This window comes from Notolepis coatsorum (genome assembly GCF_963971535.1).
Source record: "Notolepis coatsorum genome assembly, chromosome: 6".
NCBI lineage: Eukaryota > Metazoa > Chordata > Actinopteri > Aulopiformes > Paralepididae > Notolepis > Notolepis coatsorum.
This window is the reverse complement of record NC_140170.1, coordinates 10,573,890-10,645,978: the sequence shown is the minus strand read 5'-3', so window position 1 is coordinate 10,645,978 and position 72,089 is coordinate 10,573,890. Positions and strand designations below refer to the sequence as shown.

General features: G+C 43.1%; 2 protein-coding genes across 4 annotated transcripts in view; both read left to right on the top strand.

Moving 5' to 3' along the window:
• LOC311230071 (CMP-N-acetylneuraminate-beta-galactosamide-alpha-2,3-sialyltransferase 1-like) overlaps positions 1-1,330 on the top strand; it is a 21,133-nt gene extending 19,803 nt beyond the window's left edge. Inside the window, exon 7 of the mRNA XM_084316219.1 lies at positions 1-1,330. This exon is cut by the window's left edge and continues 2,320 nt beyond it. The gene's annotated coding sequence lies outside the window, so the exon portion shown is untranslated.
• Positions 1,331-19,326: 17,996 nt separating this feature from the next.
• On the top strand, positions 19,327-38,248 carry LOC311230591 (CMP-N-acetylneuraminate-beta-galactosamide-alpha-2,3-sialyltransferase 1-like). Of its 3 annotated transcripts, XM_084316914.1 has the most exons (8): positions 23,417-23,675; positions 24,069-24,343; positions 27,868-28,061; positions 28,387-28,512; positions 30,641-30,820; positions 36,473-36,518; positions 36,680-36,799; positions 37,050-38,248. In XM_084316914.1, the coding sequence occupies exons 2-8, from the start codon at positions 24,098-24,100 to the stop codon at positions 37,311-37,313; spliced, it is 1,176 nt and encodes a 391-aa protein (XP_084173040.1). In that variant the 5' UTR covers positions 23,417-23,675; positions 24,069-24,097; the 3' UTR covers positions 37,314-38,248. The 3 variants fall into 3 exon arrangements, with proteins under 3 accessions (XP_084173042.1, XP_084173040.1, XP_084173041.1); XM_084316916.1 differs by lacking the exons at positions 23,417-23,675; positions 24,069-24,343 and adding an exon at positions 19,327-19,425; XM_084316915.1 differs by lacking the exon at positions 28,387-28,512 and having other exon boundaries at positions 23,418-23,675.
• Positions 38,249-72,089: the final 33,841 nt, after the last annotated feature.

Here is a 72,089-nt window from a genome sequence, read left to right as displayed (position 1 = left end):
GGGCTGTATTTAAATAATGAGCTTGGCAAATACTAAATGATATATTAACCAATATTAAATGTACACAAAATGGCGGACACTCTTATTAACTGGAGGGGACAGGGGTACCAAGTTGAATTATTACATTTAATGTGTAACATAAAAACACACATGTAACATATCACATTAATATCCTGTGGTCACATTAATATCCTGGGGCTAATCAAATTTACATGCAACCAGTCGGGCAGTCGCTGGATAGGGGGGTCTCGTACGGACCGGGTTCCTATAGTCCAAAATGCTGGTCTTCGGTGTTGGAGTATGTCACTCCACTTCTCCTGGCTTTGGCGACATTACGATACCGTTTTTAACTGGTAATTCACTTCACCAACGTTACCATACAGCGTTGTAGCAAAAAAACAACTCTCTCCTCTCTCTCTCACTTTTTCTTCCCCAACTAATGGTATCTTTCTCTCCGTTCCAATACGTAACATGGGTGAGACTGGCTCGCAAACTAACGGTAACTCTTCTCCGTCCCAATATGTGCAGGTGAGCGCTGTATAAAGCCACTATAGCGATATATCTCTGCATGTGGCTTTATATTTGTCGCTCAAATTAGATTATGTTTATACGAGCATTACGCCAAAGCCCACAGCGTTATATAACGATATTTAAATAAGTACGATGCTCGATATCTTTATTTGATATTGTCGTTCGAGGTATTCAATATTCTTTCACGGTCTGCTACAATTACTGCTGCCATGATCACCTGTTTAGAGGCTCATTTACATAGAAAGGGGAGATTTTCCGCCCATATTACCTCATTTAAATATACGCCAATTGCATGGATGCAAAGCCTATATATGTTACGCATGAGCAGCCTTATTTACATTTGAGAGCGAGATGCGCCGGCTTTGCTTCGGAAAGAACTCGCAAAGCCTCTGTGGATTCCGGCCTAAGAGTTTATACAGAAATGGCCAAGCCTCAGGGAGAAGGGAATGCTGAGTTTCTCGAGAGGAACACTTTTTATAGCAACACTACCATCACGACATCTAAGAAGGGAGATCCCCCCTTGAACGGCCCTTCTAAGGTTTCTCCCCTCCACATTGCCTGTGGTGCTTTTTTTTCCCTATTATAGCTTTTTAGTGAGTTTTTCCTTACCTTCGTGTGGAGTATGTCTGGGAGTGTTGCATTTATTTATTTAACATTTTATTTTGGATTTCATGGTGTGTTTTTTTGTTTTGTTGTTGATTTATTGTGATGTTTCTTCTTGACTTGTTTAAAGAAAATGTGTCCGGCCCATGGGGACATTAATGTGTGTTGTCGGGCCTTACAAATAAATTACATTTGATTTGATTTGAAAAAGAGGAGTTGCTATTGAGACAATTTTATTGAGTTTGGCTTCAGAAGTAATGGACACAATTACAATTGAACGTGTCAATTGTGGTGAGAATTGGCAAATAGTTTGACACAAACTTCCTGCAGGTATTTAACCTCTTATACCTGAGCCATATTATCAGAAAATTCGCCTAAAAGTACATACCATAAGTAAATGGAAGATTGCTCCACTTCTTCACGGTCCATTTGCATGCTCTTGGTATCTAGGGACATCTAGGGACCTCAGGGAATGTATTCCCAGTGTCAGAAATATTGTGTCTGTTACTATGGCTTGAGTAAATTGTAATGAACCAAAGGAGAATATAAATTATTATTATTTATATATGTATTTCCGTCTTTGACGGTGAAACACCCTGCTAACATTGACCAGACATGAATTGCCACTGAGCTCATTCAGCACCTTCCATGGGATCAAGTGTACAAAAAATCTAAGCAAATGAATAAAGGGAAGATGATTTACAGGGGGTTTTGTAGATACAGAACTTAATTTTGCCATCCAGACACATGCCATTTTAAATATGAATATAGAATATAGAGTATCAGGCCTATAAATTACCTTATTATGGCCAAGTCATACATCTATGGATTGGGCCATACTCTTTCCAATGGCCCGATCTGGATTTAGTACCACCAGGCGCCTGTTACAGGACAGCAAAGGCCGTGAATTAATTCTACTTTAAGTACAGTTACTTTTTTATAATGTCCATTGCTCCGCCCATTTTTCATCAGATTGAGATGGGTTTTTTTCTAGACATTCACAGAAAGGTAAAGAAACAAACTACATTCTATTTTATGGCAATAACGTTCAGGTTTGTTCGACCCGTGAGAGATAATCATAAACACTATTGGGGATATGAACATGTAAAATTGAAGATGATCAATTTGATGGGTTTATGAAGCCAGCAGCCTATACCATTTGGGTACAGAGATATATATGTACAAGTACAGTACACTGCTGTCTTCTCATTTCCACCATTTCATTGAGCACTTCATCATGTATACATGTATATTGTGTATGTGACAAATACATTTAGATTTTGAATTATTAAAATGTTCTGTGTGTGAAAGCAACATACTCAAGTAGCAGAGAATACAGGAAGGAACAGCTTGTAGCAGAGAATACAGGAAGGAACAGAATAGACAATTCGACAATGACTCTATACTTCAGGCGCTAGAGAGAAGCGCCCACAGGCATCATATTTGAAGACGCTGGAATGTTTAAACGTATGATTTCAGGCCATTGTGTGACTACATGTAACTGTTTTAGTTGATATTTTTAAATTATTAAATGATTTCTAGTGCCCGAGAAGAGAGAGGGGGGCCAGGGGGGATGAATAGGACGCACAAACAATGATTTATATTTGATATATTACACGTTATTGTGCATTTTAAACACAAACATACTTAAAATGGGTAATTATTATTTATTTTTAAAATGTTTATTATATTATATAGTGTATACTACTAGTTATATGCTTTGTTATTTATGTTGGCTGAATTTTCTGAAAATACACTAAATTGTCCTGTGTAACCGGAGGTAAATTAGGCTAACTAACGTCTCGAATAGCTAGCTAGCTAACATTACAATGAAACGAACAACCGGGAGACGTCTGGGAGATGGGCATGAAAAATGGGACTCTCCCGGGGGAAATGGGGGGGGGGAGGGGTTGGCAAGTATGTCGTGGACGTGAATGAGCTATGATGATATCGATAACCAGGGTGAACACTACTGTATGCATACCAGAGCATGTGAGCGGAGCGGAGCGCCCGATAAATCCGCTCTTCGCTCTAGACGTCTGGTTCCGCTCTCATTCGCTCATGTTGGCCCGCCCCCCCAAGTTGCTCTCCGCTCGCTCACTGCTCACCTCACCTTCATTTACGAATCAAGCGCTCCCCGCTGCACAGCTCGCTCAGCAGAATTAATCTTTTTGGAGCATGATGTAAATTAGCTTGATTTTACCAAACTACAACAGTCTGCACCCCCCTGGGCCCCTTAACAATTGTTTGTATTGAGCCGTATTGTATTGTACCCATTCTGCAATGTTAAATAACGTTTATCCATTCAACTAGATCAGGGAGGGGCAACTGGCGGCCCGCGGGCCGCATGCGGCCCTCACCGACGTTCCATGCGGCCCCAGGCCAATATAAAAAAAATAAAAAATAAAAAAATTATAATATTTTTTTATTTTTTTTATTTTTTTTTATTGTATTCGACTAAGAAGAGTTGGCAGTCGACTATGGCTCCTTTCGATCGATTAGTCGACTATTTGACTAATAGGGGTCAGCCCTAGTGTGGACATATGAAACGCTGTTGAAAGTGCCGTGCAGCAATATGGGGGTTTTGATAAACTGTCGGCTGTTGTTACCGATGGAGCACCGGCAATGAAAGGAAAACACACAGGATTCGCCGGGCTTCTATGGCAGAGTGGTGTTGAGTGTCCAATGCTGCACTGCATTATACATCAGGTAAGTTCACTAACATAATTTCCATCTATTGTGGGTCACTATAATGACCAATGCGAGTCGAGTGTAGTCAAATTATATGCGAGAGTCGTTAAATCGTTTTTCTTTTTTTTCATCTGATATAGGAGGCTCTCTGTGCCAAGAAGCTTGACTACTACAGCCATGTTATGGATTTGGTTACCAAGGTTACCAATCTAATTCGTGGAGGCAACAGGTCACTAAACCATAGAAAGTTTGTCTCCTTTTTGGAAGAGATGGACACTGATTATGGCGACTTGCAGCTACACACAGAAATCCAATGGCTGAGCCGTCGGAAAGTACAGGAGCGACATTGAAACACTGCAAATGCAATTCAATGATCGGTTTGAAGATTTCAACGGCATGCAGTCACGGATAGCGCTGTTTGCCGGCCCCCTCACCGCTACGGTGTCAGAGCAGCCCCCACCGTTGCAGCTTGAACTGTGCGAGCTACAGTCAGATCCTTTTTTTCAAGCAAAGAGAAATGAGAGGGGAATTTCGTTTTGGAAACTGCTACCTGAGCCCTGCTTCCCACTCCTCAGGGACTTTGCCCTCTCTATGGCCAGTATGTTTGGGAGCACATACATATGTGAGAGCAATTTCTCAAACATGAAGCACATCAAGTCAAAGTAGAGAAACAGGCTGTCGGATGAAACATTATTTCATCTGATGCAGATTGCATGCACAAACATTGAATTTGACATTCCTGCTATTGTGCGCCAAATGGAGAGACCACAAGTGTCTCATTAAAGACAGGGGGGGAGGAGATGATGAAGAGGTGTAGAGGGGGGGAAGGAGATGATGAAGAGGTGTAGAGAGGGTGGAATAGATGATGAAGAGATGTAGAGAGGGGGGGGGGAGATGATGGAGAGGTGTAGAGAGGGGACCATTATTATTATTATTATTATTATTATTATTATTATTATTATTATTATTATTATTATTATTATTATTATTATTATAACCATTATTGACCCACTGTGGGGCGAGGGTGAATGTCATGCCAGTTTGATAAAGGGTCAATGGGAGGCATGTAGTATTGCACTTTACTTTACTTGCACTTTACTTGTTTACTTTTGTAGTGTTCAGATAACACTAATAACACAAACACAAAGCAGCATTCCTGCTGCATTTCACTACAACAGTAAATCAAAAGTGCAATAATAAATGATTTTGTTAAATGTATACACTTTTATCCTGCTACTAAACAAAACATTCCTGAGTGCTTCATATCCATAACATGCATTTCAGTGTTATAATGTTTTGTTTAGTAGCAGGATAAAAGTTTATACATTTAACAAAATCATTTATTATTGCACTTTTGATTTACTGTTGTAGTGAAATGCAGCAGGAATGCTGCTTTGTGTTTGTTGAGCAGTGGGCTTTAAGTTCATACATTTATTTTATTAGAAGCCTTAATTATAATTGATAATTTTTGTATATATATGGGGTTACACAGCAATACTTTTAAATTCAGCTGTTTATAAATTCATAAAGTTGAAATTGCATTACTAAATGCATTTGAAATGGAATAAAAACAAAGTTACAACAAATTATAATTGTTTATATACCTTGTGACTATTAGGGCTATTTGAGTGATGGGGTACTACTGGCGGGACTGCCGATAAACAATGCGGCCCCCCAGATTGATTGTGGACATTTTGTGGCCCTCACCATATACAAAGTTGCCCACCCCTGAACTAGATGTACTAAGCTATGGTAGCTAGCCTAGCCGCAATGCTATGGCCGATCCCATTCATGTTAGCATGTAAGCTAACAACAACAACAACAGCGTTCGGTTTAGTCTCTCGCTTTTTGAGAGACATAAACTCTCCGCTCTTGGTGGTACATTGTGTTGATATATATATATATATATTTCGTTTCATCAATAAATGAGGCAGAACACAGTGAATGTATCCTTTTTTTTTATTGGACTTTGTTTGTTTCTCACTGAAAATAAATGTTGCGTTCGCCTGAGGTTATTTAAAGATGGCGGATTCTACTTTGGACTTAGCAGGATGTGTAGTGACGGTTCACCCTTCTCATTGGTTGAAAATGGCCTTCATGTTTGTACATCGCCACCTGTTGCTTTGGCATTGTACTACATGTATATTACATCAGTTTCTGTGTGATCGTGTGCACTGAGCGGCTGGGAGCGACTCGGAGCAGAGGAGAGCTCTCGCTCCAGAGTCGCTCTGACCCATTTTAAAACCCACTCCACGCTCACTTCAAAATCCGCCGCTCCGCTCACATGCTCTGATGCATACACAGCTGCAAGTAACGTTGCATGTAACGTTAGCTTGATACATATAGCCACCTAGCGGTTTTGAGAATACACTTCTACCCAGTCTATGACTACAGTATCATCCAATACTTTTTAATGTGTAACGTTATATTATATTATAATTAGCAATGCGGAATCGGCTGGATTTGGTCATTTTTTTTAATGGTTCGGGATTCAGCCGAATCCTCCACAAATATTGGACGGAATGTAACGTTATTTAATTAACAGTGTTAAAGAAATTAACCATTTAGCTATGATTAATAATTGCATCACTCATAGCTTTCAGCATCTTATCACCTTTTATTTATTCTTTATACTTACTCACCCTTCATTTTAAAAGCTTAGAATAACAGCTATTTATCTCAACATTTTTATCAAGTGAATTGAGAAACATGTTTAAAGTGTTTAATAGTATGTGTGTGTGTGGGTGAGAGAGAGAGATATTGTTTTAAATGATTATTTTCTTTTAAGTTATTTTGTACATCACTGTTTTGAATTTGATGCAAATTTGCAATGCATGAGGGTCATCCTTTTGTGTTAAATGCCTGCATAATGCAAGCATTTGTTGACTCATGTTGATAAGAGTATTAAAACTTGAAAAAGATCTGTTTAAGGTTTGCGATTAATCACGATTAACTATGGACAATCATGCGATTAATCAGATTAAATATTTTAATAGATTGACAGCCTTAGTTTTTATATGTGGATTTGATTAAAGGTCCCCTATCTTATAAATTACATTGTTTTCTAGTAGGGCTGTCAGTTTATCTCGTTAATTAGATTAATTAATTACACAGCAAATTATCGCGTTATGAAAATTAACTCAATTAATTACAAAAGGAAAAAAAATAAAAAATGTATAAAAAGAAAATGTATCTCATTCATTCCATAAGAACGTAGAATACACATTGTAGACTTTTTTTTATATGGTCCATTTGCATGTTCTTGGTAGGGACATCTATGGATCTCAGGGAATGTATTCCCAGTGTCAGAAATACTGTGTCTGTTACTAGGCTTGAGTAAATTGTAATGAACCAAATGAGAATATCAATAAAAAATGTGTTATCTTTGACTGTGAATAACACTATGCTCAAATTGACCAGACCTGAAAAATCTAAGCAAATTAATGGATGGAAGATGATTAAACAGAAGGTTTTGTAGATAGATACAGTACTGAATTCTGCCATCCGGACACATGCAATTTGAAATATGATTATAGAATATAGAATATCAGGCATAAAATGGTTATGCGATTAAAATGCGATTAATTTGATTAATTAATTACAAATCCTGAAATTAATTAGATAAATTTTTTGTATCGCCTGACAGCACTATTTTCTAGCAATGTGGGGTTGTACCAACACTGACTAGGCGTGAAATTCTCATTCAGGCGAATTCCTCCAGTTCAGCTGAGACAAGATCCTCCCCCACTAAACCAAGCCATTCTGAATTTATGGATGGAAAGTGATTGTTAACATTCTATTTATTTATATTTTTATTTAAAAAATAAAAATAAAAATATTTGTTTTTATTTGTATTATTTTGCAAGGCCCTGTGCAACCGCACTGCTCGCACGCCCCTTGAGACGGCCCTGTGCATATGTAGGTATATAATTGTATATATGTATAAAAAATGGCTAGAGGAACTTTACAGGGCAGGCACGTGCACACATAGAGCCCAAGGGGTGGTCGAGCACCTGCCCTTTTGTGCCTCATAAAAAAGTGCCCTTAAAAAGAAAATAAATATATATATATATATTTTTTTACCGTTCGTATATAGACTGCCCTTCCAACTGAAAAATGTCAGGATAGAATCAAAATAGTAGGTAAAGAGAGAGAGATGCAACGTATTCCATTGCAGTTTGCACGGCCTCCTCAGCATGCCTCTTCGCGGACCTATATATTTTATGTATAGCGTGGGTGATGATGATGATGATGATGATGATGATGATGATGATGATGATGATGATGATGATGATGATGATGATAGAAACCACTGTGGCCCATACAGTTGAATGCTGGTATTACACTCACTGAGGGACACGAAGAAGTCAAGTCCAATGGGACTTGGTAATCTCACATACAAATCGGATTGGAATAAAAAAAAGGCATTTATATTAAACAATACAGAATATACAGAATTTCTTGGGGTCTTTAGGGTAAGCACTTAATCGCTCCCCCCTGAACATTTATGGCAATGTATGGGCCTTTTAAGTCAGTGATAAAAGTGTCTTTCAAGGATAAGTGAGCTCCTGCACTGATTATTATAGTTCAATATTCAATATTTGATCACCAAAACCCCCCAAAAAGCATAAAAAGGGGGCCCTCCCGCCCAAAAAGGGCCCCCAAAAATCGGGCTTGCCCGAGGCAGGCGCTCGCTTCGCACGCACACAGGCCTATCAGCTCCTTCTATCAGCCAAGTCTGTGTATAGCGTGTGGGAGGGGTTTGATTGATTGATTGATTGATTGAAAATGTTATTAACAGATTGCAGAATGGGTACAATACAGTACAGCTCAATACACACAATTGTTAAGGGGATGCAGACCAGAGAAATACTTTTGTCTTGTTTACATCAGGGTCCCCCATTTTCAATTCAGCATAACATGACATACAGATAGACAGTACTGCTACATCTAGACATTTATGACATACCAGATCTACAAATACAGTACTGTTTGTTATACAAAAATAGTCTAAAAAAAAGAGTAGGCCTACATACATTTGAGGGGGAAGAAACTGTACATTGGAGGGGGTTTGGTAGGTGGGGTGGGGAGGGGTGGGGTGGGGGGGGAACTGTGCATTGGAGGTGGTTGGGTTGGTGGGGGGGGGGGGGTTGGGTAGGCGGTGGGGGGGGGGGGGGGGTAACTGTACATTGGAGGGGGTTGGGTTAGGATATTTACTGTACATTGGAGGGGGTTGGGTTAGGACATTTACAGGGGCCAGTTTCGAATTGCAGTCTCTCGTAGGTGTTCTTTGAGAGTGGTTTTGAAAGTGTGTAGTGATTCACATTCCTTTACAGCTGGGTAGGGCATTCCACATTGATGTGGCATAATTACGAAATGTCCCTTGTTTGAGCCAAATCTGGGTTTAACATGATTTGTGGAGCTCCCTCTGGTTGTGGTCATGGTATTCACTGACCCTTGGGAAGTATTTTGACATGTACATGGGTACCTTAGTCGTGTAGTGTATCTTGTAGACCAGGCCCATTGCAAGTTGATGTACTCTGTCGTCTACTCTAAGCCATCCTAGGTTGTCAAAGTGGGCAGGGGTGAGGTGTGTTCTAGGAGTAAGGTCAAGCAGGGTTGTCCATGATGGCGTGGAGCTTAGCAAGGCGCTTCCTCTCTGACAGAGGGAAAAGTCTAGCTCCACTCCCACTATGTTACTGGCCTTCCTGACCAGCTTATTTGTCACATAGGTACATGTACATTACAGTGAAATGCTTGGTTCTGTATGAGCCCCCTGAGATTGTGCTTCAGACAGTAAAAAAATCTAAAGACCAAACACAAAATATACTAACTAGTACAAGTACACAATGCAAACAAATGCAAAGATGAGTTAGTGCAAATCTTTTACTAATAAATAGATACAATATGGTGTAGTGTTAAAAAGTGTTTAAAGTGAATGTTAAAGGTGAGTGTTATTCCATGCACATGGAATATGTATCTCGATACGATAGAGAGCACACATTGTGAAAACAAAGAACAATTTACCGCCTAATAGAGGCCTTGCACAGAGTGTTTAGAATGCCCATTTCTCCTTGTTACCTTGCTCCTAGGAACCAAGCAGTGAGGCAATGAGGAAACAGGAGTTGTAGATGAAAACTGGGTTTTTATTTACCCACAAGGTGCAAAACCATTGCAAACCGTGGCTCCTCCCCCCTCTCAGCACCGTGGCTCCTCCCCTCTCAACACAGTGGCTCCTCCCTCTCAACAGCGTGGCTCCTCCTCCCTCTCAGCACCGTGGCTCCTCCCCTCTCAACACTGTGGCTCCTCCCCTCTCAGTATCATGGCTCCTCCCTCTCAGCACCGTGGCTCCTCCCTCTCAGCACAGTGGCTTCTCCCCCCTTTGATAACTAGGCCTATAGATGGGTTTCTCGTCCACGTCTGACTCAGCAAGGAGGCCAAAAGGAGCGTAATAATCCTGGTCAGAACAATGCGGCAGACTATAGAGGATACTTTGTAGGACATGACATCGAGAACATTTGAACCTGTTTGGGGAGTGATTTCACGCAGACACAACCAGGTATGAGGAAGATATGGATTGAGGTTTACCATTGTATCTTTGTTCCTGGATTGTAGCCAGCTCTTCATAACAACTCTTACATCACACACACACACACACACACACACACACACACACACACACACACACACACACACACACACACACACACACACACACACACACACACACACACACACACACACTAGTGTAGCTGCTAGTGTAGCTGCTAGCATAGCCACTAGTGTAGCTGCTAGCAGGTACGTGCACAGGACTTTAGAGGGGCTGGTGCTCAAAGGCTGAAAAGGGCACTAGACCTGTGTGCGTGCAAAGTGAGCGCATGCATCGCGCAAACCCTTTTTGGGTGGGAGGACCCCTTTTTATGCTTTTTGGGGGGTTTTGGTTATCAAATATTGAATATTGAACTATAATAATCAGTGCAGGAGCTCACTTATCCTTGAAAGACACTTTTATCACTGACTTAAAAGGCCCATACATCTCCATAAATGTTCAGGGGGGAGGGATTAAGTGCTTACCCTAAAGACCCCAAGAAGTACTGTATATTCTGTATTGTTTAACACATTCTGCGCCATAAACGAGTTAACTCGTTATTGGCCGCCAATCGAATAGCGCCACAACGAGTTCACTAGTTTTTGGGATCGTTATATCATTTATTCGCTATATCTATTCATAATTCATAGCCGCAGCCTCTGGTATAGTCTTCAGACCCTGTCTGAGCTGGCAGACGGTCAACACTAGGGGTGGGGGAAGAAATCGATATGTAGTAGTATCGCGATACTTTGCATGGCGATACTGTATCGATACAGGGATAGGGATGGGCTTGTGTCTTTTAGGAGGCGATCTGAGCCGCCCGTCATTGTGAAACGGTCGGTAGTGTGGTGCGGACCTCCACAAGCATTATTTGGAATTGCGATAAAATATTTGGATTATCTCTTTTGCATTACATCAGATACAAGGTAAGAACATCATATATGAATTCGATCGTTGATCTGACATTTATTTCTACCGCGATCAAAGCGATCTGGGTGTATGTGTTTATTACCGTTGGCTGCGGTGAGGGTGGGGGGGGGGGGGGGGCGCCCTGCTACGACGGTCATTTCATGTATGGACGAGGACACATAATAGTGATCATCTAGCGTTGATTTCAGGATGATTAGATAATCAGCCGAAAAATTACAACGTGATGACTGGATTACAGTCAAATGCATTTTTCTCGCCTTTTCCTGGAATTACTGAAAAACACCCAAACCAAAACGGAAATGTACAAATGAAAAAACAATCTGCCTTGGCAATGTTGACTAGAAGCAGCTCACTGAGACCCGACGGCGTTATTAGACCCATAGATATTGTTACGAAGGATCAGATTAAACCGAATATATATATTTATTGATTGATATATATTGCATAATACTTGTATATCGTTTGATATCCCTTGTGTATTCTTTGTACATATACACGGAATATCCCTTTAACCCAGTACAGACCATAATATTTCGTTCTCCTATTGGACAGCGGTCCCTCAGGCGCCATAGCCATACCCCCAAGGTCTGGTTCAAAGTCACCGCCAAAGACTTGCCTGGACATGAACGGCTCTGCGCAAGGATATGAGACAGGAATAAAGCTGGTACTAGTTTGTTCACCTAACATATAAATACGGCGCAGGTGAATACAGAAGCACTTAGTCAACCGAGTTCGAGTTACCCAATAAGTTGAAGCCTCACCCACGATACAACGTGCGGTGAAGTATGGCCTGTTTGGCCCCAAATAGAGCATTGAGACTATTACTATGCAAATTAATAACTAAAGTATCAGAGTTTAACGCTGTACCGTCAAGTTCGACCTAGTTAATGTGAAGTACCGCGCACCGGAGAATCTACACCGGTGAATGCAGAGCCCTTTTCCGACTGGATTATTATTATTATTGCTTTGGTCCTGTGGCTGTCGGAGCGGAGGAGAATCGTCTACACCCCACTACTGTGTGGGATTTACCCGTGAGGAACATCCCTCGAGCCCGTCTCTTGGAGAGGCTGGCCGGCTTTCACCTATGCTGCACGCATACTGAGATTACAGCTGCTACTTTCGTCTGCCGATCAAGGGAGTAATATACCGCCTCCCATAGCAGGAGCTTATTGAGTCCCCGTTGATCCAGACTTTGCATTCGAACATTTCCTCCCCCTGCTGGCTTACAACCGGTGTGAACCCTACTATTATCTCCCGCTGCCTTTATTAGTGTACCATAGATATAATTCCTAAGATTCAGGTTGTATTATTATCTCCTGCGTAATATGAGAATGGACATACGTTATTGATTTGCTTACGCACATTCCTTTGCCTTATAAGCGCACCCTAAGTAAAGTATATTATATACTATCATTGCTGCTAATAAATATTCTTAAACCCAGTTTTGTGTGGAACCGTGTCATTGTGGAGGTGTTCTCATCATATACCTGTGTACTGTATGGCCAGTAGTAATGTACATAAGACAGCAGTGGTTTAATGATACCATACTTATTAATACAGTCAGGGAATTGTACCCCTCAGTTACAATTGGTCCTTCGAGCCCCGGATAAGAATTAGCGTAATATTAATATAATATTAATATTAACATGGCCGATGATGAACACTCCACAAACGGTTCTCCTAAACTAGATCGCCCGCAGCGCAGACATCAGCCACCTCCTTATCTAGAGGCATACGTTGTCAGTCCAATACCTAGCTTTAAAAAGAAGTTAAATGCGGATAAAATAACTAAAGCGGATAGTAAAATTATGTCCAACCCTACCGACCAGGCTACCCCGCCAGTAGAGACCCTAGTGGGTTCTAACGTAACTGACCAAGCTCACGGTGGGGACCAGGAGGGACCTGACATGACTTTACCCCCCGACAACGCCAACGGGACAGTCCCCGGAGAGCTCCAGGATAAAGAAAGCGCTCCAGGGACGGAACCCGACCCACTACCAGAAGAGACGCACACCCAGGAGATGGATCTCCTCGAAGCGCGACAGGAGAACGGATCTCCAACGAGCACTGCCAGAAGCCGATCACCTCCGCCTGTGTCTTCCCCCAGCGAAGCGGACAAGATGCTGGCGCAGGCACTCATCGCCACCCTGGCAGCCTCCACCGAACGCGATCGACTTCAAGCGCAACAGACGCGCGAGCGCGAACATTCTGCAACCGAGCGAGAGCGCTTCCAGGCGCAACAAAGGAGTGAAGACGACCGCATAAGACTGGAGACCAGACGCCTTCAGACGGAAGAGAACATTGAAAGAAGCCCCGCCGATGCACAGCACGCCGCCGTCAATGCACAGCGCGACGTCGCAAATGCACAGCTCCACGCCGCCCATGCCAGCGCCAATGCCCAGCGCGACGCCGCCAACGCACAGCGCGACGCCGCCCATGCCAGCGCCAATGCACAGCGCGACGCCGCCAATGCCCACCGCGAAGCAGAGCGCGACGCCGCCCATGCCCAGCACGAGGCAGAGCGCGACCGGCTGCAGGCGCAGCTGATGGACAAATTGATTACCATGGCGACACCCCCTCACTCCACACGGAGCTCCCGGAGATCGTCACGACAAGGGTCTAGGACACATTCCCCTACCCGACCAAGCGACCCGGGACCCCGCCAACAGGAGGATCCTGTCCACGTCTCCGAACCCCCTCCCCGGCCGGTCCATACGAGACCCAGCAACCGGGAAGAACCGGACCACGCAGAGAGACTGAACAGAAGACTCCAGGACCTAGCAGAGGAAGAGGAGGAGGAAGAGGAGGAATGTCAAGCCGACCAGCAGCAACGTACTCTGGACCAGGAGGTCCAGTACAGCCCAGACGTCAGCCCAGAGGCCCTGCGCTACAAACCCCCGACTCAACTCACGGGTGGGTTTGACGCACCGCCAGCCCCGAGGAACAGCACCTGGGTACCCGACCTTCGGTACCCACCAAGTACCAGCCCAAGACGACACGCACGGGGAGACTCGCCCAGGAGGCCTCTCCCCCAACGCTCACCGATGTGCCAGCCATCCATGGCATCGTACCTTGGCACACCGACGTTCCCGGACTTCACACACGAGAACAGAGCACAGTACACAGAGCTACGAATGTGCTTAGAGACAATGATGTCCGATGTACCGGATGAACCGTACAAGTATGCTATCCTACTCAAGCACCTGAAGGTGCCCAGAGCGCACAATATAGCGCTGGCATATTCCAACTCTACTACCCCATACACCGCGGCTCTAGTAGCCCTCGACCAACGTTATGGACGCATATGGGACTACGTGATACAGGAGATAAGAGACATTGACCGTCTCCCCCCAGCCAGAGACAACAGAGCATTGGATGACCTCTCTATCAAGGTACAGTCCCTGGTAGGGATGCTGGGGGCCCAAAAGGAAAAAGGGATCTATGAACTGTACGCTAACTCTAATGTAGAGAGGATACTAGAGAAGCTCCCTCCCGCCCGACAAGAGCGCTTCAGGCGGCAGAGAGACCACCGCGACCCCAACGGCCCAGAGACATCCCTCCTAGACCTATCTGAGTTCCTCGCCAGGGAGGTCAGTAGCCTACGACTCGACACGTTCGTATGGAGTGGACCAAGCCCAAGACCAGGACCTCGGGGATCAAATGATAACCGCCGGTCGGTGACCGTTATGCACCAAGCCGAATCAGTACCGCAGCACAAGAACCACAACACCCCCTCGACGAAAGAGGACCAGTGGAACATTGAGTGCCAGTACTGTGAAGGGGAACATCGGCTGTATCAATGCGACACTTTCGGGAAGCTGACCACTGACGAGGTGAGTCAGTGGATCAAGGACCACCGCCGCTGCTTCCGCTGCGCGCGCAGCCATATAGCAGCTGAGTGTCGCTTGAAGAAGAAGTGTAGCAGGTGCGGCGGCACCCACTTGGAGGTCCTGCATGACATCAACAAGCGTCAGCCAGGACAACAGAGTGGGCCCGTCGCGGTAATGTACCATGCCGAGGCGGTGGCACCAGTACCAAAGATCCACCAGACCGCTCCCTGGTGCCCCGACTGCTACAGCAGACACTGGGAGTCACGGTGCTACTCGGACGACCGCGAGTCGGCACCACCCCAGACGATCCAAAGCAACCGACCAACAGGAGTGCTCCATATAGACCAGCACCACGCGACCCCCCAAGTGCTCATCAAAGTGGTCAGAGTGCTCCTGAGCTACGAGGACAAGGTCCTGGACACTTACGCCGTCCTGGACGATGGGTCTGAAAAGACTCTCCTCCTCGCTTCCGCAGCAGCCCAGTTGGGCCTGCGGGGTGCCAAAGGTACCATGACAATACGCACCATCAGAAGGGACCAGAAGACCATAAAAGGTGAGAAGGTCTCCTTCAAGATAGCAGCGGTGGACCAGCCCGAGAAGCAGTATAGTATAACCAACGTCTTCACCAGCCACGACATAGGCCTATCCCAGTACACCTACCCCATCCCACAGCTGATGGCCAAGTATGTGCACCTACGTCAACTACCTATACCGCTTATCGACGGCGCCACACCGACCCTGCTCATCGGCTCCGACCACGCGGACCTCATTCTCCCAATTGAGGCGGCCCACATCGGACCCAAAGGATGCCCAGTCGCGGTTCAGACCCGACTGGGATGGACGCTCCAGGGCCCCCTCTACGGACTTGACAGTCAACCCACGTCTACACGCTGCCTACACACAAAGGCGAGCGACACCGGCCACTCCCTCGTACAGCCCGTTGAGAGGCTATTGACATTAAGCGAGAGGCCTGTGAGAGAACCGTGGGCACAAGAGGGAGTTCGGAACTCCACCCCCCTCAGCTGCGCTCCAGACGTAGCTGACCTCGAACCCAGCACCCCAAGCGACTCCTTGACGGGGCGGCCAGTACCGGCCCCTCCTCAGACGGGGTACAGAGCAAACAAGAGAAACAGACGGAGGAGGAGGAGGCACAGCCAAGCACAGATCAAAGCAGTCTCAGGCCCGCTTCCTCCTAAACCCCCCTTCATCCCGTCCAGTCGTCATGATCATAGACCAGTCACTACCCCGAGCTGCGTGGCTGGCCGGCCGCGTAAGCAAAGTGACCACCGGTGCCGACGGAAAGGTCAGAGCGGCAGAAGTGCTCGTCCAAGGGCGGACATACACCCGGCCCGTGGCGAGGCTGATAGAGTTGCCAAGGCTCCCCGACACTATTGATGACGACCATGACCCCCCGACTTTGTGAACTGCCCTACCCTCACAACGGACATTGAGTAGTGGACAGTGCGGTTAATCTTTTCCGACTGGATTATTATTATTATTGCTTTGGTCCTGTGGCTGTCGGAGCGGAGGAGAATCGTCTACACTCCACTACTGTGTGGGATTTATTCGTGAGGAACATCCCTCGAGCCCGTCTCTTGGAGAGGCTGGCCGGCTTTCACCTATGCTGCACGCATACTGGGATTACAGCTGCTGCTTTCGTCTGCCGATCAAGGGAGTAATATACCGCCTCCCATAGCAGGAGCTTATTGAGTCCCCGTTGATCCAGACTTTGCATTCGAACATTTCCTCCCCCTGCTGGCTTACAACCGGTGGGAACCCTACTATTATCTCCCGCTGCCTTTATTAGTGTACCATAGATATAATTCCTAAGATTCAGGTTGTATTATTATCTCCTGCGTAATATGAGAATGGACATACGTTATTGATTTGCTTACGCACATTCCTTTGCCTTATAAGCGCACCCTAAGTAAAGTATATTATATACTATCATTTCTGCTAATAAATTTTCTTAAACCCAGTTTTGTGTGGAACCGTGTCATTGTGGAGGTGTTCTCATCATATACCTGTGTACTGTATGGCCAGTAGTAATGTACATAAGACAGTAGTGGTTTAATGATACCATACTTATTAATACAGTCAGGGAATTGTACCCCTCAGTTACAGATATAATATAAGATATATTTTAAGCACTCGCAAATGCCACAGTCTAAAACTCTATCCATTGAAAAAAGACCTGCCAATTAATGGGGTATTAAGCGCCCCCTGCTGTGGCAGTCAATGTGTTAATATAAATGCATTTTTTATTCCAATCCCGATTTTTGTATTTGAGATTCCCAAGTCCCATCGGACTCGACTTCTTCGTGTCCCTCAGTGAGTAATACCAGCATTCAACTGTATGGGCCACAGCGGTTTCTATCATCATCATCATCATCATCATCATCATCATCATCATCATCATCATCATCATCATCATCACCACCCACGCTATGCATAACATATATAGGTCCGTGGAGAGGCACGCTGAGGAGGCCGTGCAAACTGCAATGGAATAAGGGGCATCTCTCTCTCTTTACCTAATATTTAGATTCTATCCTGAAATTTTTTTGTTGGAAGGGCAGTCTATATGTGCACTTTTTTTTAAGGGCACTTTTTTATGAGGCACAAAAGGGCAGGTGCTCGAGCACCCCTTGGGCTCTATGTGTGCACGTGCCTGGCTGCTAGTGTAGCTACTAGTGGAGCTGCTAGCGTAGCTGCTAGTGTAGCTGCTATTGTAGCTGCTAGTGTAGCAACCACCAGTGTAGCCACTAGTGTAGCTGCTAGTGTAGCTGCTAATGTAGCTGCTAGTGTAGCTGCTAGTGTAGCTGCTAGTGTAGCTGCTAGTGTAGCTGCTAATGTAGCCACTAGTGTAGCTGCCAGTGTAGCTGCTAGTGTAGCTGCCAGTGTAGCCACTAGTGTAGCTGCCAGTGTAGCTGCTAGTGTAGCTGCTAGCGTAGCCACTAGTGTAGCTGCCAGTGTAGCTGCTAGCGTAGCCACTAGTGTAGCTGTCAGTGTAGCTGCTAGTGTAGCTGCTACACGTTATTCCATTTTGTATTCAATATTTATATTACATTGTGCATTTTTATTTCATATTTTTAAGACATTACACACACTTATTACATTATGAGTTGGCACAGGGTGAAGGGTCAGAAATCATTTTCTTTGCCCTTCTGTTTGTGTGTTTGAGAGTGACTGGTGGGAGGGTAGGTAGGCTGAGGTGAAGTGAGGTGAGGTGAGGTGAGGTGAGGTGAGGTGAGGTGAAATAAGATAAAATAAAATAGGATAAGATAAGATCAAATAGGATAAGATAAATACCACAAGTGCTAGTGATATAACACCAGCTCAGCTGTATGAGGAAAATACCTCCAGAACATTTGAACGGGAGCATGTCTATGTTCCCCGGGTCCTTTGTTCCCCGGGTTCTATATTCCCCGCTTTGATTGATTGATTGATTGATTGATTGATTGATTGAAAATGTTAGACCACCAGCCCTGATTCCAAACTCTAACCTTAACCAGTTCGAAAGAGGGCCTAAGCTTAACCAGTTCGAAACAAGGCGGACATTAATAATTAATAAAATAATAAAAATGTATAACATTTTCAATCTATTAATCAATCAAGCGGGGAACATAGGACCCGGGGAACATAGGGATGATCCCATTTGAACCTGTTTGAGGAGTGATGTGCTTTCCTGATAAGACAAACACAACCATATGAGGAAGATCTGGATGGTTTCGCCCGTATGACAAACACAACCAGGTATGAGGAATATCTGGATGGTTTCGCCCGTATGACAAACACAACCAGGTATGAGGAATATCTGGATGGTTTCGCACGTATGACATACACAACCAGGTATGAGGAAGATCTGGATGGTTTCGCCCGTATGACAAACACAACCAGGTATGAGGAACAGGGGTGCAGTGCTCATGCCACGCGGTACCACACCGATCCACCTCCTTTCTGAGCAGAAGCACGTGCGTGCACACAAAAATGCGTTCACAACTTTCACTCGACTCATCGTGCCGTGCGCCAAGTACCGGTACTCACCTGGCTACTTGTCTTTGCATAACAATAGCATAACAATAGCATAACAAAGAACGAGAAGAGCAAAACCAAAATACAAGCCCTGTACCAATTGGTGGGGGTTTGCTTGCGCTGTGGAACCTCTCACTATGTGACAAATGGTCCCGACTGGAAGGATGAGACATTTCTTAAGTTGTGCTTCAGAAGGAAACTGTCCTCTTGTAAACTGTAAGTTACATTGCTAATTTAGTTTGTATTTACTTTTCTAGTTTAAGTTAATTCAATTAAAGAAATTGTAACTACAATGTATCTACAATTACATTTAAAACATTGTTTGTTTTTCAACCATATCTGTTGACAATATAATTTCTTTATATATTGAAGGCTACATCCTGCTACCTTTTTCAGCTTCTCTATTTCAAGGCAATATTTACAAAAACTAAACTAAAACTAGTAATTTCCTATACAAACATGTTTCCTACTATTTATGCATAATAATCAATGTAATCATAATGCTGGTCGGAGCTGTTCTGTGCATGTGCGCACGTGCATGTGACGTCATTAACATATTCGGGGCCAACCATGTGTATATATATGTTTCGGCGCCATGCTTAAAGGGCCAACCACGTATATATACGTGGCAAGGTTGTTTTGGCTTTTGTTCCATTGTAATATCCTACTCAATGTCACCGAGCGGCACTGCAGATTTACCCTACTCTTGGAATTCGGAAAATTGCATTACCGGCCAGATCCTCGTAGGGGCGCTGTCTTGATAATGCAGTGTTCCCTGTTACAGACCGGTGTTTTTTTATTTTATTATTATGAATGGACTTTTCTGTTAGCCTAAAGCTATGCGTGTAGCCGATGGCCTGGAATAGTTTTTGGGACGCTGAATTCAGTATGCAGTAAAGGAATATATCATCAGCCAATGGACATATGGATCTACCAGATGGCGATCGATAACTGGGAAATCCTTTTTGCAGTCCAACCGGCCACAGGTAAGAGCGATTTGACGTCAATTACAGCCTTGCTCTCATAGCCATCCACCCGGTCAGCGAATGAGGCTACTGAGGCTAATGCCGTTATCGGTAATCAATAATCAGAAATTACGTCCCCCCCCCCCCCCCCCTTTCATGCATTCATGGTGGACCATGATACCGACAATGTGCATTTTGAGTTTTAACTCTAGCTTGTCTATAGCCGAAACGCCATTCGATTTAACGTTATTAACTTAGCACCCTATATCTCGCATTCCAGGAAATACCCCTGAACATTCTGCTATAACGTTCATATTCAAGACGCTATAAAATGGGAACGTATTGATGAAATTTTTTTTTATTTAAGGCATATTGAAGGGACGGTTTATAGTGTCAATTGGCAATGAGAATGGACAGATAGCAATAATATAAAGTATAGATTTAGCTCTACAAACAGCCTCACGCACAATGAAAGGTTGTTATGAAATGCTGGCCGTATAGAGTGGGCCCTGTCTAATCCCAATAGCCCCGAATATGTTAAAACACAGTGCAACCACTTATGAAATCACCACTGCACCACTGATGAGGAAGCAGCCCAATCCCACTTAAAAAAGCAGCCCAATGTCACTGGGGAATGAACCCAGGGCACTCGCATGGAAATAAATAAAATAACTGGTAATCAAGTTCAATATTCAATATTTGATAACCAAAACCCCCCAAAAAGCATAAAAAGGGGGGCCCCCGCCCAAAAAGGGCCCCCAAAAATCGGCTTGTGCGATGCACGCGCTCGCTTTGCACGCACACAGGTCTAGTGCCCTTTTCAGCCTTTGAGCACCTGCCCCTCTAAAGTCCTGTGCACGTCCCTGTTACAGGGTAACATATAGTTTGGCAAATATTAAACTAAGTTAATTTTTCAATATAAGTCTTGTAATGTATGAATTAGTAAATAAAATATAGTATGTTCTGATGATTAAATAGGGGTGGGATTAAATACGTGTATGCTTCTTCCCACTCCTTTTCAAATATGTAAATGACAAAAAAATATATATATATATATTGAGTTTGACTTTTTTGTTTGTTCTTTGTTATTTAAAAAAGAAAAATGTATATACATTTATTATTTGAACGGCTTAAGGCTATATATGTACTTGATGTTTGTTTGTTATGTTGCATATTTGAAATAAACTTCAATCAAATAAAAAATTATTAAAAGCTTACACAGATAACCAGTAAGATACGTTTGAAAGACTTCCGGTATGCCGTTAAGAGGGCACAGACGCATAGAAGACCGCTCTCCCGGGCGAAATATAATTCTTCCACTTTAAGAATTCAATGAACACAAATATCTAAATTAGGGATGCTCGATATTGGCTTTTTTACCGATACCGATATTCCGATATTGTCCAACTCTTAATTTCGATACCGATACCTATATCAACCGATACCAATATATGCAGGGTTTCCCCCCAAAAAAACGGAATAATTTCAGGGGATGCATTCAAAAGGCTTTCTAAATGTAAGCATTATCTGTGCAAAATATGATAATTAAAAAAGTAAAAATTAACATTACATATCTCTTGTTGTTGAATTAAACCAACATGCATACTTTTGACAATAAATAAAATAAGAATTGGTTCTTACTTGCTTGCCTGGGTAAATAAAGGTTAAATAAATGTTTAAAAAAAAAATGTTATTGTTTTTTTTTCTTTTTTTTACCGATACCGATATTTTCCGATATCACATTTTACTGCCGATATCGGCCGATAATATCGGTCGGCCGATAATATCGGACATCCCTAATCTAAATCAAAAGGTATATGAGTGGAAGAAGGAAACGGAAGGACCGAAAAAGAAGGGAAAAAAACGTTTAAAAACTCGAAAACGAGACCACAGAGGAGTTCAACATCGAAGCTAACGTGATCGCTACCTTAAACAAAATGTGGCAAGATGACAACGTGCCGACAAGTCAGGAGAAGAGCACGGAACACGAATATACAACCAAGGAGCTGGTGCCGAGAGAAGCATGCATTAAAAAAGCACTGAAGATAAAAGGAACCCGCTTCCAGACTCCACACTCCAACATGAAGATCCAAAGAAGTACTGGAAGGAGGCGAGGAGGGAATCGGGGCCTCAGGCGCCTCAGAGCGCAAGAGACTGGACGAGCCGACGGCACCAGCACCAGGCAGACAGAGGGGCCGCTGCACTGAGAGCGAGAGAGGGGCTCAGCGAGTATACACACATCCTTAGAAAACAATGAGAAAGAAACCATAGGACTCCTCTTGTTTCTGTGGTCATGGCAATGTTTACTAAGTAGGGTAAGGTAATTTTATTAGCGTAGGTTTTCTTTAGCAGCCAACGTTGGACCAAGGGATGGAGGGGTTTCGGATAGACGCCTCGTCACACACCCTTAGCGCAGGGCCCCCCCCTAACGAGGGGCTCTCCCTCGCACACCAACAGGGTTTATGCCAAGAGGAGCAACCCCCCTCGCTTGGAGGTCGAATTCAATAACGTGTTAAATGTTATATGTTAAATGTTGGGAAGAATGTAGGGTACGGGAGGCAGCTAACACATAACTGGGAAATGAATGTCAGGACCATAAATGGACCAGAGTCCAGACCAAACAAGAACGAAAACGGATATCCCTCATATACCAATGCCCTGTCCTGTGAGTCTTGTTTGTCTTGTGGTGGTTGTCTTATTCTAGAAAAATTTGTAGATTGGCTATGCAAAAAACGGAACATCATACTGTAAAGAAAAGAAAAGGTTGTTGTAAAATGTGAAAAGGTGATTTTGGAAAAGAAAAGGAAAATGTTTCAAATGTTTATGCACATTTTCGTAACCACTGAAAAAAATTGTAAATTGTCTATGAAAAAGCGGAATTCATACTGTAAAGAAAAATTGTATATGCAAAAATGTGAAAAAGTGACTTTGGAAAAGAAAAGGAAAATGTCCATGCAAAAATGTAAAAAAAAAAAAAAAGTGACTTTGGAAAAGATGTGAAAAATTAACCAAAATAAAGAGTTATAAAAAAAAGATACGTTTTAAAAAGAAATTGAAAACAGCATTGAGACAAAAATAGATAAGTCAACTATCTGAAGTTTTTTGGGAGTGGGGAGGCTACTCTGGTGAAAGCGGTTGAAAAACGTGTTCAACTCGTTCAACTGCACAACACATGAATGAGGGGTGGAACCATTGGCTATTTGTGTAACTTTGGTTTGTCCCTTTTTGAAAAGGCAGTAAATAATTACACTAGTAGCTACTCCTCCACTGCAGCTGCCCCGTAATCTAACCCTAACTAACCTTACTGTCATGCACTTGTCCTAATAAACTAACCTACACTGTAACACGCAACACTTTGATGAACATTGTTGCTCAGCTGATAGAGTTGTGCCCTTCCTGATGGCTTGTCGTACAGAACATGTAAGTCGCTTTGGATAAAAGCGTCTGCTAAATGACTAAATGTAAATGTCTCCTGTCCTCCACCCAGAAGGGCATCACCAGGTAGGAAAACATTTTCATATTCTCAGAATGGAATATTCAACTAAAACACAGAGGAGGCTGCTATTGCCTTGCTCTGGTACTTTTCAATTAAAAATGACAAACTAGGGAAAAAAACTATAAAAATGTTTTATCTTGTTATATATATATATATATATATATATATATATATATATATATATATATATATATATATATATATATATATAATGTTATTGTTATTGTCGGTTGATCTGTTAATTATTATTATTATTATTATTATTATTATTATTATTATTATTATATATTTTTAAATTGATTTTACTCCTTCAATTATTCTTTACATTATTTATTATTGTGTTCTGGTATGTCGTGTTGTATGTTATGTGAAGAAAAAAAAATTCTCGCTATCCACAGACTGCTCTGCTATAAAGTCCACACCCGAGATGACTGTCAAATACATAAGAGTCTTACTTACTGCCAGTCTACTGAGCCTCGCCATCACCGCCTGCGTGTTGTTGGGAGGACACAGTTTGCTCATGGACAAGTATTCTGAGATTCTGAACGGAACCACACCTTGTGCCTGTCATACATGCATATCAGATGACAACGAGAAACGATTCAACAAATCTATTGATCTCTTTTTGACAAGAGAAAACAAGCATTCGGGGAACGCCCACGTGTGGTGGAAGGTAAGCGACACGTCTTTTGTACAGATACCCCTGTGAGTCAGTTTCATCTCTATCCTCATATCTCTATACCCCTGTGAGTCAGTCTCATCTCTATCCTCATATCTCTATACCCCTGTGAGTCAGTTTCATCTCTATCCTCATATCTCTATACCCCTGTGAGTCAGTTTCATCTCTATTGATTGATTGATTGATTGAAAATGTTATTAACAGATTGCAGAATGGGTACAATACAGTACAGCTCAATACACACAATTGTTAAGGGGATGCAGACCGTCTTGTTTACATCAGTACATTGGAGGGGGTTGGGTTTGGACATTTACAGGGGCCAGTTTTGAATTGCAGTCTCCCGTAGGTGCTCTTTTAGAGTGGTTTTGAAGGTGGGTAGTGATGCACATTCCTTTACAGCTGTGGGTAGGGCGTTCCACATTGGCATAATAATAATTGCGAAACGTGTTTAGTCCCTTGTTTGAGCCGAATCTGGGTTTAACATGATTTGTTGAGCTTCCTCTGGTGTAGTGGTTGTGGTATTCACTGACCTTTGGGAAGTATTTTGACATGTACATGGGTACCTTAGTTGTGTAGTGTATCTTGTAGACCAGGCCCATTGCAAGTTGCTGTACTCTGTCGTCTACTCTAAGCCATCCTAAGTTGTCAAAGTGGGCAGGGGTGAGGTGGGTTCGTGGAGTAAGGTCAAGCAGTAGTCTGACCAGTTTGTTTTGTGATGTTTGTAATTTTGTTTTTAGCGCCTTTGAGGTGCTTTGGTACCATGAGGTGCAAGCATAGTCGTAGTACCCTTGAATGAGTGCTCCTGCCAGAGTCGTCAGGGTATTCTTGTTTACCAGAGAGGAGATCCGGTACAAGAATCTAGTTTTTTGGTTGACTTTTTTTATTACATTGGATGCCATTTCGTCACAGGAAAGATTTGTCTCTATGATGGAACCTAGGTATGTAATTTCATCTTTCCTTGTGACAATATTGTCACCCACTGTAACCGAGAAGCCGTCGGTCTTGCTGAGTTTGTTATTTGAACCGAAGAGAATGGACTCTGTTTTACCCATGTGTAATGATAGTTTGTTATCAGCGAGCCAGGTGCAGATTTTGCCTAGTTCAGAGGGTTTTTTCAACCTGTAACTTGTTCTTGTCAGCAGGGCTGAGTCGTCCGCAAACAGGAACAAGTTGCAGTCACAAGCTGACGACATGTCATTTGCATAAATTAGGAACAGTAGCGGCCCTATTATGCTTCCTTGTGGAACACCACAGCTCACTGGGAGGGGGGGGGGATAGGGTACCGTTTACCTCCACCATCTGTTCTCTCCCCTCCAGGTAGGATTGCATCCAGCTCACTGATAGACTATCAAAACCAATTGCTTTTAGCTTGTCAATCAGAATGGAGTGATTGCCAGTGTCGAAGGCCTTTTGTAGGTCCAGCATGACCATGCCGCAGTATTTGCCTCGGTCCACCTCTTGTTTGATGTGGTCGTTCAAATAGAGAAGGCATGCGTCAGTGGAGTGGGGATGTTCTGAAGCCAGATTGGAATTCGTAGATTAGATTTTTTTCTGCAAGGTAATTTTCGACCTGTTCGTATACTATTTTTTCCATGCCTTTCGAGATGGAGGTAAGAATAGAAACAGGGCGGTAGTTGCCTGGGTCTAATTTGCTGCCCTTTTTGTGCAGGGGGGTTAGTCTCGCAATTTTGAAGTCTTTGGGTACGTGTCCCTGTTTTATGGAGAGGTTTATTATGTGTGTGATGACTGGGGTGATGGCGGCTGCTGAGTCTCTGAGGAATTTGGAGGGGATATTGTCATGGCCAGTGGCCTTTTAGGTTGGAGGGCGCTCAGTTTTTTGAGTACCTCAGCTGTTGTTACCATTTCTAGTTTGAAATCGTCTTTGCGGACCCCTAGGTTATTGTAGTAGGCTATGTTGTGTTCTACGCCAAAATGCCCTGAGTGGGAGGGTAGTTTATTTACCAGTGTTGTGGCTATGTTTGTGAAGAAAATGTTTAAGTAATTGGCCACATCCAGCTTGTCTGTGATGAGCGTGTTGTCCGTCTTTATGTTTATGTTTGAAAATCTAGTTTTAAGTGTTTTACTGCAGCCTAGTTGATTATTGAGTAATTTCCAAAGTTCACAGGGTTTATTTTTGTTTTCCTCAGTTTTGTCATTGATGAAATTCTTTTTTGCAGTTTTGATCATGGTGTTTACGTCATTTCTTAGTCTGTTTCTTAGAATTTTTTGTTCAACCACGTGGGCTTGGAGTTCCCTGTTTGAGCTTTTGGTAAGCTTTGTCTGACTTTTATGAAGTTCCGAGCATTTTTTGTCTCTGGTTTTCATAGCGGTCAGTATTTCAGTGTGCATCCATGGCTCAGCGCGATTTTTAACCCTGGTGGTTTTTAGGGGTGCCGTATTGTTGTGAATTTGGTTTTTAATCCAAGCCATGTTTCTTCAACCAGTGTACCACTGAGCTCATCTGACCAGTCCATGCTCTCCAGTTCTTGGTTAAAGGCCTCTAGAGTAGTGATGTTAAGATTCACCGATTCGCATCGGTGCACCGGCATAAACTTTCACGATGAGAGTGCACCGGTGGAATAAGTGCGCATTGGCTAGAATTCAGGTTGAACTTGCGATGCATCTTGTTGTAGCGTCTTTGCATCGGTCAAAACCGATTCATTCATATAATTTCCTCTCATCCACTTCTGTCAGCAGTGCACTGCACACAGCAGATACTATCTTTGCTTCGCTACTACAGAAGGCGAGAGCCGCGTCACAGTTATCAACAAACAGTGGAAGTCGAGACATGAATTGAATTGATCAACTGGCTAACGCTAAACTACAGTATCAAACTAACTAACGTGACTCTGCAACACCAGTTCCATTAGTGAGGAAATTGGGGAGGGGTATATTGACGACGCTTGACAACAGACAAAGATAACTTCACATTTATTGGCAATTCGTTTCTTTATATCGCTTCCTCCAGCCAGGTTCAAACTGTGTTGTTGCCAAAATGCCATCATGGTGTGGTTAGCTACGGAGTCAAGTTGATGGCTTAGATTCATCAGGCTGGTCTTCAATCTATGTTTGAAATTATTGAGAGAAGACGATGAGTTGGCAATATGTACTGTATGCCCTCAGAGGTGATCCGGGATTTACTCATTTTGATCTAAACAATGTTGTAATGTAGGCTAATCGTGGATTTATTACAAAATAGTTTTGACCCTCCCCCTCCCCTCCTGCACACTATGGGCTAGATCCACAATTTTCATTCAATCAATCACCGTGCAGATTTATTGATTGAATGAAAATGTTATTAACAGATTGCAGAATGGGTACAATACAGTACGGCTCAATACACACAATTGTTAAGGGGATGCAGACCAGAGAAAGACTTGTCTTGTTTACATCAGGGTCCCCCATTTTCAATTCATCATGAATTATAAGTAAGGGTGCAACTTGCTCCGTGCAATCCATTCTTTGTGGATTTAGCCCTCTGTGTATTGAAACCACATGTCTTGTTTGGTTTGTGTCAGCGTTTACAGCCTGAGAGACACAACGTTTCCTACGAAACCGCTGTGGAAGAGCTGTTCAACTTCTTCCCAAACAATTTGAGCTTCATGGATTCAAGCCCCCGGCGCTGCAGGACGTGTGCCGTGGTCAGTAATTCAGGGAACCTGATTAAATCACACTACGGAGCCCTCATCGACATTCATGACGTCGTCATAAGGTAAACCATAGACACGTGGTTCTCGAGGAGTGGGCTGTAAGCAGTGTTAATTTAGTCAATGAAAATGATGACTAAATATGGTCGACAACGAAGCTTTTTCCCCTGAGGACGTCACGTTAATGGAGATCATGTGACACTAACGAGACGAAATTATTCATGCAATGTCGTTGACAAAAAATGACGACACAAAATGTAGTTTGCAAAATAACATCTTGCTAAACGTTTATTCAACTTCAACGTCAACACTGTTTACTTGATACTTGCTAGCTAACAGGAACTTGTTTGCCGACAGGAAAGTAACAAACATAATTGTCCGTGGTCTTAGGGGCACCACTGTTATGCTTGGGGTGTTGTTTCCCCCCGGGAGATATGGGAAGACGGACCGGATGTTACGTTGTTGTTGTGAAGCTAGCGTATTAGCAGGTAGCTGTGTTGTACTGTATATGAGAAGGTAAGTATCAACTTGTAAAACCCCATATAAATAAAGCACCATACAGAAAAGGAAACTCTCCACTTTCTTCCCTACATTACTGCATGACTGATCGCTACATTAAATAGCTTACATAAGTCTAACCAGCTAGCATCGGTAACTTTTTTTTGTTTAGAAAAAGCTCACCCGGGGCAGCTGGGTAGCGCAGCGGACTAAGCACCTGCCTACCACCGCAGAGACACTGGTATCGAATCCAGCTGTCAGCGGTACCTCCAGCTTGGTCGGTCGTCCATACTAACAGGCAGTGTTAGCGGGTGGGAAGCCGGTGGGGGATGTATCCTGGTCGTTGTAAACAGCGACTCCTACAGGTCGGTCGGGGCGCCTGCTCAGCGAGGAAGGGAACTAGGGGGAGGTAGTGTGATCCTCCCACGCATTACACTCCCCCAGTGAGAGTCCTCGCTGTCAGGTGAAAAGAAGCGGCTGGCTGACTCCACATGTATCGGAGGAGACATGTGATAGTACTGTATCTATCAACCCTCCCTAGGCAGGCAAGTGGGGGGGAAATGCGCGCAACGACCAGGAAGGGAATTGGCATAACGACTAAATTGGGATGGGAGAAAAATACAGAAAAAAGGGGGAGAAAAAGTAGAAAGAAAAAGAAGAAAAAAAAGCTCACCCCAACATATGAGGCTGTAACTGAGTGGCGAGACTAAACAAAAAAGACTAAAACAAAAATGCTCAGACCTGTAGTTGACTAAAACTTGACTAAACGAAAAATAGATAAAGGTGACTAAATATGATGAAAACGAAAAAGAGCATTTGAGACATGAAAATGAAAATGAAAAATAGCTGACGAAATTAACACTGGCTGTAAGGAACCAAATAGCACCTTGAAAATGTAAAATGTCAAATGTCAAATTTTTTCATTTTTTGAATTCATGAAGATTTTCTTTCTTCTATCATATCTCTGAGGTGAACGTAGAATACAAAAACGGTAGAAATACTTGATGAATTGAAGTTATAGGACATTAGCAGTCGGGCTGCAGAGTTTTGGATTAGCTGAAGCCTCTCTGTGGTTTTCTTAGGAGACCTGTGAAAAGTGCATTACAGTAGTCTAATCGGCTAGATATGAATGCATGAATTAGCTTCTCAGCATCGTTTTGATTAATAAATGGTCGTACTTTTGCTATATTTCTGAGATGGAAGAACAATGTTTTCGTCACTTTGTTAATATGAGAATTGAAGTTCAGTTCTGAATCTATGATAACCCCGAGACTTGTGACCTCAGATTTGATCCAAGGGGTTAGTCCTCCCAGGTTCTTTATTAACGTTTCTTTTTTTGTTTTGGGGCCGATAATTAGAATTTCAGTTTTGTTCTCGTTTAGTTTCAGGAAGTTCTTACTCATCCATTTATTTATTGCCAATAAGCAGTCTGTAATGGAGTTAATAGCTGTATCATTTGGTTCAGCAGATATGTACAGTTGTGTATCATCCGCATAGCTATGGAAACCTACATTATGTTCTCTGATGATATCACCCAGCGGTAACATGTAAAGGGAGAAGAGTAAAGGACCTAAGCAACTCCCTTGTACAACTCCATAGTTGTCGTCATCTCAGACATGTGGCCTCCTAGTTTAACATAGAATTTCCTCCCTCTGATGTATGTTTTAAACCAGCTTAGCACATGTTCTGAGAAACCGACAAGGTTTTCAAGACGATCGATTAGAATATCGTTATCGATTGTATCAAATGCTGCACTGAGATCTAGCAGGATAAGGATGGAGACCTTATTCTTGTCAGAGTTTAGTCTGAGGTCACTGATTATTTTGGTGAGGGCAGTTTCAGTGCTATGATATTTTCTGAATCCCGACTGAAATTATTCTAAGATGTTGTTTTCTTCAAGAAAGGAATTAATTTGAACTGAAACTAGCTTTTCAAGTACTTTACTAATGAATGGTAGGTTAGAGATATTGGTCGATAGTTTGCCATTACATTACTATCCAAGTTAGGTTTTTTAGTAATGGCTTTAATTATAATAATTAGTAATTATGGTGTATCTCTCTCTCTCTGTACCTTAAATTATGACATAATATCTCTCTCTCTCTGTACCTTGCATTAAGACGTATCTCTCTCACTCTTTGTTCTTTAGAATGAACCAGGCTCAGGTCAAGGGATACGAATCGGATGTTGGAACCAAGACAACGCTTCACATGATGTATCCTGAAAGTGCCATTGATTTGGACAAGAACACCCATCTTGTGTTCGTTGGGTTCAAGGTGACGGACCTCCGATGGCTCGTCAGTGCCTTCACCACGGGACGCATTACAAGGTGAGTCTATGGATGTATCATTTGCATTATCAACGAATTACATCGACTGGCGTGAAGGATTGTAAACCAAACAAATCTACCCTTTAGTTTACTGGGCGACAGTGGCTCAGGAGGTACTGTAGAACGGTCATTTCGTAATCAGAAGGTCCCCGGTTCGATTCCGGCTTCTCCCGGTAACGTGTCAAAGTGCCCTCGAGCAAGACACTTAACCCCTAACTGCTCCAGAAGAACAGGCTGCATGGTTGCCTCTGCCGCTGGTGTGTGAACGTGTGAGTGAATGGGTGAATGTGAGGCATAACTTGTAAAGCGCAGGGACCTGGTGGGAGCCTTCAGTGACTGGAGCGAACGGAACGGCCTTCTCCTGAACGCAACGAAAACCAAGAAGATGATACTGGACTTTCGCAGGTCGAAACCACCTCTGCAACCGGTCAGCATACGAGGAAACGACATAGTGACGGGGCAGACGTACAAATATTTAGGTGTGCACCTGGACGATAAGCTGGCCTGGGCTGCAAATGCGGAAGCGCTCTACAAGAAAGGACAGAGCCGGCTGTTCTTCCTTAGGAGGCTCAGGTCTTTTAATGTGCATGGGGAAATGTTGTTCATGTTCTATCAGGCAGCGGTGGCAAGTGTGCTCCTCTATGCCGCTGTCTGCTGGGGTGGTACCGTAATACCACGGCCAGGGATGCCAGGCGGCTGGATAAGCTGGTCCAAAAGGCTGGCTCAGTGGTGGGGAGGAGACTGGACCCACTGGGGACCGTGGTGGAGAGCCGCACGCAGAGCAAGCTGCTGGCCATCATGGACAATACCAACCACCCTCTCCACCACACCCTGGTGGGGCAGAGCAGCAGTCGCAGCGGACGGCTCATCTCCCTGCACTCACGGACTGAGCGGCATAGGAGGTCCTTTGTCCCCACTGCCATCAGACTGTACAACAGCGCAATATAGTGCGGGGGACCTTGACCTCTGACCTGTTCCCCACACACCTGTTTTTACACCCGTTTAATTTTTTTACCTGTTTTTACACCGGTTTTTATACACATGTTTTTATACACCTGTTTTTACCTCACCACGCTCTTATTTGTTATTGATATATATGATTTAATTGAATTTTATCATGTGCTTATTTTTTTTTCATGATGCAGACATAAGCGAAACTGAATGTGAACTGTCAACATCTGTATGCTGTGTGACCTGTGAGATACCCTGAATTTCCCCAAGGAGATTAATAATGTATCTATCTATCTATCTATCTATCTATCTAAAAGCTCTATATGAATGCAGTCCATTTACTATTTTACTGTACTTTACAAACATCTCGCCTCTCCCTTTCTTTCCTTCTCCCCCTCTCTAAACCCTCCAGGTGACGGTCCCACAACCTCTGTGTGTGATATTAGGCGTGTTCGAGATGGGATAGGCGGACGCAGATCTGCGCAGGTTTTACTACGGCCTCGCCAAGCGCGTTGCATGACGGTTAGAATGTTGTCCGACTTGCTCTTAAAATCTGACGAGACCAGGCGCGGAACTCTCACGGGAGCGAGCCAAGCACAGCCTTCAGAGCGAGGCGCCACAGTACCTCTCACTCGGCTGCTCCCGGCTGGGAAGCGACTTGCTACGGTCGCGCAAAGCGCCTATTGGCACGTGACAGCCAGGGAGTTATGAGACGTTTGATTGATTGAAAACTTTATTATGTTATGCGTTATCATCATATCATCATGATAAACTTCAAGCTGTCGACACACAACATACACACATGCGTCGTCTGTTTTGCCTCAATACTGTATATATAATTCTGTTTTGCCTCAATATACACAGTATACATATATATATTGATGCAAAACAGAATTATTCAGCAGTGTGTTGTGTGTGCGTGCGGCCAGGAGCGTGCAACAAGATGGTATACATTATGGTATATGAATAGTGTATTCCACTATAGCAGTATATGGTGTGCTGTACATTTGAATCTGATCTAATTTTGCACACGGCCATCGCATTATAATGAGCTGGACAGGTGTGTAATGTGTGTGTGGTGACGTGAAAGCGTATCTGCCATGCTAGGCGAGAGGCTCTCGTTAAATCGGAAGTGTCCGCCTTTTTAACTCCTCCCCCGGCTTCACTCGGCTACTCTCGTCTACTTTCGAGGCCAACCGAAATCCATCTCGAACATGCCTATTCCTGTTCGCATACCCTTAGGCATGTGTTCTTCATGTTCTTCATGCACTGTGTTTGGCCCTCATTATACCGACCACCAAAATACACATCAGTATTTCTGCAGGAATTATCAGAGCTAATCTCAGTTGGTATCATTCAGATTCAGATTCAGATTCAGATTACTTTATTCATGCGGCGGCCGGGTAGCACAGCGGACTAAGCGTCTGTCTACCACCGCATAGACACTGGTATCGAATCCAGCTGTCAGCGGTGCCTCCGGCTTGGCCGGCCGTCATACTGACACAATTGGCAGTGTCAGCGGGAGGGAAGCCGGTGGGTGGTAATCTGGTCGTTGTAAACAGCGACTCCTACAGGTCGGTCAGGGCGCCTGCACAGCGAGGGAGGGAGATGGTGAGGGTAGTGTGACCTCCCACGCGTTACACTTCACCAATGAGAGTCCTCGCTGGCAGGTGAAAAGAGGCTGCTGGCTATCTCCTATGTATCGGAGGAAGCATGTGATAGACAATTCGAAACTGGCCCCTACAAATGTCCTAACCCAGTTGTACAGTAAATGACCAAGTATGGCTTTGTCAGTATTCCAATGTACAGTGTACAGTGTCCCCCACCTCCAATGTACAGCCCCCCACCCCACCTACCCAACCTCCTCCAATGTACAGTTTCTACGTCAAATGTATATACATATACATATACAAATGCCAGACTCAATTTATATAGCTGAACTGGTGTGGATGAGCTAAGGCTATTACGCCTACAGCCTTTCATTTCACAGTAAAATCATATAAAACTTTTCAAAAGAAACGGACACAAACATCTCCATACCTGTGTGACACACATCCGATGTACAAAGGTGTTGTGTGCTGTTGCTTGTTTTTTTTCACCTTCTGACAAACACAATGACAAACCGTGAGCTGTGTGTGTGTGAATACACGTAATGAAAAAGATTGTGTGAATATAACAATGAGTTATGCAAGGTTTACTTACAATTTCAATTATATCAATTTAATTTACCCCACAAAGGAACATAGAACTGATATTACCATTAATCAGATTATTAAACATCTAATTAAACATCTTATTAAATATCTTTTTTATCCTCAGGCACAACTATTTTGGTGGCCAAAGTAGTTCCAACACCCACAAAGTATCATTGAAATCTTCAACGATGCTTTTTACATTGTCCACTTCAGAGCTATAGAAAATAAATTCAGATTTATAACCTCTATTCCAAACAATATGATTGATTATTTTCCAGGTCCTTTGTATATTATTTGCACTGTCCTCTAATATTTTATTGTAGTATTCCTTCTTCTGTACTCTAATAATGGACGTCATTACATCAGCTGAGCTCTATGAAACTGTCATGGAATGTACCTCCTCCACTTCCTGTATATTGACCCTATACCCACAGCATTTTTAAACAAAATATTCTAGAGTATTTCAATCAATCAATCAATCAAATCCTTTATTTAGCATCATTGAGATTAAAATCTCTTTTTCAAGAGCGATCTGGCCAAGCAAGGCAGCAGAAAGTTTCAACATAAAAAAGAACATCACAATAAAATACAGATAAAACATTTACATCAAGCTCCAATTTCGTAGAGTTCGTAGGATTTTAAAATGGCTTTGAATTCTCCGAGGGTGACCAGTCCTGGTAATTTTAGGTCCTCCTGTATCTTGTTCCAAGATGAAGGAGCAGCATATTTAAAAGCCCTTTTTCCCAATTCAGTTCTCATATGGGGAACTTCCAGTGTTAGAGCAGCTTGAGAACGAAGGGCATACTTATATTGCTTTGTGCACAGAAGCACACTTAGGTACGAGGGAACCAGTTTAAGCAGAGCTTTGTGCACCAGAGAGAGCCATCGAGAAAATCGCCGTATTTGTAGAGATGGATAACTTGCAATGGTATATAGGGTGCAATGGTGCACTCGATTTCCACATCCCGTGACAAAGCGTAAGGCAGAATGGTACACAGTATCAAGCTTTCTAAGGTACTGATCAGGTGCATACATATAGAGTAAGTCACCATAATCGAGTAGTGGTAAGAAGGTGGTCGAGATCAGGTGACTTCTCACTTTAAGTGAAAAACAGGACCTGTTTCTGAAAAAGAAGCCGAGTTTAAGCTTCAGCTTTGACACAAGTTTGTCTATGTGAGATTTAAACGTAAGGTTCTCGTCCACTGTAATGCCTAGATATTTGTAGGAAGCAACCCTTTCGATGTCAGTCCCTCCAGCAGTAACAAGTGTGGGAAGATCAGCTGGGAGTCTCTTCCCATTTGAGAAGAGCATAAACTTTGATTTGCCAGCATTTAACACTAGCTTAAGCTGGGTAAGATGTGACTGAACAATGTCAAGTCATGTCTTAAATATTATAAATACATCGCTTCTGAGAGGCATTTTCCCAGGTGCATTATCGGCCTACTGTTATTATCGGCCAATATTGCCATTAAAATGTAATATCGGAAATGATCGGTATCGGGTTTTACTTTTTTAATGACACAACTGTTACACAACATGCACATTTTATACATCAAACTCTTCAGCTACTTCTCCTCTCACTCAAAATGTCAATATGAGAGATGTGATGTATAGTTTTTGAGATATTTATGTTTGTTTGGCACAACTCGCAATAAATGCTGTGGCTTTCGCATTTCTGAGACGACCCTGAAGATGTTTGGTCTATCGGCGCACGCTTGATGAAATCATCAAACTGCATCATCACTTGCAGCATAACAACAAGACTGTTAGTGGAGTCGCTCACTATGGGCTAGATCCACAAAGAATGGATTGCACAGAGCAAGGTGCACCCTCACTTACAATTCATTATGAATTGAAGATGGGGGACCCTGATGTAAACAAGACGAAAGTCTTTCTCTGCAATCTGTTAATAAAATGTTCATTCAATCAATCAATCTGCGCGGTGATTGATTGAATTAAAATTGTATTAACAGATTTCAGAATGGGTACAATACAGTACGGCTCAATACACACAATTGTTAAGGGGATGCAGACCAGAGAAAGACTTTCGTCTTGTTTACATCAGGGTCCCCCATTTTCAATTCATAATGAATTTTAAGTAAGGGTGCAACTTGCTCCGTGCAATCCATTCTATGTCTTTGATTTGGAATTATTTCAAAGTGTCTCCAGATATTAAACTTGCCATTTAAGTTAAGGGACAACTGGGTGGGTGTTTTCAGTGTCGCCTGTTGCTTCTGCACAAACGTTGCCTGTATCTCCCGATGATTCTTCCTGAGGTGGGCAAAGTGACTGTAAAGCGGAGGTTATGCGAGGAGGAACCAAGACGTCTTCCTTCAATACTTCAAATGTTATCTCCCACCTCAGCAAGAATCATGCGGAGATACACACAACATTTGCACACAAAAAAACACACACACAGAGAGACACACACACACACACACAAATAGTATGTTTTTCATTCAAATCCCTTTACAATTAAATGTTCTTGTATCATTTCATCCAACAGAACATACCAACGTGTGAAAGCAAAGATAAAGGCTAACAAGGACTTGGTGAGTCAAACAGAAACAGGTCTTCCATTTTGACCAATGAGTCACAAATAACTGCTGTAGTGGGTAAAGGGTTAAAAGTATATAAAAGGTAAACAAAATATAGAGATATATCAGTCCAATGACATTTCCATAGGTTAACTGTTGATTCATAACCCACACAGATTTCGGTCCTCCATCCTACTTTCATGAAATATGTTCATCAAATTTGGCTGAGAAAGAGGGGAAACCAACCATCCACTGGCTTCCTGGCTGTGATGCTTAGCATGCACATCTGTGACGAGGTAAATATATTATATTATATATAGAGACCTGTACTGTGTAACCTTGTCATGAAGAAACATCACTTCTTCAGCAAACTAACTGGTGTAGTTGGGACCGGATTGAGCTGAATAAGAGGAAACCCTCCCATCAGTGGCCAGAGGGACTTAAAAGATATTTGTGGCAAATCATTAGTCAAATAGACAAATGTAATCTCATACAAAGTTTAAGTCCATGCTCCATTCATGTAACATTGTCTGTCTGTCTTCCCAGGTCAATGTGTTCGGATTTGGCCCAGACAAAGATGGAAACTGGAGCCACTATTGGGAAAAACTGAAAAACAAAAAACTGAAAACTGGAGGACATGATGGAATGTTTGAGTATAAACTTATTGTGGAACTGTCTGACAAACGAAAGATACATTTCTTTAGAGCAGCCATTCTCGACCTGTGGTACGCATACCGCCGGTGGTGCTTGGGCCCCCTGCTGGTGGTCCTCATAGTAGGGATCTCGCGATGTTTTTCAAAAATGAAATAAAACTTTAAAATCAATTGTAAAACATGTTGTACAGTAATACTATCAAAATACTACAACGAATGAAAATAAGATTGAGATCATTTAAATTGGGGTTTAAAATAAGTTCTAGATTTATTTGGTTGTTTTTAGATTTAGAAACAAAAATGTTTTTGTATGTTTGTATTGAGTTTGGCTTCAGAGGTAATGGACACAAACTGATCCCAGTACAGTGTTTAGTGTTTAGCTTCTGCTGACCTGGCTCTCTCTGTGTCTCTGGAGTCTGACCGGAGCATGGCTCTCTCCTCCTGGCCACAGCACAGGCTGATCCACCACCGTCCCCAGCTCCTGCAGGGTGTGCACCTGGTACCGGGCCCCGCTGTCCTCTGGCGCCGGGGTCAGGGGGTCAGACACCTCCTGCAGGGTTGGCACCTCGTACAGGGTTCCTTCCCACAGACATTGCAAAATTTAATTCAAGGACTTTTAAGTACTTTTCCAAGCACTATTTTTCATTTTCAAGGATGACACTCGAAGGATACAATTCACTTTTAAATGCAGGGGGGTGGGGGGTCACAGAAGAGAAGCGGATCTGTATTTACTGTGGTATCGATATCGAGAATGAGTTTCATTTGATGTTTTATTGTCCACTATACTATGAGTTGCGTAAAAAGTTATTTGACAGGTGTAAAAACCTTGAGTTAATGTGGTTTAGTGATGCAGATAGACTAAAATGGATTTTGTATCACAGGGTTTTTGCACTTGCTGAATATTTAGAGAAAGCTTGGGATAAACGCACGGAAATAACACATGTGATGTATTTTGGCCTCTGATGGTGTGCACGGTGTAGCTTAGAAACCATGGGAAGTGATTGTTATGTTCAATTGTTGTTTTTGGTGTCTTATAATCCCATAAGGGATGGGTCGTCCGACATGACACGAAAATAAAATGTCATTCATTAATTTGTTCATTCATACAGAATTATTGTACATGCTATCATACAGAGTTATATGGGTAGACTATAGTATGATGTATAGGTAGTTATGATTACAGTGTGAGGCAGTTGTAGACAGTGAAAGCAGTAGGCAGATATTAATTGAGTATAGGCAATACGAGTAGTAGTGAGAGTAGCAGTAAACTGAAATGATGTAAACTGAATGAATGAAAACTTTATTTAACAGATTGCAGAATGGGTACAATACAGTACGGCTCAATACACACAATTGTTAAGGGGATGCAGACCAGAGAAATACTTTTGTCTTGTTTACATCAGGGTCCCCCATTTTCAATTCATAGTGGAAATTCAACTGACTAAAGATATTCTGTAGACCAGCATTTATTTCTATCTGTCTCGGGGCAAGTAAGCAAGCAGGCACCTCTTCAATCATAAGAAGACCAGGGATCACTCAGAAATATCCCAGGGACACCCACCGGTCCCTGGACCTGAGTTTCAGAAACACCAGAGCCGGCTCCATGCTGTGGACCCTGATGTAAACAAGACAAACGTCTTTCTCTAGTCTGCATCCCCTTAACAATTGTATGTATGGAGCCGTACTGTATTGTACCCATTCTGGAAACCGGTAAATAAAGTTTTCATTCATCATTCATCATTTTCATTCATTCATTCATTCAATCATTCTGTCTGAGGCAACGGTTCATGTCACTGACACACTCTGACCACTAGAGGGCAGCATGATCCTTCAAACCAGTGACAGGCCCCGTTACTCCACTTGGACCACCCTGGAAGTAATAACTAGTTTAGGTCAGGGGCGGAGCTAGGGGGTGGCTACCTGGGCTCAAGCCCCGGATGTATTCTGAAAAGCCCCGAATCTATTTAATTTTTTTTTTTTTTTTACAATTCATCATTGTTACATGAAAATATGTTTGCACCAGATTTAGCAGAAGCTAATTTCCATCTGTGGTCTATCCAGCTGCTAACTGTATTTGAGTGAGTTAAGTCTTGGTGTTATGGTAGCTTTAAATCACAATCAACAAGTTGACAAAAACTTAATTCTTCCACCTTAGAAACATAGCTAAAGTACGGCCATTTATAAATCAAAAGGACGCTGAAAACCAGATCCATGCCTTTATCTCAAGCCAACTCGACTCCTGTAATGCACTCCTTACCGGCCTCCCGATTAAATACGATGATAACTATTTTATTGCAATGCACTATTGCATTATTTTATTCTATTTTACTAACTATTTTATTGCACTGCACTATTTTACTTTGTATCAGTGAATCATAGACGCCTGGCCATAAGAGCATTCGGAGCATCTCTGCTCTCCCACTATTGAACTTGGGGGAGCAAAGGTATAATCTTGCTCCACCACTTTTTGATTATATGAAAAATATGATATATCCCCCCCCAATATATAAATCTAACCATAACTACGTTATGGTTAACTGAGTTTTATAGTGAAAAGAGCAGCTTTATTGGTCAGGATTGAAGGCTCTATATTGCAGGAAATTGCACGTACAGGTTCATTAAATTCAAATAAAATCTGTCGTGGAGGGGGTCGTGCCTGAGCCCCTCCAAACCACCCACTGTCTGCCAAAAAAATAAATAAAAATTAAAAAAAATGTAAAAAAAAAAAAAAAAAAAAAAGGGGGGCCCATCTGGGCTAAGCCCCGGATCTCCTACAATCCTAAATCCGCCCCTGGTTTAGGTCCTTCTGAAACTCTCTAAACTGATGATGATACAGTAGAGTGAGCACATGGAGAGCAGCGTTTCTTTAAACCAGGCATTCCTAACCCCAGGTCCTACTGCAAGAAACAACCACACCTACACTAAGTTTACCTTTCTATTTGGCCATAAGAGTTGACCCACCTTTCATGAAGCTGACATCAATATGATGGAAATTCTAGCGTATTATAAGTAGAATCAGATTCAAGTTACATGAAAAAAAAAAAAAAAAAAAAAATATATATATATATATATATATATATATATATATATATATATATATATATATATATATATATATATATATATATATATATATATATACAATATGTGTGTATGTGTAACAGAGTTTATTGTGATTCCACTTGTCAAGGAAACTAGGTAACAGGTGGTAACTATACCCCCCCCCACCTACCCAACCTCCAATGTAGTTTCTTCCCCCTCAAATGTATATACTCTCTTTTTTAAACAATTTTTGTATCACAAACAGTACTGTATTTGTAAATCTGGTATGTCATAAATGTATAGATGTAGTAGCAGTACTGTCTGTCTGTCTATCATGTATGTCATATATGTTATGATGAATTGAAAATGGGGGACCCTGATGTAAACAAGACGAAAGTTGTGTGTATTGAGCTGTACTGTATTGTACCCATTCTGCAATCTGTTAATAAAGTTTTCATTCGTCTCGAAGTCAACTTCCTGTCTTTTTAACTTTCTATCTATGGCTTGGGGGTGAAACATGCACTTAGAATCACCAGAAAGGCTTTCGAAATAGTGAAATGCCATGTTGGCCTCAATATTTTCAAAACAAATTATATGAAAAGGTTATGAAATGAACAAGAATGTGATAAAAATATGTAATAAAAACGGAGCTCAACGCATACATTTGATCGTAGAAATCCGTTTGTTTCCCCAATACCAAGATGGCGGCGTTCTCATGACGTCAGAGTGTCTTCGAGAAATTCATTCATCACACGAGGAGAATGAGCCCGTGTGGGCGGTGTTTGTTTGGGTGTGTGATGATGAGCAGCCGACTACGTAACCTGACTGACCAGGATGTTGTGTGTTTTGTCATTTCGCAGAATAATAAATCACCCGAGAAGCAAGTGTCTGTCTTAATTATTACACAACGCAAGTAAAAGTTGGTTATTATAATGGTGCCGCGACCGTGCTTCAATCTGGAATAGTCATCATCGAGTTCCAGAATATTCCTACTGGTGTTGCCAGCTGCGTGATTACGATATCTAGCCGCATTTCTCGGAGACGCTCTCTGATTGGCCACTGACGCGTTTGCCCAATCCGTGACGAGCTGCCTGTGTCTTTGCCCATTTCCACGTCAAACAGCCTGCAAACTACCTGGCGTTCTATCGCCATGCTCTAAGTCTAAGACAAACTCTAACCTTAACCAACTTCGAAGCGTAACCAGTGTAGAAACAGGCGTCGGCCAATCAGAGAGCGTCTCCGATAAATGCGGCTTTGTTTCGTAATCACGCGTTGCAGCTGAGTGGCTCGCGCTCTCAACAATCACTAGCGCAGTGTTGCACATTCGCCACATGGTGGCAGCATTGGATCATTTATCATCAGATTGGAAACGAGTTTGAGTTTTCGCTCTTTTGTAGCAATAGCGTAGTACCGCACATACGCCACAAGGTGGAAATGATGATTTATTTATCAGAACGAACACATCATTGTGTGTTTCATTCGTTTTGAATTGATTGATTGAACATTTTATTAACAGATTGCAGAATGGGTACAGTACAGCTCAATACACACAATTGTTAAGGGGATGCAGACCAGAGAAAGACTTTCGTCTTGTTTTGATTGATTGATTGAAAACTTTATTAACAGATTGCAGAATGGGTACAGTACAGTACAGCTCAATACATACAATTGTTAAGGGGATGCAGACCAGAGAAAGACTTTCGTCTTGTTTACATCAGGGTCCCCCATTTTCAATTCATCGTAACATATGTGACATACATGACATACCGATAGACAGTACTACATCTATACATTTATGACATACCAGATTTGCAATTACAGTACTGTTTGTGATACAAAAAGAGTCCAGAAAGAAAAGAGTATATACATTAGACGTAGAAACTGTACATTGTTTACATCAGGGTCCCCCATTTTCAATTCATCATAACATATTATGACATACATGACATACAGATAGACAGTACTGCTACATCTAGACATTTATTACATACCAGATCTACAAATATACAGTACTAGTACAGAAATAGTCTAAAAAGAGAGTATATGAAACTGTACATTGGAGGAGGTTGGGTAGGTGGGGTTGGTGGTTGGGTGGGGTGAGGGGGGGGGGACTGTATACTGTACTGTATTGCAATGGGCCTCGTCTACAAGATACACTACACCACTAAGATACCCATGTACATGTCGAAATACTTCCCAAAGGTCAGTGAATTCCACGACCACAACACCAGAGGGAGCTCCACAAATCATGTTCAACCCAGATTCGGCTCAACAAGGGACTAAACACGTTTCGCAATTATGCCACAACAATGTGGAACGCCCTACCCACAGCCGTAAAATAATGTGAATCCCTACCCTCCTTCAAAACCACTCTCCAAGAACACCTACACGGGTGGCTGCAATTAGAAACTGGCCCCGGTAAATGTCCAAACCCCCACCCACCCAATCCCCTCCAATGTACTGTTTCTTCCCCTTCTAATGTATATATTTTTATTATCTCTCTCTTAAACAGTACTGTATATTTGTATGTCATTAATGTCTTGATGAAACAGTAGGCCTACTGTATATCTATGTCATGTATTGTCATAAATGTCTTGATGAATTGAAAATGGGGGACCCTGATGTAAACAAGACGAAAGTATTTTTCTGGTCTGCATCCTCTTAACAGTTGTTTGTATTGAGCCATACTGTATTGTACCCATTCTGCAATCTGTTAATAAAGTTGTCAATCAATCAACCAAAGTTGTAGTAATAGTAGTAGTAGTAGTAGTAGTAGTAGGCTGCAATTCGAAACTGGCCACCGTAAATGCCCAAAACCCCCACCACCTCCTAATAGACAGTCTCCTCCCCACCGCATGTATATATTCCCTCCCCGCCGTATGTATATTTCCCTCCCACCCACCCACCCCCTCCTAATGTACAGTCCCCTCCCCATCATATGTATATACTCTGTCAGGATCTAGGGGTAACAGTACTGTATATTTGAATACCGCTTATGTCACAAATGTATCAGTACTAAATACCTATATGTCCCTATGCCATAAATGTCATGTATGTTGTGTATGTCATAAATGTCTATATGAATTGAAAATGGGGGACCCTGATGGAAACAAGACAAACGTCTTTCTCAGGTCTGCATCCCCTTAACAATTGTATGTATTGAGCCGTACTGTATTGTACCCATTCTGCAATCTGTTAAATAAAGTTCTCATTCATTCATTCATTCAGTAGTAGTAGTGGTAATATTATTATTAGTAGTAGTAGTAGTAGTAGTATAGTTGTAGTAATAGTAGTAGAAGTAATAGTTGTAGTAGTAATATTAGTAGTTGTTGTAGTAGTAGTAGTAGTGGTGATGGTTATAGTAGTAGTGGTGGTGGTAGTAGTAGTAGTATAGTAGTAGTAGTAGTAGTAGTAGTGGTGGTATAGTAGTGGTGGTGGTAGTAGTAGTGGTTAACCATCTGTAGTGTGGTAGTGAAAGGGTTAACCTTCTGTAGTGTGGTTGTGAAAGGGTTAACCCTTTGGTAGTGTGGTAGTCAATCAGGTGAGAGAACTTGACTAGTTTTATGAACATATTTGCTTAAAACTAAATTCTTATTTCTTACCATTTTTGCAGTGTGGAGTTCTCTCCCCTCCCCTGATTGGATCAAGTGAGAACGGGATACCAGGAAATGTATTTTGTGTTTACTGCAGAGTGGAGGGACTGGGAGACCCATGTTACTGGCCAGACACTCTATATCAGTTATGGCTGTTTACTGCAGAGTGGAGGGACTGGGAGACCCATGTTACTGACCAGACACTATATCAGTGATGTCTGTTTACTGCAGAGTGGAGGGACTGGGAGACCCATGTTACTGACCAGACACACTATATCAGTGATGACTGTTTACTGCAGAGCGGAGGGACTGGGAGACCCATGTTACTGACCAGACACTATATCAGTGATGGCTGTTTACGGCAGAGCGGAGGGACTGGGAGACCCATGTTACTGACCAGTGTCGTATATTGGAGTAGTCAAAGTAGTTAACCAACACTGTTTGCTTAATGAGGAGATGAACAGAACAGGCTTCCCTCCAGCTCCACTAGCAAGGAGGGAAAATGAGGGTTCTGTCCACAACAAAGGTGTTTTGTTTATCCCATATTTATTAAATGTGGAGAGAATGTTTGGGTCAACACAGGGAGACAAAGATAATATTGTGCATTACATGGTTATCCAGACATATTCACCCTGGTCCAGTGCATTAATCGAGTCCACAAACAATTGTTCAATATATTTAGAAGCCAGTTTACTCACGTACAGCACAATCTCATGATGGGACGTAGGAGGTCAGACTGGTTGCCTGACCTAACTCCTAATATTTTTAGATGTGGTTTCTAACTCCTAATATTTTTAGATGTGGGTTTTATACTCAATATGACATCATACACTGCCTGGCCTTGCCTGGCCAATCAAAAGTTACATTCAAAACATTGTCTCCTCCTGGTCAGTCTTCCAAATATAGTCATGTCGTTTTCACACCTGGGGGGGGGTCCAGCTCACAGATGAGTTGATGTCTTCTTATCAGGATCACTCTTTTTAACATATGTTACAATAAAACATTTCTAGTGCGTATCTTGGAATGATCTATATGTATCCAGAATTAAAACAGTGTATTCTTTAACTATAGTTCAAGACCAAACATTTTATATGAGATAAAACTGTACTGAGACTTACATTATATATATAAACATTGAAAAGAGAAATAGAAAAGCATGTTCTATTATCTTTATAAACAGTTGAAATTATAATGACATTCAAATATCCCTTTTTACTTAACAAGTCAGATTAATGAGATATAGTTGTGACAAATAATACTATGATTCTTGATATATTTTCAGAGCAAGTCTGGGGTCTCTGTAGCTCTCTGTTAGACCAGCTGTCTTTGCTGTAATCTGGTCACACTGAGGCCATGGTTAGACTAGTGTTTTTGTGGTCGTTTTTTGAATACGTTTGAATACGTTTGCTGTCCCTTTTACATAGAAATGCCGTTTTTGCCGGATATGTTGTGGCCCTACATAAAATGCAACACAGCACCACACAGACATAATGTACACAGTAACAAGCAGGTTCGTGTACATTGTTCCTTTACAATCTGCAATTCTAGATTAGTTTTCACCTTATCTGTGTACATTTGCTCTACAGTGTGTAGTTTACAAGCAGTCGAAATCGAATACATCTATATTACATTTATTTTATTGCACTGAACTATTGCAGTCTATTTCATGCTAATCGTATGTCTATTTTTATGATTATTGCACTGTAAATGCGTTATAGTTTGTAAACAACCCCAACAGCACGACAGACAGGTAGTTCAGAGTTAGCCCATTTAATTACAAACAGAAAAGAGCAAAAAACAGAAAAGCATTCAGGGGGAATGTCCTTGAGCAGAGTAGGCTCTGCGGCTCGGCCCAGAGCAGAGTTGGCTCTGTGGTGCTGCGGCTCTGCAGCTTATTCAGTATCCACTCGGGGCGGAACACAGAAAAAAGAGGGACATTAATCCAACATAGGGAATATGAGGCAGTCCAGTAACTAAGCAGAGTCCAGTAACTAAAACAAGCGACTCCTCTTCAGTGTTTACGGAACACACAAAAAACAGAAATGAAGGTCTTGAGTCCAGGAAAAAATTAGGAAATCAGAGCATCAAAAATATACTTCCAATAACTCACCAAGGGCAAAGGGAGATAAGAGTCACGGGTCAACGGAGACAGAGAGGGGTAACAGCGGCGACTTCCAAGGACGTACTGGAGAAACAACGGAGAAACAACACAGGAGGAACAAGCAGCAGGTGGTGGTGAGCAAAACGACCCGACACTGAACGTTCAGAAACCCCGAGTATATAAGGGCTCCCTTCGAGCTGATTTGAAACTCCCTGCAGGTGCGTGATGGTAATTGGTACCTGGAAGCGTGCAGTACTGGGCCAGCCCTCACAAAATGAGAGCTATTGCACTGCTTTTATTCTGTCTGCACTTTATGCATTGCTTTTATTTTGTAAATTCTCTGCTCATTTTATGCCTATGTCTATTTTATGTCTCATTTATGTCTACATTACTGCTGTGAGGCACTTTGTGCTGCACTTCCTGTATGAAAGGTGCTATACAAATAATGTTTATTATCATTATTATTATTATTATTATTATTATTATTATTATTATTATTATTATTATTATTATTATTATTATTATTATTATTATTATTATTATTATTATTATTATTATTATTATTATTATTATTATAGATCTGGCTGGCTTTTTGTAAATCAAATTGTTTAAATAAATATTTTACATCGTTAACAGGGCTGTAATCAAAATGTGAAGTTAAAATATTTCATTACAAAGTAACTTTATTAGCTATATTTGAATAAGGCAATTGGGATTTCTCTGCAAAAAATGAGGAGTGCAGTGCCTTGTTCAAGGGCACTTTAGCAAAGATGTAACACCAGCCACCCTTAGCTCATAGTTTAAATTCCCTCAGGGGTGATTCTGGTCTGTTCCTCTGGCTCTAGGACTCACCAGATGTAGTGATGTCCAGTAATGGGCCCGAGTGTGAAGGTGAATGCAGTGAAGGCAGTTACCCACTAGATGGAGACATTTCATGCTGGGAGAGCAGCATTGCTATGCAGGCTCCTCAGAGGTACAACTACTATTATATGTCTCAATTCAGCCTGATCTTAAAATATGTAAATAAAGTACTTATCGATCACAGGAAAAAGGTACATATTGTACGTTATGTCATAGCCATAAGGACTATGAACCTTAACCACACACTCACACTGTTACCTTAATCCTCTTAACAGGCGCCCCCAAAATTGGCCATTTTAGTTTTCGTTTTTGAGGACTGCATACTTTTTTTGCAAACCAAAACACTATACTTTATACTTATAGCACATGCATGAGCCTGGTTTCTTTTGAAAGATGACAGTCTGAAGGTTCTGATACAATAAAGAGTATCCAGTTTTAGTGCTTATGAAATAGTGTAACATAGGTCTGAACTTGAGTTGTAGAAAAACTTGTTACTCATGTTTTTCTGTAGTAGTTAGTAGTCCAGAAGTAGTATTTCCCCAGAAATTCGTATGGCTGAAACGACACCCTGGGTCCATAGTCTGAAGTCTTGTGTAGTGTACATGACCAGATTAAAAAAAATAAAAATCGGAGATCCAGGCGTCGGCCACGGAGGACACGTGCTGTATGACGTCAAGAGGTGGGTCATCATCAGGGGGCGTCCTGGCTGCCTGGTACACAAGTCTCTCTCTCTCTCTCTCTCTCTCTCTCTCTCTCTCTCTCTCTCTCTCTCTCTCTCTCTCTCTCTCTCTCTCTCTCTCTCTCTCTCTCTCTCTCTCCTCTCTCTCTCTCTCTCTCTCTCTCTCTCTCCATGTTGCTGTGCTTCTGAGATGGTACTATTATTTCTCTATAACCGTTGGGCAGTGGGTGACAGACAGTGTCAGCTTTACACCATGTCTCCTGTAGAATAATGGCGTCGACATCTTTAACCTGTTAAGCTGTAGCCCTATTTTCAGAAATTTTGCCTAAAGGTACATGCCTAAGTAAATGGAAGATTGCTCCACTTCTGCAAGGTCAATTTTAGCATGTTCTTGGTATCTAGGAACCTCTAGGGACCTGGGGGTATGTATTCCCAGTGTCAGAAATATTGTGTCTGTTACTAAGCTTGAGTAAATTGTAAAAAAAAAAAAAAAAGGAGAATATAAATTATGATTTTATTTAGCATCTGTGCCGTGAATAACACCATGTTACAATTGTGCCGCAAGAGATTTCGCTCACTGAGCTCATTCAGCACCTTCTTGAGATCGAGTGTACAAAAAAAAAGTCGAAGCAAAGGAATAAAGGGAAGACGATTAAACAGAAGGATTTGTAGAATACAGATACATCCATTTTAATTATGAATTCATATTTGAACTTGAACTTGACCTTGACCTTATTATGGCCAAATCATACATCTATGGATAGGGAAAAGGCTCCTCTTTCCAATGGCAGTTAAATCTGGATTTCAGTCATTTCCTCACGGTTTTACGATAAAAGAGATATAATTAGCATTTTTCCGATAAATTCTTATTTTCGTTAAATCGTATAAAAAATATACACTTTGACTGCTGTTTTGATAGGGTTATGGTCTTTACTGATAAAGAAAAGCAGGGTCTCCTAAACTCTTCAGCCCAAAGGTCGAACACTTCAGGCCCTGGATGTTCCACGTGCCAACTGAAAGGGGTTTCATTATACAAGAGAGATGGCACAGGTCAAACAGTTTGGCCCCCCCCCTCTCTGACCCCTGACCTCAGATCTGTAGTTCTCATGCTGTTCACCCCCCTCTCTGACCCCTGACCTCAGATCTGTAGTTCTCATGCTGTTCACCCCCCCATCTGACCCTGACCTCAGATCTGTAGTTCTCATGCTGTTCACCCCCCCTCTGACCCCTGACCTCAGATCTGTAGTTCTCATGCTGTTCACCCCCCCTCTCTCTGACCCCTGACCTCAGATCTGTAGTTCTCATGCTGTTCACCCCCCCTCTCTCTGACCCCTGACCTCAGATCTGTAGTTCTCATGCTGTTCACCCCCCCCTCTCTCTGACCTCTGACCTCAGATCTGTAGTTCTCATGCTGTACACCCCCCTCTCTCTGACCTCTGACCTCAGATCTGTAGTTCTCATGCTGTTCACCCCATAGATATCTATAGCCCCCCCCCCCCCCCTCTGACCTCTGACCTCTGACCCTCATGCTGTTCACCCCCCCCCCCCCCCCCCCTGACCTCTGACCTCTGACCCTCATGCTGTTCACCCCCCCCCCCCCCCCCCCCCTCTGACCTCTGACCCTCATGCCGTTCACCCGTGATCCCGGCAGGACTGAACCAAAGCGTGTTCATGAAAGAGAACATGGAGCTGAGAAGCACTTTTTTTTTTTGTATCCACTTCTTCTCCTCCTGTTTTTTTCTGTGTTTTCCTCCCGTCCCAATTGTAGTCGTTATGCCAATTCCCCCCTCCCCTTCCTGGTCGTTGCTCGCATGTGCCCCCCACTCACTGGTCGGTCTAGGCGGGAGCCCTGAAGTCTATCGGATGCTTTTCCTCCGAGACATAGGAGACAGCCAGCAGTTGGTGACGAGCGCTTAAAACGCCGCGCCACTCAGCCGCCGCTACTGAGAAGCACCTTTGATGTTCCCCGCAGGCGGGAATCGGGCCGTTTTTGGAGTGCGTATAGAAGATCAAAGGGAGGCGCTCGCATCTCTGTTATCTATTCAGAGAGAGAGAGAGGGAGGGGGGGGGGGGGGGGGGTGGAGAGAACAGGAACAAGAGAATCAAACGCACCTGCAAGGCCGCTGGAAAATGTGGATGTAATTACGGCTATTTCACTTGGGTGTTACGCAGGAGATGTCTGACAACGGAACGCTTGGCTGAATACTTGATTCATTTTTTGGTGAATAATAATTTTTTTATTTGTAATCTTACAAAAAAAACAGATCGGGTCATGATCATAGGCTATGATGCCTGAGGCGAGAGTGGCTCTGGACTCTGGCGGTAGAGCAGTTGTCTGGTAATGCGGAGGTTCCCGGGTCGATTCCCCCTCTTCCCGCACAGCGTGTCGAAGTGTCCTTGAGCAAGACACTTAGCCCCTAATTGCTCCCGATGAGCAGGTCGGCACCTTGCACGGTTGCCCCCGCCGTCGGTGTGAGAATGTGTGAGTGAACGGGTGAGATGTGAGGAACTAAATTATAAAGCGCTTTGGATAAAAGCTGTTATATAAATGCGCCATTTACCATTAGTCTGCATTTCCCCAAGAGGTCACTAAAGGAACAGATGACTTATATGAGTGGGGAAATGAACCCAGGTTCCCCAGGTGGAGGTTTCTCTCCTCCACATTGCCTGTGGTGCATTTTTTCCTATTGCTAGGTTTTAGTGAGTTTTTCCTTACCTTCGCGTGGGGTATGTCTGGGAGTGTTCGCATTGCATTCATTTATTTTGCATTTATTCTAAATTTGTTGGACCTTATGGTGTTATTGTTTTGTTTCTTGACTTATTGTGATGTTTCTTCTTGACTCGTTTAAAGAAGACGTGTCCGGCCCATGGGGACATTAACGTGTGTTGTCGGGCCTTACAAATACATTTGATTTGATTTAGATGTTTCACAGTTTCAGCGTCAGGCATTAAAACTGAGAAACACAGACTCCTCATTCATCTCCCCTGACCTGTAGGCCTGACCTGTAGGCCTGACCTGTAGACCTGACCTGTAGACCTGACCTGTAGGCCTGTGAGAGGGCCTGACCTGTAGGCCTGACCTGTAGGCCTGACCTGTAGACCTGACCTGTAGACCTGACCTGTAGGCCTGACCTGTAGGCCTGACCTGTAGGCCTGACCTGTAGGCCTGACCTGTAGGCCTGTGAGAGGGCCTGACCTGTAGGCCTGACCTGTAGGCCTGACCTGTAGACCTGACCTGTAGACCTGACCTGTAGGCCTGACCTGTAGGCCTGTGAGAGGGCCTGACCTGTAGGCCTGACCTGTAGGCCTGACCTGTAGACCTGACCTGTAGGCCTGACCTGTAGGCCTGACCTGTAGGCCTGTGAGAGGGCCTGACCTGTAGACCTGACCTGTAGGCCTGACCTGTAGGCCTGTGTGAGGGCCTGACCTGTAGGCCTGACCTGTAGGCCTGACCTGTAGACCTGACCTGTAGGCCTGACCTGTAGACCTGTGAGAGGGCCTGACCTGTAGGCCTGACATGTAGGCCTGACCTGTAGACCTGACCTGTAGGCCTGACCTGTAGACCTGACCTGTAGGCCTGACCTGTAGACCTGTGAGAGGGCCTGACCTGTAGACCTGACCTGTAGACCTGACCTGTAGGCCTGACCTGTAGGCCTGACATGTAGGCCTGACATGTAGGCCTGACCTGTAGGCCTGACCTGTAGACCTGACCTGTAGACCTGTGAGAGGGCCTGACCTGTAGGCCTGACCTGTAGGCCTGACCTGTAGACCTGACCTGTAGACCTGACCTGTAGACCTGACCTGTAGACCTGACCTGTAGGCCTGTGAGAGGGCCTGACCTGTAGGCCTGACCTGTAGGCCTGACCTGTAGACCTGACCTGTAGGCCTGTGAGAGGGCCTGACCTGTAGGCCTGTGAGAGGGCCTGACCTGTAGGCCTGACCTGTAGGACTGACCTGTAGACCTGACCTGTAGACCTGACCTGTAGGCCTGACCTGTAGGCCTGACCTGTAGGCCTGTGAGAGGGCCTGACCTGTAGGCCTGACCTGTAGGCCTGACCTGTAGGCCTGACCTGTAGGCCTGACCTGTAGACCTGACCTGTAGACCTGACCTGTAGGCCTGACCTGTAGGCCTGACCTGTAGGCCTGACCTGTAGGCCTGTGAGGCCTGATTTTAAACCTTTATTTCAGCTCGTGAGACACTGAGGTCACCCTCACCCTACAGCGACGACGAGCGTACAAAACACGACACCGTTTATCAGAAATGCCATACATGATATGATATGATACATTTGATTTATATTGCACCCCTCAACCAATAGTTACACCGGCCCGGGAAAAAAGAAAAAACAGAAAAACAGGAAACAATAAGAAAACAGACAAAAATACATGCAGGACAACAACCAAGCAGACAGAGACCAGACGGACATAAATACACCTGTCACACTACAACACTAAACCATCTCAAGGATTCCTTATGGAGAAAAGTTTCGAGCATGGCCTGTTAAAAGTCTGTAGAGTGTTTGCGGATTCAATGGTTTGATGGCAGATTCGATGGTTAGCGGGAGCTTGTTCCTGAGTCTCGGCGCTGCAACTGCGAAAGCTCGGTTTCCCTTCGTCCACCAGTTTTGACTGTGGGATCTTAAAGGAATAAATCAAGTTTTATTATGGCTATAATGTCACACATATCCCAAAACTACAAACAGTTTTGTACAAATTAGTTTGAGTTAAAAAGTTGGAACGTGTGATGTCGTTATGATGTCAGCTATTCCAGGAAGTATGAAATACTGCGAAATGATGAAAATGCGTATAATATTCTGTTAATCACTTGATGTGTTTTTGATTAGATTAGATTAGTGGTTCCAGTTCTACTAGTTATACTACTACTAACATTCACTTTAGACACTTTAAACACTTTTTAACACTACACCATATTGTATATGTATTACTAAAAGATTTGCACTACATCTCTACCTCATTTTAGATTTTTTTTTTGCATTTTGTACTTTGTATATTTTGTATAGTGTTTGTTCTTTATTCTTTTAACTTCTTTACTGTATGAAGCACACTCTCAGGAGGCTCATACAGAACCAAGCATTTTGATTGATTGATTTCCACACTTCCAACAGTGACGCGATGAACCTTTCCTTCTTTTATAGTTTCCTTGGACTATGTGACTTCACACATTCTAGCTCTTGTTCACGTCATTTGGGAGAAATGTTAACCGGCGCTTGTAAAAACCACATCACCGCTGTGTTCAGGTGGTGTGGACGACTCGGGAACCCCGGCTCCTCTCACTTCAGACGTCCGACGCCACCGACATGTAAATATCATGCCTCATTATCCCATTCTTGCATTTGAGCATTTTCTGCATTTAGTTGCATTTTGTACTCTAGTTTGTATAACGTTTTTGTACCTCATGTACCTCATTGTCTGCATTTTGTACCTCATTGTACTTAGGTTGTACTTTAGTTTGTACATTGCATTGTATAGTGTTTTTCCTCTTTTACTTACTTTTTTACTGTATGAAGCACATTCTCAGGAGGCTCATACAGAACCAACACTGTAACGTACATGTACGTCCCCGTGATTAAGACGGGACGGACGCGACCCTCTTTGCGTCGCCCCTGTGCCTCAAATAGATCCGCTATCAGCTCTATCTTTAATCTTTCAAAATGTTCAGTTGCTATCGCTATCAGCTCTATCTTTAATCTGTCAAAATGTTCAGTTGCTATTGCATGCACTCATCTGTGTTTCACTACACACATGAGTGCATGCTTACCAACTGTCCGTCTGCAACACTACTATCACCAACATCTAAGAAGGGAGATCCCCCCTTGAATGGCCCTTCTAAGGTTTCTCTCCTCCACATTGCCTGTGGTGCATTTTTTCCTATTTCTAGGTTTTAGTGAGTTTTTCCTTACCTTCGCGTGGGGTATGTCTGGGAGTGTTGCATTTATTTATTTTACATTTTATTTAGGATTTCATGGTGTTTTAGATGTCGGTGATAGTAGTGTTGCAATAAAACAGGCGAGACAGTTGGTAAGCATGCACTCATATGTGTAATGAAACACAGATCAGTGCATGCAATAGCAACTGAACATTTTGAAATACTTTAAAATAGGGCTGATGGCGGATCTATTTGAGGCATGGGGGCGGTGCAGAGAGGGTCACATCCTCCCGGTCATCATCATCATCACCCCTGGTAGTGAAAGGGTTAAATGAAACAAATGATTGTAAAGCGTTTTGAAGCGCGCTGTGACGTAACGAGGCTCCCCGCTGAACACGCTGTGCTCGACGTTGCTACTTCAGCCATAAAGACATAAACCAGAACAGACTCGGAAGATAAGATAGTTGGCTAATTGCTAAATGTGAAAACTACCAGTATGATGGTTATGACACGTATGAAGCAAAGTCTGGGAGAAACCGCCTACACTCTGAGTTCAGAGTTCAAATGCGTCGACTCTGACCTCACATTACTTGTTCAGACTTGATCAAAACAAATGAATTTGTACGAGACAGTTTATACAGGGTATCTGCTGGGTATTAAACAGTCCTAAATAATTCTCAATTTAAAGCCTTAAAAGGTATTAAAAAGGCTTACATTTAATTTGCACATGGTATTACATTTTTGCAGGGCTACCGGGAGCTTGGTGCGTCTGGTGAGAGCTTGAATGGAACGTGCCAAAATGTAAATTGGCGCACAAGTGCAGCTGCCAGTTCAGTGTCGCTATGTGTTTTGTTGTTTTGCTAGTATGGTTGTGAAAGTGGTGTTAAAAAGGTTAAATTGAACTTGTTGAAACCTGCAAATACCTTGTGTGTGAGATGGAGTGTTCCTTACACTCTTAGTTGGAATACAGTGTTTAAATGTACCACCATATTTCCAAATATTTCTGTATGTATACTGTATGTATATGTGAACAGAATATTACCATCAAAACGGAGGACATGAAGGTAGAGGAGGAGAGAGAGAGGAGACCTGTGGATCAGCTGGGAGGAGGACATGAAGGTAGAGGAGGAGAGGAGACTTTCTGTGGTGATTGGTAGGTAGATCTGTGTATCATCGGCATAGCAATGGAACGAGATGTTTTGCCGAGTGATGATCTGACTGAGGGCGAGCATGTAGAGGTTGAAGAGAATGGGTGCCAGGATCGAACCCTGTGGGACCCCGTGGGTGAGGTTTGCATTCTGGGAGGAGCAGTTTGTTACACAGAGAAGGTTCTGTTTTCCAGGTAGGACTTGAACCAAGCCAGGGCGGTGTTTTTGATGCCAGCCGCCCCCTGCTGGAGGCGGTTAATGAGGATGGTGTGGTCGATCGTGTCGAAGGCTGCACTTAGGTCGAGGAGGACCAGTGCAGCACATTTCCCAGAGTCGGTTTTGAGGAGGAGTAGGTCGTTCAGTACCTTTACTAGGGTGGAATGTGACCATGTAAATGTAAATGTGAATGACCAGCCTGGAAACCGGACTGGAATTTCTCCAGAATGTGTCAGGATTGGGGGATGGGGTGTAGGACACACATGCAGACGCACACAGAAAGGGGAATCTTAAAGTTACCCCAGAGGGGTAACCACTGGAATCGCTGAGCGATGAGAGAGAGTGGGGGAAACACAAGAATAAAATAAATTAAAATAAAAACTGTAGGAAACACAAAACACCAGAATGAATGAATGAATGAATGAATGAATGAATGAATGAATGAATGAATGAATGAATGAATGAATGAATGAATGAATGAAAACTTTATTTAACAGATTGCAGAATGGGTACAATACAGTACGGCTCAATACATACAATTGTTAAGGGGATGCAGACCAGAGAAAGACGTTTGTCTTGTTTCCATCAGGGTCCCCCATTTTCAATTCATATAGACATTTATGACATACACAACATACATGACATTTATGGCATAGGGACATATAGGTATTTAGTACTGATACATTTGTGACATAAACGGTATTCAAATATACAGTACTGTTACCCCTAGATCCTGACAGAGTATATATGATGGGGAGGGGACTGTACATTAGGAGGGGGTGGGTGGGTGGGAGAGAAATATACATACGGTGGGGAGGGAATATATACATGCGGTAACTGGGTAAAAAATCCCCAAATAACCACCACTGCCTAGCAGTTGAAAACAACAAGAAAAACCATAGCACTAGAGACAGAGAAAACCCTAGAACATTTTTGAAATGGACAAGCATCCAAACACAGTCAACCAAACCTACTTCAAGGCACTGCACACCTGACACCAATCAGGTGGCAATCAAGCCCACACACCTGCCATGCCGCATGGCAATTAACCGCAGAGGCCAGTGATTGACAGCTGTCCCTCACAGAAAGACGAAATAGAGAGCTGTCCCTCACAGAAAGACAAAATAAAGCCAAAGCACCTTAGAATAAACTAAAATAAAACCCACATAAACCGTGATCCATCACAGAATGTTGTTACGGTGGAGGTAGGGGAGCGGTTGATTGAGTTCAAGTTCAAGTTCTTTAATAGTTGTCATACAGAAGTACAGAATACTTTCATACAAAATGCTTCTTACTGTTACGCTCCAGAGACTGTGCTAGACAAGATAGTATCAAATAACATAATAACATAATATAGCATGAATTTAGAAGAAGAAAATGAGGTCACAGTGTTCGGTATAGACATATGTACAATGTTCTGAGTTACCATATAATATACAATACACAATACTATGCAGTGTACTAATGTACAGTACTATCTAGTGCAAAGCAGAAATGGGATGAGGTACAATTTTAGGTACAATTTACAGTAAGGTGTACGAGTTGTAGTGCAATCCTTCATCCATAAATATAAAGTGTGGGGAGTGGGTGCTACAGTGTGTTTGTTTAAAGTGGGTGTGTGCTATAAAGTGTGTGGAGTGGGTGCTACAGTGTGTTTGTTTAAAGTGAGTGTGTGCGTGTGGATGTGTGTGCTATGTGCGTTTGGTGGTTGTTGTTGTGTAGTGTTCATTCATTGTTCGTTTAGCAGCCTGATGGCCTGGGGATAGAAGCTACTTCTGAGTCTTTCTGTGCTCGCCTTGAGACTCCGGTATCGCTTGCCTGACCGCAGCAGTTCAAAGAGGCAGTTGTTCGGGTGACTGGAGTCTTTAGTGATTCTCTTAGCCTTGCCCTTGCAACGCTTGTAGTAAATGTTCTGGAGGGTGGGGAGCCCCCCTCCAATTGTGCGTTCGGCTGAACGTGTCACTCTTTGTAGTCTGCTTCGGTCTTTTGCAGTGCTATTCCCAAACCAGGAGGTGATGTTGCCGGTCAAGATGCTCTCTATTGTACATGAGTAGAAGTTCTTAAGGATCTTCTGGCTGACTTGGAACTTCCTTAGGCGCCTGAGGAAGTAGAGGCGTTGTCGTGCCTTCTTCACCACACTGTTAATGTGTGTGGTCCATGTCAAGTCCTCGGATATGTAGGCTCCGAGGTACTTGAAGCTGTTGACTCTCTCAACCGGTGCCCCGTCGATGCTGAGGGGGCTGTAGTCCTTGACCCCCGACCTCCTGAAGTCCACAATCATCTCCTTTGTTTTGCTGACGTTCAGGGAGAGGCTGTTTTCCTGGCACCATCCCGCCAGGACCTTGACCTCTTCCAGGTAGGCCCTCTCGTCATTGGCAGAGATCAGGCCCACCACCACTGTGTCGTCAGCAAATTTGACGATTGTATTGCTACTCCGCTGAGCCACACAGTCGTGTGTGTACAGGGAGTAGAGGAGGGGACTCAGAACACAGCCCTGGGGGGCCCCTATGTTGAGGGTGATGGATGAGGAGGTGCAGTTGCCTGCTCTCACCACCTGGGGTCTGCCAGTCAGGAAGTCCAAGACCCACTGGCAGAGGTCATAGCCCAAGCCCAGGTCCCTGAGCTTGGCTATGAGTATGGAGGGGACTATGGTATTGAATGCCGAGCTGTAGTCGATGAATAGCATTCTCACATAGTTCCCCTGCCTCTTGTCCAGGTGTGATGCTGCTGTGTGCAGCACATGGGATATGGCGTCCTCCGTGGACCTGTTGGGGCGGTATGCAAATTGCAGGGGGTCCATGTTGATGGGGAGGGAGGAGCAGATGTAGCCCTTTACTAGCTTCTCAAAGCACTTCATGGCTATGGAGGTGAGAGCTACAGGGCGGTAGTCGTTGAGGCAAGCAGGCTTGGATTTTTTGGGTACAGGGATAATAGTGGACTTCTTCAGGCAGGTGGGGATGACAGCCTGTTCTAAGGACAGGTTAAATATGTCAGTGAATACTGGGGCCAGTTGGTCGGCACAGACTTTTAGGACGCGGCCGGGGATGCCGTCCGGACCTGCTGCCTTCCTGATATTCACTTTTTTAAAGGTCCGCCTCACCTCATGCTCTGTTACCCTGAACACTGCGCCTCCATCAGCAGCCGACCCCCCCCCCCCCCATTGCCGAGGCTTGTGAGCTGGTGTTGTTATTACCAGCATCAAACCTCGCATAGAAGGTATTGAGGTCGTTTGCTAAGGAGATGTCACTGTTCAGTTTGAGGGAGGCGCCTTTGTAGTCTGTCATCATTTTGAGCCCCTGCCACATAGCTCTAGAGTCAGCTTGTTCAAACTGGAGTTCAATTTTATCCCCGTAGCGCCGTTTGGCCTCTGACACTGTCCTCCTTACGTTGTGTCGCGCCACCTTGTGGTCATTCATGTTGCCTGCCACTAGGCCGTCATTGTATGCTTTGGTGCGCTCTCTCAGAGCTTCACGGACGGATTTGTCTACCCAGGGTTTTTGATTTGGGTAAACTTTCATTTTGGTAGTGGGGATTGTTTCTTTCACCCTAGTACAAACATAGTCCAGCACTGTCTCCGTGTAGGCATTAATGTTATCTGTGTCGCGGAACACAATCCAGTCTGTGTGGTGAAACACTGACCGGATCGTCTCTTCTGACGTCAGATCCCATTTCTGCACCTCTCGCGAGACTACGGGAGTACTTTTAATTCTCTGTTTGTACTTTGGTGAAAGAAAAATTGACGCGTGATCTGATTTACCAAAGCCACTATCAGAATGAGCCTTGTAGCCACCTTTAAATTGCGTGTAACAGTGATCTAGGATGTTACCGCCTCTGGTGTTGCAAGTCACATGCTGATAGGACAGCCTTTTCCAGTAGTTTGGACGGGAATGGTAGTTTGGATATTGGTCTGTAGTTGCTGAGGAGGGTGGGGTCTAAGCTGGGTTTTTGAGGAGGAGCTGGACTACTGCATGTTTAAAGGGCGATGGACCATAGCAGTAGCCAGTGAGCTGTTGATGATATAGGATGTGTGGACCGACTGTGTGGAACACCTCCTTGAGGAGGGGGCGGGGACATATTTAGATTCAGATTCCTTTATTAAGCCATATGTGTAACCACAATGGTAATCGTCTCAGCGTTACAGAGTATGCATTTTTCCATACATTTTCTTTTCACATAACAACAAGACACAGGACAAAGACAGTGCAGTACAGGATTTATCATTTGAATAAATATATATATATAAAGTGTATAAAGTGTAAAGTGCAGTGCAGAGTTCCAGGTCAGACCCAGTGCAGAATTCTTGCCAGTGTCATTGTTATCATTGTGCCAGTGTCACTTGGGGGCGGATGGGGAGGGGGGGGGGGGCTGAGGCATTGATCAGTCTGGCGGCTGAGGGGAAGAAACTCAGTCTGTGACGAGCTTTCACAGCCTTTGGGATCCTCAGCCTTCTCTCAGAGGGGAGCAGGGTGAAGAGGCTGTGTCCGGGGTGGGAGGGGTCGGCCATGATCTTTCTTGCCCTCTTCAGCGCCCTGGAGTCATGCAGGGACCTGTGGGAGGGCAGGGGACAGCCGATCACCCTCTCCGCGGAGCGAATCACCCGCTGCAGCTTGGCGAGAGCTTTTGCCGCTGCAGCGGGGAACCAGGAGATGATGGAGTGGGTGAGGATGGACTCAATGATGGCCGTGTAAAATTGGGCCATCATGGTTCTCTGCTTCAACTGCCGGAGGAAGAACATCCTCCCCTGGGCCTTTTTGAGCAGGGCCGTGATGTTTAGCTCCCACTTCAAATCCCGGGAGATTGTCATGCCTAGAAATCGGCATGAGTCCACGAAGGCCACTTGGGACAGGTTATTACCTCAAATGTCTGAATCATCGGCAATTTGTTAACTAGCTAACGTTAGATATATTGGTTGATGTATATTTCCTCAGATAGCTGGTATATTTAGAATTCTAATGCAGGCTTCAATAGAATATGGCACCAAGCAGAGCATAGAATTCTGGTATTCTGACATGATGACCCTTCCTTCGTTTATAGTTTCCTTGGGATCAATAAAAGAGCAGGGTTTGATGAGATAGGTCTATTAGAACCGGTTCTGAGGAGCGATATGGCGCCACGCCTCTCAGCCACGGAAACTGAGATACATGTTGTTTTTAAGTTTGTGGTTTCATGGTTCCTTCTGTTGTTTTGGCCTCATCTTTGAACTGCTGCGGTCAGGCAAGAGATACCGGAGTCTCAAGGCGAGCACAGAAAGACTCAGAAGAAGCTTCTATCCCCAGGCCATCAGGCTGCTAAGTGAACAATGAACACTACACAACAACAACCATCAAACGCACATAGCACACACATCCACACGCACACACTCACTTTAAACAAACACACTGTAGCACCCACTCCACACACTTTATAGCACACACTCACTTTAAACAAACACACTGTAGCACCCACCCCCCACACTTTATATTTATTGATGAAGGATTGCACTACAACTCGTACACCTTACTGTAAATTGTACCTAAATTGTACCTCATCCCATTTCTGCTTGCACTATATAGTATTGTACATTAGTACACTGCATAGTATTGTATATTATATGGTAACTCAGTTACGTCTATTCTGCATCGAACATTGTACATATGTCTATACTGAACACTGTGACCTCATTTTCTACTTCTAAATTACATGCTATACTATGTTATTTGATACTATCTTGTCTAGCACAGTCTCTGGAGCGTAACAGTAAGAAGCATTTTGTATGAAAGTATTCTGTACTTCTGTATGACAACTATTAAAGAAACTTGAAACTTGAAACTTCTCTTGTCTGTGCGTAGGAAATATCTGCCTGTCCGGAAGAACTTCCCCTCCAAATACATCTACGAGCCCTGGGCGGCCCCAGAGGAAGCACAGCGAGAGGCCGACTGCATCGTTGGTATGAATCCTCACTGCTGCTGCTATCTCTGCTGTTCATAATTGTAATAGCTATCACGGCTCTTAGTAGTATTAATAACTGTCACTGCTATTCATAGTATTAATAACTGTCACTAATATTCGTAGTATTAATAACTGTCACTGCTATTCGTAGTATTAATAACTGTCACTGTTATTCATATTAATAACTGTCACTGCTATTCATAGTATTAATAACTGTCACTGCTATTCATAGTATTAATAACTGTCACTGCTATTCGTAGTATTAATAACTGTCACTGTTATTCATATTAATAACTGTCACTGCTATTCGTAGTAAATAACTGTCACTGCTATTCGTGGTTTTATAGCTATCATGGCTCTTATAGTAGTATTAATAACTGTCACTGCTATTCATAGTATTAATAACTGTCACTGCTATTCGTAGTATTAATAACTGTCACTGTTATACATAATATTAATAACTGTCACTGTTATTCATATTAATAACTGTCACTGCTATTCGTAGTAAATAACTGTCACTGCTATTCGTGGTTTTATAGCTATCATGGCTCTTATAGTAGTATTAATAACTGCCACTGCTATTCGTAGTATTAATAACTGTCACTGCTATTCGTAGTATTAATAACTGCCACTGCTATTCGTAGTATTAATAACTGTCACTGATATTCGTAGTATTAATAACTGTCACTGCTATTCGTAGTATTAATAACTGTCACTGATATTCGTAGTATTAATAACTGCCACTGCTATTCGTAGTATTAATAACAGTCACTGATATTCATAGTATTAATAACTGTCACTGTTATTCATAGTATTAATAACTATCACTGCTATTCGTAGTATTAATAACTGTCACTGCTATTCTTAGTATTAATAACTGTCACTGCTTTTAGTAGTAGTAATAACTGTCACTGCTATATATATTAGCCTCATAGCATAATTGCCTAAGTCATTTTTCAAGACTTTCGGAAAAGAAGAAAAAACTCATTTTCGCACAAGTCACACAAGTGAGTTAGGCAGAAATGGATTTGTAACATAACAAGGTTCTGATTGGTTGAGGACACAGCCACTAAGCCAGGGTGGTGCAGCAGTGTGAGGAGAGTACAGTTAGGCAGAAATATCAATTTGGCCAAAAAATTACTTAGGCAATTATGCTATGAGCACGCACACACACAGACTCACTCACTCACTCACTCACTCACTCACTCACTCACTCACTCACTCACTCACTCACTCACTCACTCACTCACTCACTCACTCACTCACTCACTCACTCACTCACTCACTCACTCACTCACTCACTCACTCACTCACTCACTCACTCACTCACTCACTCACTCACTCACTCACTCACTCACACACTCACACACTCACTGTCATTGTTGACACATTCATATACACAGCGGCACGGTGGTGTAGTGGTTAACACTGTTGCCTCACAGCAAGAAGGTCCAGGGTTCGATTCCCACTTGGGGACCAGGTTTCCAGGAGTTTGCATGTTCTCCCCCCCGTGCTCGCAAGGACGACGGGATGGGTTAAGCGTTAATCAAAGGTAGACGGCCAGCCAAACTCTTCAATAAGCAACACAAGAGTCAAAAAGTTGCTTCCTTGCTTCTTGTTTTAATGTAGTTCTTGTTGACATGTTGCTAGGATAGGAGTAAAACTGAAACAGAATGACGTGCATAGTGTTACCAGTGCACGTAGAAAGTATAGGTATACAGTAAGATTACTAAATGATTACATGTAGACATGTTGTACTAAACATTCCAAGTATTATGAACATCTACTGTATCGGCCATTAGCGTGTATCATAGGTAATAGGATACGAACATAACAATGTCCCATCGTCGACAAATATACTACAAAACCGAAAGATAGCCTTACAAACATTAAGGATTACTTACCCCCCCCCCCCCCCCACACACCAATAAAATGTTTGTAAATAAGATTAAAATAGTCCAAGATTCAAATAATCCAAGATTCAAATAGTCCAAGATTCAAATAATCCAAGATTCAAATAGTCCAATATTCAAATAATCCAAGATTCAAATAAACCAAATAAAAGTGTTGGACTCTTCTGAATACATCGACCACTGTCTCTGTCAAACCACCAGGTCCAGTACTGACAGCTGAGATGGTGTCTGTCTCTGTCAAGCCACCAGGTCCAGTACTGACAGCTGAGATGGTGTCTGTCTCTGTCAAACCACCAGGTCCAGTGCTGACAGCTGAGATGGTGTCTGTCTCTGTCAAGCCACCAGGTCCAGTGCTGACAGCTGAGATGGTGTCTGTCTCTGTCAAACCACCAGGTCCAGTGCTGACAGCTGAGATGGTGTCTGTCTCTGTCAAGCCACCAGGTCCAGTGCTGACAGCTGAGATGGTGTCTGTCTCTGTCAAACCACCAGGTCCAGTACTGACAGCTGAGATGGACCGCGGTGTCTGTCTGGGTCTCTGATCATCCCTGTTATTTCATTTAATTTAATTTCAACCTTTATTTAAAATCGTAAGCTACTGAGGTTTCCCTCATTTACAGAAACGACGATTGTACAAAATGTAAACAGTACATAATACAAACAATATTCACAGAAAATTAAACACCAGAGTAAAAATAAAAAACGTTTTAAAATTATTTAAAAAGATCAGCTAAAACAGTTACAGGTAGTCACACAGTGATCTGAAATCATACGTTTAATTTAGTGCTGTCAGGCGATTAAAAAAATTAATCTAATTAATTACAGGATTTGTAATTAATTAATATAATTAATCGCATTTTAATCGCATAACCGTTTTATGCCTGATATTCTATATTCTATAATCATATTTCAAATTGCATGTGTCCGGATGGCAGAATTCAGTACTGTATCTACAAAACCTTCTGTTTAATCATCTTCCATCTATTAATTTGCTTAGATTTTTCAGGTCTGGTCAATTTGAGCATGGTGTTATTCACAGTCAAAGATAACAAAAAAAATATTGATATTCTCATTTGGTTCATTACAATTTACTCAAAATAAAATGTTCATTCAATCAATCACAGCGCAGATTGAGTGATTGAATGAAAATGTTATTAACAGATTGCAGAATGGGTACAATACAGTACGGCTCAATACACACAATTGTTAAGGGGATGCAGATCAGAGAAAGACTTTCGTCTTGTTTACATCAGGGTCCCCCATTTTCAATTCATAATGAATTGTAAGTAAGGGTGCAACTTGCACTGTGCAATCCATTCTTTGTGGACACTGGGAATACATTCCCTGAGATTCATAGATGTCCCTAGAATCAGATACCAAGAACATGCAAATGGACCATATTAAAAAAAATCTGTAAATGTGTATTCTACATTCTTATGGAATGAATGAGATACAAAAAAAAAGTATTAAAAAAAAAAAAAAAAAAAAAAAAAAAAAAAATTGTAATTAATTTTGAGTTAATTTTCATAACGCGATAATTTGCTGTGTAATTAATTAATCTAATTAACGCGATAAACTGACAGCCCACTTTAATTAAACATACCAAGGGAAGGGAGAACCTCCAATTTCAGAGAGAGTTGAAGGACATTCCATGAGTTAGAGGCATCAAAGGAAAAAGCTGACTTCCCTAGATCAGAACAAACTTGAGGGACCCTAAGAACCATTGATTGATTGATTGATTGATTGATTGATAACTTTATTAACAGATTGCAGAATGGGTACAGTACAGTACAGCTCAATACATACAATTGTTAAGGGGATGCAGACCAGAGAAAGACTTTCGTCTTGTTTACATCAGGGTCCCCCATTTTCAATTCATCATAATATCATAATCATAATGACCATCCAGTCATTCGATCGAGTTGAATAGGTTCCAATATTCCAACAGTGAAGAGATATAAACAGGTTGTTTACCAATAAGGGCTTTAAAAATAAATAAATACCGGTGTTTCTTTGCACCTTTCTATAAGAGAAGGCCAACCCACCCTATCATACAGGACACAATGGTGAGTATCATATTATCAGTGTGCATGGGAGCCCGGCAGTGATGCAGTGGTGGTCGCACGGGGTACCACGCCGTCCTAGCAGTTTTCTGAGCAGAAGTATGCACAGTCGCGCACGGATGTGTACGCGCAGTCGCGCACGGATGTGCACACGCGCGCACACAAAAATGCGCTCCACTCATTCGTTGTGTGCTAAGTACCCTTATAACGTCTTATAACAATAGCGCAGGTGTCTTCAACTACACTACCTGTGAGGTTTGGTCCTCTCCCCACCCACACGCTCCGTTCCTTTAAGGTATTTTGTTGATTAATTGCATTCCCCGCCACACGCTCCGTTCCTGTAAGGTGCCGTGTTGATTGGTGCTCTCCCCACCACACGCTTCTGGAGCAATGATCAATTTCATCCCGCAGCTGTCACAGCTTGTCATCAGCGCCCTGTGGCTTTATATACCCTGATCCCCCTAATATCGATGTTGGATCGTTTTGAATATACTCCTGCATTTGCCTTTCTTTCCCGTCGCTGTTCCCTGTCTGTTGCTCCCCAGGACTTTCGTGAAGTAATCCCTGTGGAGAACCTGATTCCCCGTACGAAGCTGCGCCTCGTTTATCTGCCCGCTTTACGCGTTGCGCTCTGGTGAGTTTTTGGAAACAGTTCTTTTTGGATCACCAGTTTTTTGTGTGTTTGTGAAACACCGAAGAGATCCCGTTTTTGTTATACTGTTCTCACCTATTTTTTGTGTTGGATTTTCACCTTGGATTACCGTATTGTTTTTTCTCTGGACTCTGCTAACTGTGGGTGTTACACCGAAGATCAAGTCACTTGGATATTTATTTGGATCAGTCACCTCTCTGTTTCTGTTGTGCGCTGGGCTAACTCAGATTTCTCTCTCTCTCCGTTTCCACCTGGAGTGAAAGCTGGGAGGATCTGCAGAGCGGCTTCAGACGTCACAAGCTAATTCCTCACCACCACCTACTGGGAGAATCTGCAGAGCCGCAACAATCTTCACATGCCAGATTCCCCGTTTGTTTCTGTTGCTCAACTTAATTCAACCTTGTGACTCTGAGAATAAATACGCCCTTGCTTTGGCTAACTCTGAAACAACTCTCTCTGTGCCGTTGCGCTTGGGGTCGGTTACAAACCCTAACACTACCCGGCACTTATCTATCACCTAGACTTTGCATAATAATAGGATACCAATACTAACAAAGAAAGAGAAGTGCAAAACCAAAATACAAGCCCTGTGGGGGTTTGCTTGATCTGTGGAACTCTCACTATGTGACAAATGGTCCCGACTGGAAGGATGAGGCATTAAGTTGTGCTTCAGAAGGAAACTGTCCTTCTATAAACTGTAAGTTACATTGTTAATTTAGTTTGTATTTACTTTTCTAGTTTAAGTTAATTCAATTAAAGAAATTGTAACTACAATATTGTATCTACTATTACATTTAAAACATTGTTTGTTTTTCAACCATATCTGTTGACAATATAATTTCTTTATATATTGAAGGCTACACCCTGCTACCTTTTTCAGCTTCTCTATTTCAAGGCAATATTTACAAAAACGAAACTAAAACTAGCAATTTCCTATACAAACATGTTTCCTACTATTTATGCATAATAATCATCTGTTCTGTGCGACCGTGAGGGAACATGTATGTGCATGCGCGTGCGCGCGTGCACGTGGCGTCCAGGCAGTTCTGATATTACGACTGCATCCCTGGAGCCCGGTATCAGTACCGTGAGGCTGCGTGTTTATCCAGGACCCCTGATACCGGCCACAAAGAGCTGGCTTCCTGGCTGGACTCTCAATAAAGCCTTCAGCGTCGCTCCTGCCGATTTATTTGCCGTGGCCCGCCAGAATATCAAAGAGGCCCCACCACCACCACAAATAGATTTCACACAAACTGTACACCATGAAATGAACCAACACTGCTGCAGCTGCTCCTGTCACATTTACAGTATTTTACTGCGGTTATGATTTACCACACTCACCATGTAAGATAAGATAAGATATTTCTTTATTGATGGGGGAATTCGGGCGTCATAGCAGCATGGGGGAGGAGGGAGGGGAGGTAAAGGTATGGGCAGGGTAATATTGATTGATTGATTGATTGATTGATTGATTGATTGATTGATTGATTGATTGATTGATTGATTGATTGATTGATTGATTGATTGATTGATTGAAAACCTTATTAACAGATTGCCGAATGGGTACAATACAGTGCAGCTCAATACAAACAACTGCTAAGAGGATGAAGACCAGAAAAAGACTTTCGTCTTGTTTACATAAGGGTCCTCCATTTTCAATTAATCAAGAGTAATGGTAAGAGTAGTAAGACACAAGTATAGGGAATACAATTGTATCTGAATATAAAAATATGAGAAACAGTGAAAACAAAGGTGCAGATGAGGGTCTGTATGCCCTATCGGTTATATTATACGTTAACTTACAATAAATATAGGCAATAAAGAATTTGAATCTGAATGTATACTATGAGTAAGAGTAAAAGTAAACAGTATACACAAGGTGCTGTAAACACAAGGTACCCTAACTGGCATGATGTACGTCATATGTTATAGTCTGTAGAAAGACATAAGTATAGGCAATACAATTGTATCTCAATATTAAAATACGACAAAAAAGAAATAGTGTAAACAATATAATTAACTCTGAATATGAGGGGGGGGGGGTCATCTGGTAATCCAGAGGTTCACGGTTCGATTCCCACTCCTCCCGGGCAGCGTGTCGAAGTGTCCTTGAGCAAGACACTTAATTTAACCCCTAAGTGCTCCCGATGAGCAGGTTGGCAGCACCTTGCATGGTTGCGTCTACCGTCCGTGTGTGAATGTGTGAGTGAATGGGTAAAATGTGAGTGATTTGGATAAAAGCTGTTATATAAATGCAGCATTAACAGACACAGCCGACGACCCGATGGAGATGCGTCTGAAGCGGAGCGGCTCGGTCAGCGAGGAGGCAACAGAACGACCCGCCAAGCGCTTCGGCCCCGACCCCCCCCCCCCCCCTGCGCCTGATTGATTGAAAACTTTATTAACAGATTGCAGAATGGGTACAATACAGTACGGCTCAATACATACAATTGTTAAGGGGATGCAGAGACCAGAGAAAGACGTTCGTCTTGTTTACATCAGGGTAAATTCAGGGTAATTTTCAATTCACAACATTTATGACATACACGACATACAGATAGATATACAGTACTGTTACATCGAGACATTTATGACATACATACAAGATATACAAATATACAGTACTGTGTATTTACAGACAGAGTTTCTCAAAGAGAATATATACATTTCAGGGGGAGGAAACTGTACATGATACAGTTTCCTCCCCCACCCAGGCTACACCACAACCAACCCTCACTTCTCCACCAACTACGCCCCCTGGTCCCATGGCAACAGACCACACGGGGGCGGGCGGGCGGGCGACAGTGACTCAGGAGGAAGTAGAGCGGTCGTGTAGTAGTAGTAATCAGAAGGTTCCCGGTTTGATTCTGGCTCCTCACGGGGCAGCATGTTGAAGTGTCCTTGAGCAAGACACTTAACGCTGGAAGTGGGCGGGTCACGGCGCCCGAGGTCATGTTTGTCATTGGTGCGCTGGAAGTGGGCGGGTCAAACTGTCCAAAGACCCAGGTGTCCAGACAGCAGGAAGCATGTCTTCTAGTGCTCACCTGTCTGCAGAGCCCGTTCAGGAGGGGGACTGCGCCCCCCCCCGCCCCCCCCCCCCACCTCACAGACAGAAAGGACGCCAGGCGGAGTGATTGATGAGCTCCTCATCAGCAGCCTTGCTCTGTGTGCGTCTCCTAGACGACGGAGTGACGTCCCTCTGACGTAGGAAGACGTGGGTGATTGATGGAGCACCACAGAGCGTGTCTACATGCACGTTGAAATACTCTGATATTACCAGGAACGCGTGAGTATTCCGTCTCGGGTTAGGTCTGTGTAGACCCGTGGTTCCCCTTGGGTCATTGGAACCCCCCCCCCCCCCCCCCCCTTTGAGCTTTAAAAATGGCCAAATGTATTATTAGGCTACGTTCACACTGCAGACAAAAATAAATAAAAAAAAACGAGCCTTCTTACTGTCTTCTACTATCGTGCACTCTTCCACTAATTAATCTTCCTGGTCTGTATTACTACCTACTAGTCTAATATGTCTCTACTTCTATGCACTCAACACTGCAGCACCCACGTTTCAACACTGTTTGATGAACATTGTCACTCAGTTGAAAGAGTTGTACGTCCCTTCCTGCTGACTTGTTGTACAGAACTTGTAAGTCGCTTTGGAAAAAAAAGTTAAAGTGGCCCAAATCAGATTTTTACACATGAGCCAATCTTTTTTTGGCTCATATGTGACTCAGATCTGATTTAAAATATATATATATATATTTTCAATTCAGATTTGGGCCATTTTCACATGTGGTCCTAAAGGAGATTACAGGTCTGATTTATTTTGCAATGTCACCTCGGTCTTTTTTGTGTTGTCATGTGACTTTCATGGCACTTTTACGTCACTCTAGATCAGCGGTTATCAAACTGCGGGTCGCGACCCAAAGTGGGGTCAGTCATCTCCCGCCTCGACTACTGCAACGCACTGCTCGCTGGCCTCCCGGCCACTGCCACCAAGCCTCTTCAACTCATTCAGAACGCAGCGGCCCGCCTGATCTCAAACCTACCGAAGTCGGCCCATGTCACCCCACTTCTTAGGGACCTGCACTGGCTCCCCATTGCTGCACGAATCCGCTTCAAGGCCCTCGACCTGGCATACCGTGCCGCAAAGGGAACCGCTCCCGCTTACCTCCGGTCAATAATGGTCTCTAACTACACACCCTCAAGACTCCTACGCTCTGCATCTTCTGGCCGCCTCAGACCTACTCCTATCCGAGCTCCGGGAGGGTCATCAAAGAGAAGTCGCCTATTCTCAGTCTTTGCCCCACAATGGTGGAATGAACTACCCACCCCAGTTAGGACAGCCGAAACCCGTCCAATCTTTCGCCGTCGACTAAAGATGCACTTAAAAAAGGCATACCTCTCCCAAAGTAACCTAGAGACAGTGATACATGCCTTTGTCACCACTCGCCTCGACTACTGCAATGCTCTGTACACGGGCATCGACAAGTCCCTCCTCCACCGCCTACAACTGGTGCAGAACGCAGCCGCGCGCCTCCTCACCAAAACAAAAAAATACGAACACATCAGCCCAGTTTTGGCCTCGCTCCACTGGCTGCCTGTTAGCTTCAGGATCGATTTTAAATTAGCCCTAAATGTTTTTAAATCATTAAATGGCATGGCTCCTCCCTATCTATCCGAGCTCTTGCACCGCCACACCCCCCACCGATCCCTCAGATCAGCTGACCAGATGCTATTGGTGGTACCCAGAACCAGGCTCAAGACTAGGGGAGACAGAGCTTTCTCCACCGCAGCGCCTAGATTGTGGAACAGCCTCCCCCTCAGCGTACGGACTGCCCAGACCGTGCAGGCTTTTAAATCACTCTTGAAAACCTACCTGTTCTCCTTGGCCTTCCCCCCTACTTAATCACCACTAGACCCCTGGCCCTTCTTATACCTTGCATCACACTATTTTGTTTTTATCAACTTGCTTGTGAAGCACTTTGGTGTCAGCTGCCGCTGCCTGGAAATGTGCTATATAAATAAAACTGACTTGACTTGACTTCTTCAACCATTATCTGAAATAAAAATAAGTAAATAAATAAAAAAATCTAACCCTAACTAACCTTACTGTCAGGCACTTGTCCTAATAAACTAACATACACTGTAGCACTCAACACTTTGATGAACATTGTTACTCAGCTGTAAGAGTTGTATCCTTCCTGATGACTTGTCGTACAGAACTTGTAAGTCGCTTTGGATAAAAGCGTCAGCTAAATGTAAATGTAAATGTAAATGTAAATGTGGGTAAGTGGGCGCATTGGCAAGTAAAATAAATCATTTAAAAAACTCAATACTTTTAAAAAAATGTTTATGTTCTGGCAACATATTTTGGCTAAATATGCCTCGTTTTATAAATGTGTATTGATAACATAGTGCTGTAATAAAATGTTCTAATAAATATGCATGATCAAGTTCAACAACGTGTGCTTTTATTTTGATATTCCTTAATTCCACTTTGAAATTACGTGATACATTAGGTGTGGGGTCACCAAAAAGAATCCTAAATAAAATGGGGTTGTGGGTTGTGGTATAAAAAAGTTTGAGAACCCCTGCGAGTCTAGATTGACGTTTGTCACAATTGTGTTGCGTACGTCCATCTTCTTTATTGTTCATTGTTCATACGGGTCAGTTCAGGAGCGTGTGACCAGTTCCCACTGGAATCTGATTTGGGCCACATTTAATAATGTGAATGAATGAATGAATGAATGAATGAAGTAAATTTTTCGGTCTTGTTTACAGACAAATCAAACACACCCGTGTGGACTTAATAAAAAAGGAAAATAAAAAATAAAAAGAATCACAAATGTACATATTCAAGGCAAGCTCACACACAAAATCCAAAATCAACGACCGAAAAAAAGGAATAAGGCCGAAGCACATGCTTATTTTTGCCTATCCCTTACAAATTCGTAAAAACTAAATATATTTTAATATAAGAAAGAAAAACTTAAAATATGCTGAAAGATATAATTTTTTTTAAGAAAGAACAAATGTTTGATGTTTTTACTCAAAACTGTACTCCTGAATTATTTGATCCTTTAAGGCTTTTTTAAATCTCCCCCTGAGAAGTACACAACTTCAACCCTGTGAGGATTCGCCTGTTCCCTGAACTTTTCCCTGTCTACTCTTGCTCACCAGCCCCCACCCTTGCGATGATTTACTCTCCTCTACTCTTCACCAGTCCCCACCCTTGGACTACCTTCACGCAGCTGTCATAGTTTATGATTAGCGCCCCAGAGGGCTTTATATACCTGGACCTCCCTTCCAGTCCTGGTCGGGTCGTTCTGTATCTGTGTTCACTCTGTGTTCATGGAGTTCTGTACGTTACCATCCTGTACGTTACCATCACCTGCCGCATCTCCGGCGTGAGACGACGTGCCAGCCATCACCACCTGTCGCCGTTTACCTGGAGTGGGACACCGTCTTCGCTCTCTAATTCTCTACGGGAGGTTTTCCAGTGTTCCCACTCCAGACGTCAAGCCAGCGCGTCATCGCTCCCTATTTTCCACGGGAGGATGGCATCTCTTCGCCCCGGTCCCCTGGGACCCCTTTGTTCTGCGTTGCCCGGCCCCCCCGAGGAGGAGGAAGAGGATCTCCGTGCCTGGAGTGGGACACCGCCTTCGCTCTCTAATTCTCTACGGGAGGTTGCCAGTGTTCCCACTCCAGACGTCAAGCCGGCGCGTCATCGCTCCCTATTTCCACAGGAGGATGGCGCCTCTTCCCCCCGGCCTCCGCTGTCGGGCCCCTGTCTCCGTACCAGGCCTCCGCCGTCGGGCCCCTGTCCCCGTGACAGGCCTCCGCCGTCGGGCCC

Coding starts and splice junctions, on each gene's coding strand:
- LOC311230591 (XM_084316914.1), top strand. CDS start 24,098: ATGACTGTCAAATACATAAGAGTCTTACTTACTGCCAGTCTACTGAGC. Junction 28,062..28,386: donor ATTCATGACGTCGTCATAAG/GTAAACCATAGA, acceptor CCGTGGTCTTAG/GGGCACCACTGTTATGCTTG. Junction 36,800..37,049: donor GCATGCACATCTGTGACGAG/GTAAATATATTA, acceptor CTGTCTTCCCAG/GTCAATGTGTTCGGATTTGG.